The sequence below is a fragment of the Trachurus japonicus genome, chromosome 12 (genome assembly GCF_045865225.1).
Source record: "Trachurus japonicus isolate A0001 chromosome 12, Traja_1.0".
Taxonomy (NCBI): Eukaryota; Metazoa; Chordata; class Actinopteri; order Carangiformes; family Carangidae; genus Trachurus; species Trachurus japonicus.
Window position 1 is genome coordinate 12,818,631 of NC_140918.1, and position 60,948 is coordinate 12,879,578.

General features: G+C 40.9%; 2 protein-coding genes across 3 annotated transcripts; one reads left to right on the forward strand and one right to left on the reverse strand.

Annotated features, from left to right (window-relative positions):
• The first annotated feature begins 43,572 nt into the window (after positions 1-43,572).
• Positions 43,573-48,088, forward strand: klf4 (Kruppel like factor 4). 2 transcript variants are annotated; one of them, XM_085793277.1, is made up of 5 exons: positions 43,573-43,907; positions 44,127-44,238; positions 44,932-45,817; positions 46,427-46,597; positions 46,965-48,088. In XM_085793277.1, the coding sequence occupies exons 1-5, from the start codon at positions 43,903-43,905 to the stop codon at positions 47,138-47,140; spliced, it is 1,350 nt and encodes a 449-aa protein (XP_085649403.1). In that variant the 5' UTR covers positions 43,573-43,902; the 3' UTR covers positions 47,141-48,088. The 2 variants fall into 2 exon arrangements, with proteins under 2 accessions (XP_085649403.1, XP_085649404.1); XM_085793278.1 differs by lacking the exon at positions 43,573-43,907 and having other exon boundaries at positions 44,934-45,817.
• A 2,227-nt stretch (positions 48,089-50,315) lies between these two features.
• Positions 50,316-57,486, reverse strand: rad23b (RAD23 homolog B, nucleotide excision repair protein). Its single transcript, XM_085793279.1, has 10 exons — positions 57,293-57,486; positions 56,205-56,286; positions 53,878-53,957; positions 53,009-53,193; positions 52,854-52,909; positions 51,896-52,023; positions 51,648-51,771; positions 51,417-51,544; positions 50,814-51,017; positions 50,316-50,667 (listed from the first exon to the last, which is right to left on the reverse strand). The coding sequence occupies exons 1-10, from the start codon at positions 57,356-57,358 to the stop codon at positions 50,554-50,556; spliced, it is 1,167 nt and encodes a 388-aa protein (XP_085649405.1). The 5' UTR covers positions 57,359-57,486; the 3' UTR covers positions 50,316-50,553.
• Between the last annotated feature and the right edge of the window lie 3,462 nt (positions 57,487-60,948).

Genomic DNA, 60,948 nt, shown 5'->3' on the forward strand with positions numbered 1-60,948 from the left:
ACTAGCCTATGTATGCCCAACTATGTTTTCATATTTACTGGATTGATGAAAGTCAGTCTTTTCATCCAACTCTCAGTGAGAAAGCAAATGAGTGTATTTCCCAAAAGGCTGAACTGTTCCTCTAATCATCTGGTGTAGTCTGTTCACACACAGTGAATACATGCTAACCATCAGCACTCAGTGTGTTGCCTCTGCTTAAACCTAACCCTAACCTCTTAACCTTACCCCCTAACCCTAAGCATCTCATCAAAACTGTCCGGTATTTAAAATGAAGGAAACAGCAGAAAGCAGCAGCTGAAATATGTGCCAGCGGGAGCCGTGCAAAGGAGCCCTGCACTGAGCAACACAGCAAGTGTGTTTCCAGATTTCAAAGTTAGCCACAATCATTACATTTGATTCCAGAAAAAGATCAAAGAGAGTAGAAGGGAACCCGCACACTGCAGACATCAGGAAAAGCTCCTCACCAGAGGTCTACAAAAATAGATGCTTTTTTACATTCAACCCTGCTTAAAAATCTGTGCACGTTTCCATTGGTGGAGCCTCCACACTGCTCTATATCATATACAGCGAAAGAAGCCAGAGAGCAAGAGACTTTTTCCACTTTTGTTACAAGCAGTAAATGATTAACAAAATTAGAGAATGACTTGTTTTACATGTGTCAGCTGTGGCAACGAGCAGCATCGCCACACTGTCTCTGCACAATAAAACGTAGAGGCAGTAAGTCACTTGACAGAAGCTCTGGTCACAGCCACTGTTACAAACATGGCCTGGATACAACACATATCCAAAGAAGGTAAACAATGTTTTTGTGGCTTGTGCAGCAATTCAAAAGACCATCTGAGAGCGCTTTAATCATCTGCTCTTTGACGTCTAAGATACCATGTGTAGGCCTACTGTGTGTGCACATTGATCCATAATAATTAACCATCTCATCAAAAAATGTCTTTATTTTACTATCTAATTCTGAATAGGCTACTGCTTTTCACTTTGAAGCTCAACTGAGATTTTAAAAGCAAGAGCACTTTATGACCAAGACAAAATCACACTTTGTGGGAAGTCTTTAAAAGAGGCTGTAACATTTTAGTTAAGGAGACAAATTTTGTAAGTTAAACTTTCCACACACAGGTAGAAGGACATGTTACTGCTCTTTGAGGAATATTTGAACACGTTGACCTTATTAGCTTTCTTTCCAAGACTTAGCTCGGCTTTGGCGAGGACATGGAGGCGGCATGTGAGGGTGTATTGTCACTTTTACACCTTGGGTTTTACATCGCTTAAACAAATAAAATACCATGTGTTAACTTGTTTTAGATGTCCTGGTATTTCGATTTTTTAACCTGTTATCAGAAAAAGGCCTACCTATTTTTTTTATGCCAAGCTAACGAGCTGTTAGATTCTATAGCATAGACCGAGTTGCTATTATTCTCTCAAGTCTTGGCAAGAAGGATAAAACATTTCAAATGATTCATGTAAGCTATGCTTCTTAAAAGGTGTGTAAAAAAAACTAAATGGCGTCTTTAAAAATAAATACTGGATACAAATATAGACTCACACATAGGCCTACTGCAAGAATTACTGTTGCAGGTTTCTACCGTGATCCCTACTGGCTCTTCATTATTGTTAGTTCAAATTAACAGCCACTTCAATAACAATAAAGCAACAGTAGGCAGGCTAATGAAACACTGAGCAGTTTCCAGCGTGCAAGCCTGACCCAGACTTCACTCACACCCACCAGCATACTTTCCCCTTACATCAGCAAACAAGAGAACTGCAAAGCTTTTTTATTATTCATAAAACAAGATAATATAAGCTGCCACTGGCACTGCAGACAATATTGTAGAGGCTTTTTTAAACTGTGCATTACGCTCTCATAAAATCCCCGCTTTTTATTCAATACAGCATGTCTAGACTATATTTTTATTATCATTATTGCCAGTAGCTAATTAGGATTTTTATTGTGCAAGTCAATTGGGGTTTTGGTGTGCCTTTGTTTTTCTAAGTTTTTGTCATTCCTTGTGTCTCTGGGGAAATGCCAGTCGACCAGTTAGTCAGCCACCCACTCAGACTTCAAGCTGATGGAGGAACCACAAGGAACCAGGAACCGTCTGCATGTCTCTCCAAGCGTCACTCTGGAACAGAAAAAGAAGAGCTGTGGTGTCAGATACGCTGCGGAAAACCCTGCAGCCTGCAGCCAAAACTGCTTTCCAAGATGTTTACCAGCTGATATGAGATAATGTTTCTATGTATGTATAAAATTGTGGCCTATGTTACCTAAAGTAGTAAATTAGTGGACTGGTTGGAGTCTCCAGTTCACTTGAGCAGTATGTTTTCAGACTGTGGGAGGATTAGCAGGACTCACACTGACTGAACCACCTCCAGCTGCTTTAACAGGTTTTTTTTTTCCTTTTTAAGTTACATTTCTAAACAACTATTGGATGAATTTCCATGTAATTTGTGTTTTGTGCACCAACTGTTCCTTACCTCATGACTAAATACCCAATCAAACCACTGACTTATCTGCTGTTCCATATATAAACCTTCATTAAGTTAAGAAAAAAAAAATCATCTAATTGATCTAATTTAATCTATCCACAGTATGAGGGTTTATTTTAGTCTGATATCTCTTATCGTCTTTGGTACAATTACTCTGCTTAGTCATGCTGACAATTTTCACCCTACAATATATCAGCGTTTCCCTGCATGATTCATTTTTACAGTAAGTCAGTTGTGGATATATTCAAACGTGCTTCTTTTCTTTTTTTTTTACTGTGGCCTGCATGCACTCTCTCCCCTATGAATGATTTGAGCACTTTTTTTTCTTTTTGCTCAAGCAGCAAAGTGCGCAAAATAATTTGATTTAATGTACTTAATGCTATTTAATGCAACCAAGGTTGCTGTTGTTCGCTTAAAGTGTCCTGTGCAGAAATACTTCTTGTAATGTATGAACCATAAATGCAGCATAAAGTAAAACAGAGAGGTCTTTTCTGCTCATCTGCACTAAAATTCAGTACCTACTAATGCATTTCCCACAGAAAAACCTAACATAGCAAAAACTTTGCACTACTCTGCAAAAACACTAATCCAACACTGATACATTTGGGTGGATTTTGTTCCATTATACCTACAAAATTCAATTTTTCTTAAAATGTTTAATGTGATTGAGATAAGAGGGGTAAAGCTTTAGGATGGCTGCCCACACATAAACAAAAGAAAGAGAGGGAAAACTGAAACCAAAAGCAACATATAAGACAGATGTGATGTTGGTGATGCTCCTTACAATAGATGTAGTGGTTGGTGTCAGGTTGCGCTCTTTGCCCCTTCTCTCTCTCTCTCTCTCTCTCTCTGTCTCTGTCTTGCCTTTTACCCGCTCTCTGTTACCCTGGTTACTTTTGCTCCTGGTTCACGTCTCTTCTTTATTTACCCCCTCAGACCTCACATTCACAACGCAATCACCCCTGAGGACGTCGTGTCGGCTCACTCTCCACTCCACAGCTGTCAGTGGTGGCGTGACGTCCAAAAGACAGAGTGAGAAGGAAAGAGAGGGAGGAACCGGCTTGGGGGGGAGGAGAGGACATGGAGGGCAGAGGTGGGGGACAGAGGATAGATGCCTCCTCCTCCTTCCCACCCCCACCCCTTCCCCCTTCACCACCACCACCCATGTGCTTCCTCGAAATTCCCCAGAGAACGACTGTCAGGGTTTCACCTCGGCTGTTTGTGTCTCGATGACGGAGAGGTAAACAACAGGTGTTACATATAGGAGGCCTGGGGGGCATTATCTAAGAAGGGATTAGCTAAAATAGCATACAGTAGATTAGGTGACACAACAAGAAATGTGAAACATTGTGTGCGATGGCTGTAATGCCTAGCCGGCCTTTTGGCAAACGCACACACACGCACACAAACAAACACACACACGCACACCCTTCTTGTGTTCACTTTTATATGTCTTGTCTTGTTTCTTTCTGGAGGTAAAAACCTGGCACGCACTGTTTTGTTTTATTTTGGTCCTGCGTGTGGATGCACAACAGTCCATCAGGGTTGGTTTCCCCTCAGCAGGGCCACAAGGCTGCAGTAAACTCCACATATTGGAGGAGATAATGAAGTTTCTGACTGCTGACTATGTTTTAGTTCTCAACAAGGATTTGGGCAGGAGCTATCTGACCGCTGTATTATTAACTGAGGGTCATGATGTTCTGGATCCAGATCATGCCGCTGAGAGCGTTAAATCAACCTACAGCAAAAATATCTTCAGTTTCATTTCACTCCTCTAACAGGGCTCTGTGGGTTTAACCTCCCATCCAAGTGAATCCAAACTCTGAAATTTGCATCAGACGAGCTTATTTCTGTCTAGAAAGATATAGAGAGGATGACTACGGCTGTATGCTTAATTATTATTCCCAAGCCAGTCAACCACATCTGTTGGTGTGAAGTGGCATTTTCTATGTTCTGTGGTATCACCTTGGGAGAGTAACGATGTTTGAGGACAATTTTTGAATCACAGTGAAATTCTTTATCTTAGATAATGAGACATATTCCTCTTTCAAACACTGGTTGAATTAAAGTTAAAGTTAACTCAAATTAAACTTAAAAATCCCCAACAACCTAGTAATTGTCAATCGTGCTTAAAATGCTTCCACCTTGATTATGTTTGACAGACTGTCATTATATTTTGATTCAAACTTTGCTAAATCCTGATTTGGAGCAGAATAGAAATGAATGGAGTTAAAATACATGACCTCAGGTTTTTCAACAGAGCCCCACCCACTTTAAGCCAGTGACACGAGCACAGACAAAACTAGAACGAATCAATGCCTCCACCAAGGTTAAACAATCCAGCGCGTCTGTCTAGCTCTTATAATAGAGAACTAAAAGGAAAGAGGAAGTAGTCTGAGACGTCAGTGTTGCACCATTCATAGAGTCTACACTTTTATGAATTGCCTCATTGCCGTGTCGCAACTGCTATTGTTATTGTGTCATTTTATTAGCAGGATGTTGAATGAAATACTGACACGAGCATTCCTAAATGCTACTGGTGCACAAGCGCTTTTACTGACAGTAGAAGGGCACTAAAGCGCAGACCTCTGCCAAGGCCAATGTCAAACAACATACACCAGACCTATGAGAAAAAGCTCGGATTGGATCTGACCCCAAAATTTAATAGGTCCACCACAAGTTTGGTGCACATCGGACATGGTTGAAAACTCAACTGTCAACTCTGTGATTGAAATGAAATTCTTCACATATGACTGGGTGCCTTAATAACGCATGTCAAAGCAGTTTATCTATTCTGCCTTGCTTGAACACAGGCCCATGTCACATCATCATGGAAACTGGTAGAACAGGACCACTGCTGAAATCTGTGTGAACCAGTTTACCCTCCAGTTAAAGCAGTTTTAGCAACAACAGAAGAAAAAGGAGGATTGAGACAGAATTAAAGGATTTTTTAGCTTAACAATGCTACATTTTTACCTTAATTAAACAGCTTTGGAGTAATTTTGATGGTTTAATAAATGACATGTAAATTGTTTCAAGGGAGAAGGGAGGATCTCTGCCTTCCACGTACAATAGTGTTTCTTGACTGAAAACCAACCTTGTAAGATCAGAACCTCCGACCACTCTATTGATTTCTCGCCGGCTTTCTTGTACATAAATGCACATGGCCATGAGGAGGGTTAGCAAAACAGTGGAAAAGCCACTAGACTTGCATAGTTCCCCTTTAAATTGATGATTAACACAAGGAAACACGATCAGAACTTGAAAACTGTTTTTGTTGTTTCACTGTAAAAATAGTGTGAGTGCAGACATGGACCTTTAAGGGTAGCCTACTGAACCTCAGCGAATGACACCAATTTTATGGTTTCATGTTGGCGGGCTGGTCTCAGTTTGTCTGGTCCAGTGTGTGTGAATTATGCAAATTTCAGTGTGTGGCTCCACTAAGATGAGAGGTTAACCCCACAGCTCCCTGTTAGTCGGTCATGATAATTGCTAACTTCCTCAAGCGCTTCCACTGGTGGAGTAGTCTTGGAAATTAGCACTGTTTTTCATTTTTGGCTCTTTCTGCTCTGATGCTCTGAAGTCTCACACACTCTCTCTCTCTTTCTCTCTCTCCTTAACACACACACAGGCAAAATCATGCAGCTGCATGCCAAGCAGTAATCTGATGGGCAGAGCTGTACCCATATGGTTTGATTCATATTCTTGCTGTTAGTTGCTGATGTTAAACAGGTGCTGCTTGACCTTCACTCCACTGCTGCTCTGCCCTGCTTCACTCCACCAGATTTCCTCTGTATAAAATCACAGCGTACTATGTCCCTGCTTTTTTTTTTTTTAAGCTGACCCTATGTAATTACAGAGTGGCAAACTTACTTTAAGTGACACACTCACAGCGTTTGAATTTGCCAATATTGTAATCAGTAGCCAATCACTCTTTTGTATAAACCTGGCCTGAATCCATTGACTACAAGACTGACGTTGGTGCCTCCATTTGTTATATTCTGTTGATGAGAACTTCTTTCCACTGTACTAGCTTAGTTTTGTACGTAAGATAGTTAATGTTGATGAAAACCATTGGCTATACCACACTAAGATGGCTTTCTGGGCACAGGCATATCGAGGCGGGTGCCTACTTTGCCTAATGATCCATGGTGTGATGATTGTTTGTCTTGCTCTCTAGGGGAAACGATTGATTGGGCAAATATTTTTACTGGAAACAAATCTGATTAAAATTCAAAGACCAAATATTTCAGACTCATGTGCTCTCTCTAATTTCCCAACTGCTTTTCCTGAGTTATGTTTTTTCGTCATGCGGCACAAATCAGGATGGGGCTTTATCTAACCTATACTGATACGATTCAAAGCGGCACTGCACACAAAAAAAAGCCTCCTCATTTAATTAGTGGGCTTGCGGGAAAGCTGATACCCTCTATTTATTTGGCCAAACATTACAGCTCCGGTTGAGACAGATGAAACACGTTCCTACCATCAGCCGCCGCTTTGGTGATGTTCTTAGAAGTGTTTAATTATGTGAGAAATTTATGCTCTGAGAAAGTGGATCATTCAGATCAAGTTTGCTTCCCAGGCCTGAGTAAACATCCATGTGCATGTGGACCTCCGGTGTTTTCTCCACATGAACACATCAGAAATCAAGTGGGAATAAACTGCAAACATACAGTACTTTTCATAGCAACATTTCCAAATGTTTAAGTCGACAATCAAGGTTTTAAGCTCCTTCCTGTTGATTCAGAGATAGCCCTAACGATCACAACAAACCACTTTGGTGTGTAAAAGCCGTTAATACCACCTCAGGGCCTAAACCAGCTCTAGTTATCTCTCTCTCCTCTGAATGGGGAGATGCACAAAGAGAAGAGGGTAAGTTGGTAACCCAAGCTTTGGGCCTGTGTTGCCAGATAGCGTGCTGACTGTGAGAGGCCTAGATTGCAGCCTGTGTTTCCTGTGGCTCGGAGAAAAGAGTCAATTCTCCTTGGTGGTGTCCGGTGACACTGGATTCACGAGCTGCTCTGGTTACCCCTGTATCCTAGTGGGAGAACGCTGAGGGAGAGGGAAAATAATATATTTCATATATGGTACTGCAATAAATTCTACTTGACAAATATACTGTGAAGATAATGGATGAGTCGTAGCAACCTGCAACAACTTCACCTCTGTTGTGTGTTGCTATGTTGGGTTTTTTGCAAGTGAATAGAAGATAAAATAAGTTCCAACATTTTTGTTATTACTTTTTATGATTCACCTTTGATTTTTTTTTCTTTTTTTGAAGCACTTGGCAACCATCCTGCCAGTCATCCTATATGCTACTTGTCTCAGGAAAAACCAGGATAGGGTGACCAGAGAGGATGTTCTGGGATAAAGTGACACAAAGCAGCAGGTGTGGGAAGAAATGGCTGAAGTCTTTTCTGCCCAAACTCCAGCATTTCCCAAGGTAACCATCAGTAGCTTGGATTTCCAACCGTCTGCCGAACCTTACATGTGCATTGACATTATGTGTGTGTGAGAGAGAGAAGAAAAAAGAAAATGGGTTAAAGGTCACAGAGTATAGGTTGGGGTGAGAACCAAGTCCACAAAACCTTGAACCTTGACCTTAAAGCCTCCAAATATACCCAGGCAGTAGCTATGCTAAGCTGGATTTGGGACACAAGATTTCAACTTGTGTTTCAACTTGTGTTTGAAATCAGGAAAAGATTTTAGAGGTTTGGATAAAGTTTGTTTACAGTTTTTGGGGTGTGGCTACTACGACAACATGAAAAAAGTTGCACGACATTTTCACTTCACAGATTTGAAAATGCTAAAGAAAAAAAAAAAATCCAGTGTGGTGATGTGAGAAATGAATTCACCAGACCTCTGTAGCTAAAAGCTCATCTCAGCTTGATGCTAACATCTTGAGGTAAAAAGAAGCTGAAAATGATAGGAATTAAGCTACAACAAAGGGAGCAGTTAGCTTAAATGTGGCTTAAAGCATTAACACTGGAAACAAAGGGAAACAAATTTACCTGGTTAAGTTCAACTGTAACAAAAATGTGCCAATCAGCACTTACTCCTTCACATTTTGTTTGTTATCTTTAGTTGTAAGGGAGTGTTTCTTGGTTGGGCCAGAGCCACACAAGTCTTTTTGCAAAGTTAAGCTAACCATCTCCTGGCTCTATTTTTGATTAATCCAAATGACCTTAGAGGATCTTCTCTTGGCAAGACAACTTGTAGGGCCTCATTGATTCCAGTTTTTCTTTGAAGAGGAGACAAAAGGAGAAAATTGAGTATTAAGGTTCACTAAATGTGTCTCGTCCTTCACTCTCACAGAGGTATTAAGACAGAAAATAAGCATATGAAGCAGAAAACATAAACATGCAGAGGCCTGTGCAAGTGTAGCCTGACAGTGATTATTTGGCTCATATTTCACTTAATATAGCTCTCTTTACAGTATATTAACAGCTTGTGGTTTTAGGAAACATTCGTTCACAAGGCTTTGAAGGGCAGAAACCTTCTCCTCTCTGATGTGTGTTAAGCTCATCGGTTCAGCTTGTACCCCCTCTGGTCTGTAATTAGTAGAAATCTGGTAGAGTCCTCACTACAAAACACAAGCTCGTTGGTTCGCTGTGAGAGATTTCTACTCATTTCTCACACTGCTAATGAACCATACCTTGTTGTCTGTGCCTAGAGTGGAACATGAAAAGCCTGGAACAGACAGATGACTTGTCATACTCAGGTCTGAACTCAAAACTTAATAATACATAGCAGCCTAATTTTAAGCCCACTTCAATACATGCTCAAGGCGCTCTATAGAAAAAAAGCAAATATGCTTACTCAGTTTCCCTAGATTCCCTCTGAAGTGCTTCTCGGGGTTCGCTGCCAAACGAACAGCATGATTTTGTCATTATTTCTTATCCTTGTTTTCCCCTTTTCCATCCCTCCCCACTTTACGGCACACTGAAACTCTGGTTGCTGTGATATGCTGCTTTGTTTATGTGTCATCTAATCGTGCTTAGGTAAGTGCATCATCACCATGCGTTCAGTGAACCTCGCGGTAAAGCCTTGTACATGTCCCAGAAGGTGCACTGACATCAAAGCAGGGGTTTATATGAGGGTAAAGTACATAGGAAAGAAACTGAGTGAGGCAAACTCATGAGGGACAGAGAGATTTGGAAGTAAAATGTCACAAACATCTGTTACTCGATGATGCAGTTGCATCAGGCTTGCAGCTTAATGTAGCAGGAGCTTTATGGTTTTACGTAACGGACCAAACCCTTCACCTTGAGGCTGTACATGGAGGTCATGTGTAGACATGTTCCACGCAAACCTGAAAAAGAAGTTATCTCTACCAAAGGACACGTGAATCATCAACTATAGGCAACAGACACATGCTCCCTGCACACACTGGTTTCTACGAAGGGAGGAAAGCCCTTTTGTGTGATCTTATTCATATAAAGCATGCCACTATGCATTTACATGCCGAAAACAAGTGTAAGAGCATCACCGCATGGCGAGATGCCCAACTATTCCAGATCCGCAATCCTGCCCCGATGCCAAAAAGAAGACTCCCCGTGCCTTGATCTGGTCTGACTCAGCAGAGAGGGGATGGTGCCCTGCAGATTTAGCCCATGTTTGTGTGAGCGGGGCAGTGCAGACTTGGTGGGAGGGGGGGGTTGGAGATGTAATTTTGTACACAAGAAATGCAAGAGCTGAGCTGTATTTTAGGTAGCTTTAATGATATAGACAAAAAGAAGGGGCGAAAAGGTAGTTAAGAGTAAGAGGTATATAATCAGAGAAAAGCATCGGTTTGATTCTATTGTACAACAGTACTACACAGTAACTTCCTGTCTTCTATATCATTAAAAATTAAAATAGTCTACTTTGCTTTGTTAGGGTAAAGAGAAATATGAAATCTTCCCTCTCAGACCATTTACAGGTAAAAATCTGCATCATATCACATGAATAGTTTCCATGGTTTCACACTTTTGGCAGAGGACAGAGGTTTCTTTTAGAAATATGACAGCATCACCAATTACTGACATTAAGGGAGATGAATTTGATGAAATGCTGGTTAAATATCACATAAATAGCAGCCATTCAAGTTTATATGTCACATAAGAAAAGCCCTTTTTCTCTGACACAAGTGCCGGGACCTCGCTTCACTTCTCCTTCTTCACAGAGGCTGGAATCATTGACACTATCACTGTTTTATGACAATATTTATGGCCCCCGCTGCGACGTACACTACATGTCGTCCGTGTTTTAGGAGCTGAATTTGTTACTGGGCTCGCTTTAAACAGCTGCTCAGCCTCTCATGGGCAACAGGAGGCTGATGCATGTCATGGGATGTTTCAAAGCATTGTTCCGAGATATGAAACTTTATATCAGTCATTTGTGGAAGAGCTCATGGAAAGTGACTGCTCGGGGCGTGTTATTGGGTTCGTCATTGATTTATGGACATATTGAGCACATAAAGCTTCAGTTGCTCACAGAAAACTGGAGTGTCAATCAGTAAATTTGTGTGTTTACAAAGTGAGACACTGTTCAAATCTGAAATGGCCGCGAGATAAATGGCTGAAAATCGCTTTTACAGGCTGTAAGCAGCTGCACAGTCAAAGTCATCATGCCCTAGTCTATAATCAGCCCACTAGAAAAAAGTAATCATCAAGTGTTAATATTTAACACACATCTTTCCATCTTTACACTTGGAAACAAAGCAAATCTATTTTCCTAGAAGCCAAACTATTCCTTTCAGTTCACATTTAGCCAAAAGATTCATTGAAATCATGGAAGCCATTGGTCCACTTACTTAGACTAATCATGGATTAATTTTCCTGACTTACTGCATCACCAAAATCACTCACTTATTTACATCAAAGTGCACTTCATTTTACCCCGTGTCATGCCCTCAAAAATTCCCACAAAGGAATGAGAAAAGTAGTGCCCTCAGCATGCACTTCCTGCTTACAATCCCACAGTGACCATTCATAAGCACCCGAAGTGCTAAAGTATTTAGCATTTATTATACAGGAAGCAATGGTTGAGTGAACAAGGCAGTTATTTTGGACATAGCTAACGCCACATTCATGTCATATCAGAGTAAATGTAATTATATGTTTCTGACTTTTAAATACTTCCAAGTCTGAATTATAACTGGGGAACTCAGATTTTTGTAGAGCGCTGATACATCCAACAAATACTTCTGGATGTCTTACGTGAATAAAAGTCCAATTTTCTTTGTGCTGTAACCAAACCCAAATTGACCTCTCAAATGACCAATACTGCAATCATACAACTGTTTTATCTCTTCATGTGAATGCTCACTTATCATTCATTAGGGACTCTTTCCATCTCTTCATCCATCCCTCATGACAACTTATCTACCATATTCCAACATGCAGAGGGCAGGGAAAGAGCTAAAGCTTTCACCTTCAGGTTGTTTTCAGTCCAGAGCCGCCATGTTGCTCCTTGGGAATGATCATTGTAAAGTGATATCATAATGCATTTTATTTATGCATAAAGCATGTGTGTTATGACCTTTTACTATAGTTTTGCTCAGTGGAAACTCCAACATGTCAGCTTTCATGCAACTTACTGTAGTATAGCAGCTGAACTCATTTTGTAGGGTGTTATGAGGATGACCTTGGGACCTTTAATTTTACACAAATGTTCATAAACACAACATCAGAGGGTTGAAAAAGTGGATTTTTCGGATTACAACATATGAGGGAAATAGTTATTTCAATTATCTGCAAATATTTGTGATGTACTGGAGCTCGGCCACATCCCTAACCTGATTTGTCATTTGGTCGCATAGTTTTTGCTTTATATCATGATGCTTCTCTGTAACATATCCAACCGTCTGAGGTCAGAGCTGTTTGTTAGTCCGCAGAGAAAGCGAAAGAGAGAGAGAGAGAGAGAGAGAGAGAGAGAGAGAGAGAGAGAGAGAGAGAGAGAGAGAGAGAGAGAGAGACTGTGAACAAGAGGACAGAGAGAAGCAGATGCTCCCTCAGGAGGAGGGTTGAGCTGCCCACCTCCTCTGTCCCTCCATTCCCTCCTTTTAATTCTAAGAGCATATGGACACTAAAGAAAGACCACGGGACAGGAGACATGCCGGAGAAGACAAACAGGGAGCGGAGAAAACAGACAGATAGGCAAGAAAATGGCAGAGGCAAAGACAAAAAATATGGAGAAAAAAAGTGGCAATAACAGGGAAAGAGGTGTGAGAGGGCCCGCATGTTTTAAATAAATGTGTTTTTTTCTGAAATTAGAGCTGGAATGAGAGTGAACGATGGAAAATAGCAAGCATAGCATTGAGCACGAGGCAGCAGGCAGCTCGCCTGCTGAGGCAGGGTGCGGTGAGGATATCCTTGACTTAGTTTGCACCCTTTTCTGGCCTGAATCTAATCACTGTCAAACTGTAAAAAGTCTCTGAGGCTTATCAGTTTAATAAAACCATGTGCTTTGATTGGGCCAATTGTACATTTTAGTTTACATGACAGATTTGCTTCACTGAGAGGTTTAGACGGGTAGTTAAGATTTTCTCGAAGAGATGCCTAAATCATTCTACTCTAAATCTAATTTACTGCAAAGAAAATGAAAAATAATAGAGGATGATGAATGCAATGTCTTGTGACATAAAGGAATAGACTGTAGTTCAGATGAATTACACAGACTGATGCTTTCAGTCCACCCAACATGTGTTTGGCTCAGAGGTTTGACAGACTGGAAAACTGGAAATATTTGCTCGCTCGTACTGTATCACCTGAGCCTGTGCACGACATCTCACAAATACAGGAATTTCCTGCAGCAGTAGCTTTCTTGCTGTTTCACTGCATCCTCACGTTTCCATTCCAACGTCCCACCTTGCTTACAAAACAGATGTGTAACTGCAACACCTGCCACAGCTGCAGATGCTCTGCAGAAGTGCTGAGTGGCTCCATAAATTCTCAAGAACAGTAACTGCCTCTGTAGCCACATAAATAAATGAGATATAACATAAGGATATATTGTATGAGATAATGTGTCAATAAGATGGATGTTGCCTTCCGCTAATGATTTAGCCAGTCGCTTCCCACTGTTTCCCATTAGTGCTAAGCTATGCAAACACACCCTGGAGGTATCACTCTGCGGGACCTGCAAGCACGAAACTGTTATTGATATTTTTGACTCTTGACTGATCCGGTGTTTCTCTCAGTCCTAAATATTGCACTGCTATGCTTAATGAAATAACCATGGTCATAATAAAATGGCAGCACAAATGTCAACCACTGTGTTTTGTTTTATGTGAGATCATTCCCCTGGTTTGAGACTACAGTCAGCTGTCCCGTTGGTCACCTCCAGTGTGCTCACCAAACTCTGCAGGAAGTCTGGAGTCATAAAATGCGACTCAAGGTTTGTTTAATTTTTTAGCACAATAATGAATTGGGGTTTTATCACCTGGCAGGGGAATAAAAAGGAAAATTATTTTTTAGCACCAGAGTGTAATGAAAAGCATATAACAGCTTAAAAACATATGTTATTTTTGTTTTCATGTCACCTAGTAAAAACCTGTTGTTTGCTTTTTAATTCACTCAGTCCGTTTCCTCATTTCACTTTCAAGCAGAACGCATTAGTGCACACGCTGGCATTCTCCTTGTGATTTGTTAAAGCAACATAACACATTTTTCTTGTCATCATGTTGTCAGGTTGTGGTGCTTTGTGTCAAATGTGTTGACAGTCCTGAGTGTTAAAAGTGGAAAGAGGCATGACACCACGTGCTGGAAGATTTCACTCAGTGTTCATGTTTGCGTCGTACTGATGGTTCGCTCTCATTTTATTCGGTTATTTTGACAATGTTGTGATCAGGCATTTTAGATCACTTAGTCCCTCAATACTGCTGCATTTGAAAATATATCTGTGCAAATGTGCAAATGTGCAAAGTAAATGTACTCCTTATTCAGAAAAATAGCCTGTGATTAACAGCACATTCAATTATTGTAATTACTGGTGTGTTTTATTGAACTGGTTTAGGTGGTTTTAACTACTTACATTGTTGAGTAGTTTGTTCTGTAATAAAGCATAATATTTACACACACTTAAATGTATATTTGTCCACATTTTAACCCAATTTGTAACCATATCTGTCAAGCAAAATATACAATATTTCACTCTATTTCTCCCTTAAATAAATGTACTCAACATTCCACTTCTGGCTGTGTGCATAAATAGCACAAACCAGGCAGTTTATTTATTCATTTATTTTAATTGTTTGTTTTTTCCAGGCCACAGAATGAGTGTGATTAAGGAAAATAAATGTCCCTCCAGCAGTTTTAAGGCCAACTGAGTGTTGCTAATGTTGTTAGATTTGGCTTCTTAAAGACACCAACGTCAAGGACAAGTCAGAAAACCAAGATCTGAACGATCTGGATTCAATCTTAAAACCTCGTGCTATAAGCGGAGCGGAGCCTACATGAGCACATACAGTAACGTTCTGCAGAAGTTAGAATGCGTTTGATTATGTCAATTAGGAAATTTTGTGTTTCTGCCTCATCTCACTTGTTTGAAGTGAGCTCAGATGGGAAAAGTTGACGCATACTTCTGTGTGCCAATCAGGATCTAGCAATATTTGAATCAAAACGTAATGAGCTGTTTGCTTACATTGCAAGGCCACTGTCAGTCAAATCTGATCTAACCACACCCACACAGTCCTGATGAAGCAGAGTTGTTGGGATGTTTTTGTTTGGGGCGGGTGGTTTAAATAAAACTTTTGACATTTACTTAGTGTTGCATATCACAGACAAATACTGTAAGGAGTGAGTTTGTGTTTCTATAGGTGAAAGGATTTAGTTGACCATTCTCAATCAGGACTGTTAACAGTTGTTCATTACAGCCCAGATGTTGCCTCATGTGGTAATGATGAGCTCATTTCACTGGCCAAACGACAAATCAAGCTCCTTTTCACTTGCAGCAACACAGTATCTCTAGTGATCTCCTCAGGTCAGTGGAAGTATTATTTGTCAGATGAGGCTTTTTAACCTTTGACCTCTGGCGAGAAATATTATAAGAGCAGCATGCATTCATTTCACGAGAGGTATGGCTCCTTGGAGCTGTGTCAAGGTGACGCGCGGAGCCAAGAATGTGCTGATTTCAGATGTGGCAAATGGCAACCATGATGATTGTCAAATCGTTACTGCGATGTTATTGAAACCATGTTTCACTCAGCAGGAGAGAATCCATCCATTTTTGAGAAGACGAGTGAACCACAGCAAAAAAGTAACGGCGAATAATTAGTGGATCTGAGGGCCCATTTAAATGCTTGTGATGAGTCAGATCAACACTTGGAACAGGCGACAGTGGCATGTGATCATACAGTGATTGATTCTTCTGATGATTTGTAGCTCGGTTTCAGCTTTTAATCAGATATTTTGGAAGGAACCATTTTATTTTGCATTGTAAACACTGCGTGCGGGATATGTTGTTTTCTGGAATGCAGTTTCCTGTTGAAACGCTGATGTTGATCAATAAAATTAATACTCATTTTAAGACACCTATAAAATATTGAATGGTGCAGTATATAAACAGAGATGATGCTGGAACACTAAAACAAAAACAACTCTGAACCCAGATGAGACTTTACATTGGCTTACAAGTATATCTCTGCTGTCTGGGGTTTGGTATTTAACCAGGATTAATAGCTGGAGTTTGTCAAATTCCTGTGGTTGAACCCCCTCAGGAAAAAAAATCTTTGTTTGCAAATGCAAATTCATCTGGTGTCATATAACTGGTTTAGATGCAGCGGATTGCTTGGAAATTATTGCATCTTATTAGGAATTAGGAATGTTCCCCTTGAAAGGTAATAAATCATCTTCATAATCTTATTGGACAACTCATTTTATAAAAGTTATAATGAATCTTTGTTATGTCAACATTGTTTCAGGGATTCAGGGGATTCCTCAGGGAACGCTCTGACTGGCCGCCATCAATCTCTCTGTATCGAGGGGGAAAAATTGGAGGTGGTTAGCACATTATATCATTATAGTAATCATAACGTCACTTAGCCAGAGTGTTTGTGTGTAAACTCAGTGATCCCGTAAAAGTGTTTTCAATGGCAATGTTAAACATAATGTGAGATAATGCTGAGTCTGGTGTTTCTCAATCTACAATTCTCTACTAGTATTAATTCTGTTATAATTACTAACTGGCAGTACATCTACTTTGCAAATGGTCAGTGTTATCCAATGTAATCTGAAAATATTGATAACACAAATTACTTTGGATATGACAACTGCCATTGGTTTACATGCATCTGTAGTTGTCAGTGTTTGTGTGTAGTCCAAAGCTTGTTTAGCTGTGGCAGACAAATGAAATGGTTTGATCTCATTACGAGCCTCTCCTATCAGAGTCTGAAAAGTGTGTTTACTTGAGCACAGGGCTGCTTTTCTTCTCCAGTCTGAATCTATCTAATCACCGTCCATTGAATACCATCCTGGTGTTTGTGTTGGTGCTTTCTCAAGATAAATAACAACAAAAGACTGGCTCGGAAAAGTGGAGGTAGCATAAATGCCCTTTAGAGAGGCGTACTGTTATTGTATAGGAGCTATTTGTTTAACTGTCGCCCTATATCATAAATTACAATGGCATTTATTGTGAAGGTAACCACAAGGTCTTGGTATTCTCTATACATCATGCAAACACGCAGTTTTCCCCACTTATACTGGTGTGTTTTTTTAGTTTAGTTTTTTTACTTCTTGAAGCCACATTACTGTAAGTTTAGAAAACAAGCATTTAACCATGTTCAGTGAATGTGTGTGCATTGCTAATTTCTAACATCTTGGTAGTGATTGTGATTCTGGACATACTTGAGTGAATCCTGTAGCAGTGCTAATTATTTTCTGCCCACTCACTGTGAGAAAGAGATTACAGCCATGTAGTCCTCAAGAGTAGCTGCCCAGGTTTTCTTTTAGGTTTAATTAAATGACCAAGAGTCTAAGGTCACAAAAGTGCAAAGTGGAACTTTAAACTAAATGCTGACATCTGCATGCTAATATGCTTGGAATGACATGGCATGTCTTAGCTTAGGCTGCTAGCATGCTAACATTTATGAAATAGAACTGAAAACAGAGCAAAGCTGACTCTCATAAGAATGAAATCACTGCTACAGTATGCTTTATGCATCCTGAGGGCAAAATCAGGATTTCGTGCTAGATGCAAAGTGATATGTTAAATTTCACCCTGGGGGGGATTTGAACCTAATTTCACGACAATCCATCCAAAAGTTGTTACATTTTACTCGAAGCTGTAAGTTTCTACCTCACTGTGGAATTGTAAATGTCATTGTAGAAAATCTCATGGCAAGTGTTTCAGTATGGACCAAAGCAACCAACATTTTCAAGATGCACAATTAAGAGTTAAATGTGTTACTCCAGTTGGTTTGAGGGTAAAGATCAATATGAAAAATATACTATCTGACTTATTATGTTATTTATATTCTAAGCAGTGGCTGTAGTAATAATATGAACATGATCCAACAAAGTGAGAGGAGCATGTCGCTGGAATCCAAGCTGCATGTGGTCGACATAAATCATGTGAAAATCGATTCCCTGCAACAAAAATTATAGCATGAAGGTTAAGAAAAAGGGGTTATGCGCTTGGTTCAGATTATGGTTGGGGTTGAGTAACTTTAGTACTAGTGAGGATAAGATTTTGGTAACGGTTAAATGAGAAACACTGTTTATGTGCTAAAAAACTAAAGCTTCACTCAGTGGAGAAGTCCGTGGTATGAGGTGGGAATTAAACCAGGGTCACTAGGATTTAAGGCCACATCCACCCATCCGCCAACCTAACCACAACACCCCCACTTTCCAACACGTTGGTTCGATGTGAAAACCACCGGCTGTTTCCTTCGCATAATCCTCATGTGGTGGGAAAAATACCTCTGTCGCTTTTCATGAAGACGAGTATATTTGCATTTTTTTTTTTTTGTACTTGACTTCAGCCTTGAGTTGTGAACATTTTAAGGGGAACACTGTTGGGTACGGGTTGTTCGTATGAAGGAATGTGCACAAAGGCGAGTGAAAAGTTCAAATAATGATGAAAAATTTGTCGTAAGACTATCTTTGATTGCACAAATTAAAACCCCCTTCCCCAACTTTTCTCTGTGTCTCTCCGTTCCAAACGGTGCTGACAGAGCTCCTAATTAGAGCCAGATATGAGCTGCCAAATTCTTCTCAATGGTTTACTGAGCGCTGATGTCAGAGATGCAGTGGAGGTGAAAGTTGAAGCCAATGATTCAGTTTGCCTGTTAGAATATGAACAAGTTAATAGGATAATTTGGCTTTAACTCATATTCCCTATTTATTTTTGACAGCCTGCTGTACTTTTGTGTGTGGAGTTTAAAAAGTGGATCTAAATCTACATAGCAGCTCATTCATTTAGATTCATTGTTTTGGCCAAAAACCTAATAAAAATCCAATTAACTTGTAGCCTATCAGTGTTTAAACTCATTGTAAACTCTCTTTGTCCAAGTGGAATTAATCAGCTTCAAACACTAAATTACCCAGTTTACACTGTGGACTCATGCAGATGAAGTGTTTACAATGTGTTCCATCAATTCTATATTTCGCCATTTATCTGCGTTGTTTAATATCTTTATGATGTTTTTCAAATGATATTTCACACATACAAAAGGAAGTTAAAGACATATCTTCAGTTTGAAGCTTCAATGAGCCTGGTGACAGAAACGCTGTGAGGTCATGACAACAAGAAGGACGAGAAAAAAGACCAACAAAGAGCCGTTTTCATGCAACTTTATCTTATTAGCCTTCATACAAATACAGGGTTTTATGAAAGCTCATCAGAGTTTTATTAGTTTTGTCTTTTGGCCACACATGGTTTAGATTCTTGGGGGGTCAGGGGTCATCATACATCTTAATCAGCCAATAATAAGTATCAGCATGAACTCTCACCTCCATCAAGTTTACCCTATTGCTCCAGACGCAGGGACTGAATCTCAAAAGTATTTCTCATTAACTTGTGTTCCACTGAAAGTCTCTTTTCATATTTGCGCCACCATACTTGTGTCTTTACGTGTGTTTTCTTAACTTTATCCCTTGAACTATAATGTTCTTTTCTTGCGTATACGTCAAAGTTTTATTCACAAAGAGAGGAAATACTATGTTGCAGGAAGATAACAAAGCAAGACCAGAAAAAGGAAATATAGGCTCACAGAAAATATATATGAACAGTACCATACACTTGTGGGACTGTAGTCGTATCAGACTGAAAAGGCCTGAGCAAACATGACACCCTCAGGAGAGATAAGTCCTGCAGACCCCCCAGACACATGTGTGTTCAGCAAATGTGATTAGGGGTCAATTAGGGGAGGAACATTTTGACACATGTCTTATATTTGGAGTGAGAAGAATGATATATCAGCGGCGGAGGAAGAAGGAAGGTGGGGATTGTATATTCAATCCAGTCCATACGGTACAGAAGTGCACTTAGCCTCATATATCTCTTGTAAGTGTACTACATTTATAAAGAGCCTGGGCCTGAGTCTTTTCAGGCAGCAACTTCTCACACTCTCATTGTTTTGAGCAAAGTTATTTCAGAGCTATTGTGCCTTTGAAGCACTGCAGGACCGGTCGTCTTTCATTTTTCTTTTCTTTTTTTGGGAACCAGTCCACAGCATAGCACATTCTGGTGAGAAAGAACATTTACAAGAGTGACATGACCTCACAGTTCTACATGCGTACATAAAGTCAGTAATATGCCGAGGTTTCCTACGTCACTGGATCGCTCAGTGAAACCACTAAAGCAGAGCTGGAAGTCTTGTTTTGGTAAACACTCCTCTAGAAACCACCCTGATCAGAATGTGGCTTGGCGTCTCCTGCCAGAATTAATATGTGGTTAATGACATGGTTTGGCAAGCTGCCCTGCGCTATTGATCCACTGTGGATTCTTCCAGTTCACTTTATTACCTTAATATAAAACATTCATCACTGATGATTTCTGCTGTCCAACTCCGCTGAATACTGTACAGTATATGCAGTATTTTCCTTTTGGCAGCCGTGGGATTCTCCACAAGAAACTGCATATTTGAGATCATCAGATTTACATCAGATTTACATACTTTAGTCCTCTACAGTCTTAAGTGGGTTAAAGGCCCTTGGCTAAGGGCCTGGTGGTGAGAGGGCTGCTTCATTAAAACAGATCTGCAACATCTTCACATGTAATATTTTTTTAAAAGATTTTTCATGGGTGAAGTAAGCTTTAAGGATCAGCAAAAACAGTAGAACAACATAAAACATGAAACAGTACAGTAAAAGGCAGTTTATGCTCCACATTATGTGCTTGGCCAAAGAATATTTTTGCTTTAGTGAATGTGAACCTAACATGACAACATCTGGAGGTGATCTATGCAGAATGGCAGCTTGATCTCAGCACTAATTCCTGACAGCCAGCAGGATGGAGAGAGGGTCCCCAAAAGCAGCATGGGCTGCTCTGAATGAAGCAGCTAATTGGTAAAAAAGAATAATAAAAAAAGGGGGGGTTGGTGCTGCACTGAGAGCTGGGAGGCTGTCACAGGCTTTAGGTTTATGGGCTTGTCGATCCATCTCTGTCTTACTGTCTCTCATTCTGTGTGTGTGTGTCTGGGCTGGGCTCCAGGTGTGTTGTAAGACTATGGTTGTTTCCAGGATTAACACTCACTGCACAGGCGCCTCATGATACGTTTTCACGAAGGGTCGGTTTGGGTGAGCCAGAGCCACTTCCAGTGACTCAAACTTACAAAGTAACATGGGCTCGGTTAGTCATGAAGTAACTGCCACACAGACTTGTGTCAAGCTAATCAGTTTGACTATCCAGAAATCTGGAATAAACAGTGAATAAATATGAACTAGTGCTTATTCCAAATTGTGGCTCCAGAAGACCAAAAGAAAAAAAAAAATGTATGAAAAAAAATGAAGATCAGATTTTCTGTCACTTCATCAGGACCAACCTTAAAGTTTATGATGGTATCAAATGGAACACACATGCTTTTCCTTGTAAGTGCATGTGGGAAATGCAGTTCACAGTGGTCCATTTTGGGGTAAAAAAAAAACACTCTACAAATACAGAATCAGAAAGTCTGAGGATGGAAAATCAGGAAATCCAGTCTGCTTAAGAAAATCATTTTTACCTTTAAAAAAAATAAAAATAAAAATGTGCTCTTTAATAATAACTTAGTGACCAGTCGTGTGAATCTGCTGGAGACAATTGGGTTTGGAGTGAAAGGGTGAGGAAGTCCTGGCTTACCCCACCCTGTGCTGCCCCACCTTACTCTACGGTACAATTCCCTGTCCTGTCACAACCCATCCCATCCCATCCCATCCCATATCCCATCCCATCCCATCCCATCCCATCCCATCCTGTCACGCCTCACCATCACGGCCCATCCTGTCCTGTCCAGTCCAATCCATGCCATCCCCTTTTCCTATTGGTCCTCTCATATCTGGCTTTTCTACCTCCCCATCCCCCCATCCCTGCCCCTCTCCCCCCTTACATTCCTCTCCCCCTTTCTCACTTTAATAAGCAAAGTCACTGTAATATTTACCTTGCGGCTGAAATATTGACAAACACGATGTGAATCTGCCCAGAGAGGGCTTTATAAACAGGACAGAGTGGCCAAAGAAAGCCAAGCTCCGTCTGGCTCAGATTGTTTGAATTAGAGCAGTTGCGTCTTTCAGCCTCCCCTCTCCTCCCTCTACACACACACACACACACACACACACACTGACATGTGCAAAGGGTGAAGGAATTGTTACAATCCAGCTGCCTCCCCTCCGAGGCTTGTCCACCACTGCCAAAGGATGATGATGCTGATGATGAAGTTGCACTGGACAGCATGCCAGCATTGGTCCCATGATGACATCACAGGCTGATGTCATGCGGACGGGTGTGGCGATTGGACAGGCAGCTGAGAAGAGTTATGTGTATCTGTAAATGGTGTGTGTATGTGTGTGTGTGAGTGAGTGTGTGTGTGTGCACGCGTGTTTTAGGGCAGGGTGAAAGTATGCAGTGTCCTCTGGGGTTTTCTGCAGTCAGTCAGAGTTTTGGATGGACACTCAATTACGTTTGTACTGGAGGAGGAAAAGATTGAGGAAGAGAAGTAGAGGGGGAAAAGAGTAGGAAAGACGAAAAGCAGGAAGGAAAAGGGTGGAAACCAGTGATGTAGAAATTGTGAAAAAGAATGAGATGTGTTATCAGGAACAAGAGACAGACGTGCCAGCAGCTCTGAGAGGCTGAACTTGGATTAGAGCTAAATGCTAACATCAGCATGCAAACATGTTTTAGTAACAACGCTCACACACTAATGTGTAGCAGGTGTTCAGTTGTTAGCCTGCTAACATGCCATCAATTTTGCAGGTCACTGACCAAAGTATTGCACAAATAAATAAAACCAATGTCATGCACAAGGTGTTGCTGGAGGAAAAATAAAAAAAAAAGATTGGTCATCTGGGAACCATTTATATCTTTCACAAAATTTGCACCAATCCATCCAGTAAATCTTGAGATATTTGACATATTAAGATAAAAACTGTGACCTTTATGGTGGCCCTGGTGGAAAAAAGTTGTTGGGAGTCATCCTCTGAGGGAACGCAGCTTTCTGTACCAAATGTCACAACAAACAGTCCAATAAATAGTGAGATATTTCAGTCTATTTCAAACAGGCAGCTTGGCCAACGTAATATCCCTCAAGTCATGTCAGTATGAATAAAAATTGAAAGAAATGGAGAAGTAAAATAGGACAGGAAACATTACTGAGATCTGGACTCGGATCTGTAGCAATCAGGGAAGTTGAGAGTAATTACTCTTGAAGTCAAGAGTGTGTTTGTCCTGCTGCGAGGTACGGCAGCCACTTGAGACCTTTGACCAAGTTGTAGACATAGACGGTGATCCAGCTCTGAGGACCACATACAGTACCTGTGATAGCATGTTTAATCTAATCTCCCGTAGTGTCTCATTGTGAGCAGCACAGGAATGGGTTTCCCTTAAAGCTTTTCTGTGTTGTTTTTTTCCTCTCGTCATATCACAGAGTTAAAAACCCACTGTCTTGGACTTTGCTTGTAGCAGTAAATCGCACTTCAAACCACCCACGCAGTCGAGCGATAAGAGCATATCAGCTGCCGTAGCTGCTCATAATTTGATGTTGTGACAACAGTGAAACAGACACACAGTTACAGTATATGGGAATGGAGGCACATGAAGTCAAAGATAGCAGTATTGGATGTAGGTTATGTGGAAATAGCGACAGTAGACGAGGTGGGCAAACTTGTTTCCTTAAAATAGGGGAAAGGACAATGAGTCTTTATCGCATTGCAGGTCGATGATGACTCATGTGTGGGTGAAAGTAGGCCAGCTTAAGAATGAGGCACACAGGTATTCATGTGTGGGATGAAGTCTTGGAGTTCAGCCAGATCAAAGACCACAGCCCCTCCTGTAATTTTGTAATTGGCACAATACGCGTAGTAGATGCCAGTGTGTACGTGATCACTCATGTGTGTGGCTCTAACCGGATTTTAGCTTAAAAAAAGTGCAGGTAGTGATACAGGAAGCCTGAAGTTTTGTTTTGATTTTATTTGTTATTTTTTTATTTACCAATGGACTACTGGTGCCTGGTGTGCAGACGAAGTTGACCACCGCAGCTCTGTTTTCACTTACAGAGATGAAACTAGCCACAAATCTAAGACTGAAAAACAGAAGTAAATAGAGCAAAACCTTGTGCACTCATTTACCTCAATTCTGTACTGCCATCTGCCATCCATCTCTGCCATCACAGACAGGGTCTTTCTATTCAGGAAGGCTGAGAGCTGGTGTCAGAGATATGTATTACAAAGCAGTGAGTGAGATTTCTTGAATGGTAAAAGTATGTTTTATGTCTTAATACCTACAGCTGTGCAGCTGAGAGCTCCATGACTGTGTGTTACATAATTTAGGGGTTTGTTTTGCTGCTATGACGCAACTTCAAATATGGCCCCACAAACCCAGGAGGTTACTTTATAGACATGTAATTTACTTTTTATTAGCCCAACTTTAGTAGTTTGAGAGTCAAAGATGAAGAAAGAAAAATAACTCTGCCAATGTTTGCATGGTCCACTTGAGCAACGCTCCACAGCAGAATGATAAAAGATTATACGAGGAAAATCTTGACACAGCTCCTCACTGTGTGTGTCTTTGCAGTGCACTCTGGAAATCAGATCTGCAGCACTGTCTAACTAATATCCTCGGGTAAATATGCAGATTTACTGATACAGTGCAATCTGTAAGTATTTTGACAGTGATACGACTTTCATTGTTTTGGCCCTGCTCCAGCACTTTGGATATGAAATTAAACAATGCTTACGACGAGGTTAAAGTGCTGATATTCAGTGTTAAGGGTATTTGGAGTGCTCACATCCGTAATAGGTGAACACTGCAGGGTTATTTACACACTTTAAACTAGTTATTCTTTCATTTCAAGTCCAAAGTGCTGGAGAACTAAGCATGAATAAAACAGTCCAAATGCAGACAAACTGTGTATTGCGCTGTACAGACTCAACCCAACTGAATAACTATGGGAGATGTTCAACTTGGATTCAAATCAAACAACATGCCTCAATGAATATGGTTAGTACTATACATACGATGGGGAAATATTTGTGTCAGACTAATATTTTGCATCATTTAATTTGGTTGGGAGAAATAGCCCCTGTAGTTTTACTGTAGTCTTTATAAGGGCTAATAACAACCTCAGTCAGCTAAATATATCTACTAAATACAGGTGCTTATTTGTGTTTTCTTAGAGAGCACTATAATCTTCAACCATGCGTGTCTTGCTTAGTCTGTTTTATGTGCTCATGCTTCAAGAAGATGGACTTTTAAGTTTGGTGAGCTATATGCTAACACACCAGCTTAAAGGGATAGTTCACCCTAGAATGATATTTCGCTCATTATCTACTCACCCTCATGTTGACTAAGGGCTGGAAGAAGTTTCAGATTCCTCCGTGGCTTCTCTGAGTTACAGGGGGTCTCGGCATAGCAGTGCATGTCCATATAACGGTTGCAAAGGGACACCGGAGCTCTTCGTAAAAAAACACACACACAAAAAAACATCCAAATACCTCCATGCTGCTCGTATGTAATGTCCGTCTTGTGCTGAAGCCCCAAATTGCGTAATTGTCCCGAAAAAAATTAAATAAGTCTATATTTTAAGCTTGTTTGTAGCGGAAGCTTCTCGAAGCTCCTCTTCCTGGTCCGTCCAAATCTCGCGTGATTTGCGCCGGTGTCAGTATGCGTCAGTGCGGTTACTGCGAATCACGCGAGATTTGGACGGACCAGGAAGAGGAGCTTCGAGAAGCTTCCGCTACAAACAAGCTTAAAATATAGACTTATTTAATTTTTTTCGGGACAATTACGCAATTTGGGGCTTCAGCACAAGACGGACATTACATACGAGCATCATGGAGGTATTTGGATGTTTTTTTTGTGTGTGTTTTTTTACGAAGAGCTCCGGTGTCCCTTTGCAACCGTTATATGGACATGCACTGCTATGCCGAGACCCCCTGTAACTCAGAGAAGCCACGGAGGAATCTGAAACTTCTTCCAGCCCTTAGTCAACATGAGGGTGAGTAGATAATGAGCGAAATATCATTCTAGGGTGAACTATCCCTTTAAGTGGCGTCACAATAAGAAGCAGTCAGGGTAATTTCACAATTTGTATTTTTTGTTTATATGGCACCATTAAATATTCAGTCTGTGATACTTTAAAGAAAATTTCAACATTTTTGCTGTGAAGATTATACCAACCTTCTGCATGTACGACCTGTAACCACAACCAGCAGCCAGTTAGCTTGGTTATGTTACTGTGTAATATGTATATATTTTATGACGTTCAAACAGCTAGAATAGAACGATTAAGTGTTATTTTTACGTTTCTTTTTTTGTGCAGATTAAACAAACAAGATTTATATATGTATTACTGACAGAGCCAGGGTTGGCTGTTTTGTCCTGTTTCCTGACTACAGGCTGTAGCCAGCTCTCATATTTAATGGACGGTCATGAGAGGGATATCAATCCTCTCATCTAACTTGGCAAGAGAGCAAATAAGTCTATTATCCAAATGTTTAACTTAGTCTTTTACATCCTACGCACAAATACACCGCGAGACAGGAGGATATCTGTCACACTGTTACACTGACAGGTGGGCCAGACAGGTCGTGAGGCCCGGTTGATCCCTGGCCAGGAGGGTGTGGGTTCACTTCCTCTGCTAGCGCCGTGTCAAACTTTGGCACAGTGCAACACATCCTCCAAGTGGGTGGAGAGATTCTGTGTCATCTGGTGATGAAGGGCCTCATCGTGGCAGAAGAAAGAGGGAGGGGATAAGACACTTGGAATGGGCATGGATGTTGTTTGAATGGGTGTATGCAGATAGAAAGCTGTCCAGCATGTATGAAGGTGCTTGCCCTTGGATCTGTGTGCACAGACAGGCGCATGGGTGTGTGCGCATTCCTTGATCATGGCTGAGCCTTTCTTGTGTGTATCCCTCCAGCTGACAGGAGCTTCCTGTTGTAGTAATTGTCTTTTTATAGCTATAGACCGAGGCACCTTTTGGCCCACGGCAGACAGACACCAGACGAGCACTTCAAAATCACCTGGACAAGAGGCTCGGTAACTGACAGCTGAGAAAAGTGGAAGAGAAAGGACAAGACTAAGTGCTGCGAGGTGAATGTTAAAAAGTGGATGTTAAAATGTCTGAGGTCCTTGAGGCCAATCAGTAAAACCCTTTAATCAGGCTGAAGTGGAAGCAGCCGCTCAACAGGTTGCATAACTTGTGCTTCGTTTTGTTTCTCTTGAACTACACTTATCTGAATCGAGGCCCCCGTAAAAGGAGCCCGGTATTGTTACTGAACAGAATTGTAACAAGATTAGAACTGGCTCGGCTTTGTGTGTGTAATAACTCCACCTCTGTGGCATTCATAACACACAGGCCTGGGTCACAGTTAAGAGGGGAGAAAGGATAAAATAAAGCAACGGCAGCACTCTTATCCGACGCTCCCCTCCCTTCTCCTTTCCTTCCTCCGAAATCAGATCTGAGCTCTGGCCTGTCTCTCCACCCGGCCTCCCGAGAGAGACGAGGAGGGGGGCGTGGGGGGGGATCTGTCTGTCCACAACGCTTCCTCTCCGGCCTCACCAACACGGGTGGCGCTGGGGCTGTTACGTAAATACAGGTTGAAGGCACGGTGTTATGAGGTCATCGTCCTACTCTGACCGACATTATGCCTGCCTACTCCTGTCCAGCCGGGCTCAAGCTCCAGCCTGTTCCTCCCTTCCTGAGTGCATCCTGTGATGTAGTGAAAGTCAGTCTGAGTCTGAGGTTAAGTCACCGCTCTCGCTGCAATGGAGGCACATACAAAGTACTGGAAATAAAAACACTGAGACTGTTATGTCATAAAAATGTCGTACTATAATGGATCATAATGGATATCATAAAACTGATTTAACACCTGACACCTTCTCACAGAGGAAAACTGTGTCACACAGTTAAAAGTTTACAGAGAAGCTGTTGTATTTGGTTGTACTGGATTCATCACATGTAAATATAGTGTTACAAATATATCAACTTCCCTTTTATTTACTTAATCGGTTACCATAACAACCGAATGTATTAAACAAAGGAACAAATGTTTATTCTGTGAGTGTTTGAGACTGACCCAACGATCTCATGAGCATATTCAGTTCACATACAGATTGTCTAGATATGTGATGTGGCTGCATTTAGACTTATAATTTTGAATATGTATTGATGATGAATCATAACAACCTTGATGATCCCTTGACTATTCCTTTTGGCACATTTTTGTTTTTTCTGAACAATATCTCAGTGGATTTCCATGATATTTGGTACAATCATGTTCCCCTCAGGATAATTTATATTATATACAGTATAACTTTTGGTAACATATTCTTTCCATCTAGTGCCATCAGAATCAGGTCAAAACTTCTTAAGGTCTATTCATCCTGTCTTTTGTTTATAATATAATACATACAGAACTAATGACTTTCCCAAACGCCCCAGCCTTATCTTTGTGTTAGCTGCTACCACAATTACTGTAGCAAGAGAGTGTAAACACTTGATTTAAAACATGGTCAGATGACACCTCGCACGACCTAGTTGAGTGAGACCATACTCAACCCAGCCGTCTCGGACAGAGAGAGCATAAGTCTCTCTTGTGCTATTTTGAATTGCCCTGACTTAAATAGGCCTAGATGAGCAAATATTACATTATGACACCATCCCACAACTGAGCCTTTATCCTGGAACTTTGGATTGGTGCATGTAATCTCTGACGATAGCCTATAAAACTCTGTCTTTGTGCTTATCAATCAAGGGATCAGTGGACTCAAACAGGAAATGTTTTTTTAATGACCACGCTGCCCTTGTACCGTAACGCTGCACAAGCCAATTAGCTGCCAATAATTACATGCTTGTGTGTATTTTAGAAATGGGCCTTGGCTCTGAGCACAGTTATTAGTTTTGTTTAGACACTGCGAAGGACAAAATCACAAAAGGTCCCTTTGAAACACTCCTCAGGTGCATTTTTGTCACTGTGGTCTGCGGTCGTATCTGATTGAACTGTGAGATGAAGCCAGCGTTCTGGGGTCCACTTAACATTTCCTATTGCAAAAATGAACAACATTTTGTGCTGTAGTTGGTCACGACATGGAGTGGAGACCAAGTGGCGCACAGAAGCCGCGATAAACATCAAATTGCTCCTGTCAGCGACAAAAACTGTCTCTGTTTCTCACTTTTTGTGGCTCAGGCCACGGTCTTTAGAGAAAGGCTGCCTTTTGACATGAGGCTGAATAAGATACTTTATGGAGCAGGCAACAGAGAGAAAGCTTTCACAGCATTTAGGTAAGGAATGAGGCAAGCAGTGGTCAAACCATTTAACATGTATCTCTAATTATATATAAACTTAATGCGTGAGAGGAGGGATTTCTTTTAATTATAACTTTTTCTTGGCTCCTTTGCTTTGCCTTATTATATATTGTCATAAAGGACTAAAAGAGAGTTTTCACAGGGATCCTAAAAATGAACTAAAAAAAAAATTAATTCACTAATTTGTGAGCAAACAGCCTGAAATAAAAGAAAATTCCCACAGACTTTCCAGCTCAGTGAGACAGTGTGGGCACAGACTATAACCTGCAACATGAGCCTGAGCTGAAATTTAAACTTCTAAACTAAACCATTTTTTACCCTTTCATCGATTCTTATTATTTTCCATGCTCACTGACGCTGCTCAATCAGCAATTTCTCGTTGCTCTCTGCTGCTATTTTTCTCCCCCCGTCACTATTACTCAGGCTTTGTGTGTCTGTGTGAGTGTGCGTCTGTGTGTGTATAGTTTAAGATAAAAGGCTGCTCCTATCTGTGGGCAGTGGGTGTGTACACCAGATCAGCACGCAAGTGAATATTTACTCTCTGGCCTGGTGCCCTAGCTTCTATCTCATGATGGCATCTGACGTGGTGGCTGTGCTTCCATGTTCACCAAACACATCCTGCCACACTTTGATCCATGCCTACGGTCAAATTCTCACATTCCTGTTGGGTTTTTCTCTATTTCATTATATTGTATATGCTCATATAGACAAGCTGATGCAGTGACAGCTTTAATACTCTGTGATGCCAAGTGTAATAGTATTGCTGGCAGTGTCCACTGTGACATTATAATTTAGGTAACACCCTCATTATGGCTTAATGGGGCTGTAAGAGTGACATAATACTACAGAGACCCTCAACTCAATGGAAAACCCCTTCACAATGATCTTTCTTTGACCCAGAGTTGTGCTACTACGTTCTCAACACCTGCTTCTCACCAGTCTGACGCTTGTTTCTCTCTTTCTCCCCCACTTCCATCGTCCCCTTTTTCCCTCCCTCCCTCCCTCCCTCCCTCCCCCCTCTCCCCTCTCCTCTCTTGAAGTCCTTGTTTTTCTGCTGCTCCCCTCTGTATTAGTTTGTTTTACCATTTCAGCGTCAGGCTCCTTGCTCCATTATGACAGTCATAAAAACAACACTGCACTGTAAGAAAGAGAAAGAAACTCTACACAGCTGAACATTTCCATGGAGATGCATTATCTACATTATGATCTAAGCCTGGCTGCTGCACTGAGTCGTTCGCTGTTTTTGAACACAGCTGTCATTTACACAATCCTGGCACAGAGAGCCAAGAGTGCAACAACAGCAACGACACTGATGAGGAGGAGGATGATGATGATGAAGACAATAATAGTGGTAAGAGTAATGGAATACTACTCTTAGGTCTGAACCGGGTGCTTACGCACATATCAGAGTGAGTCACAGGGAGGGGAGGGCCATCCCTCCCTATGCAACTCTGTGCATGGTGGCGCGGTATTAAAATAGTGAAGAGAAAAAACTGGTTTGACAGACAGTTGCACAATCTGGATTCTTTTGTTGTGGAACGCAGGGAAAGTGGATATGAATGTGTTAATGCGTAGTATGTGTGCACATTACGATAATGGAAAAAATCTTAAAAAAGCAGAAGATTAAGAGAAAGCTGACAGGGAGGAGGAGGGAAAAGGTAAATCAATACGGTATTTGGAAGAGATGATATTTTAATTTGATCCAGCCCTCTGCATTCCTTACATTGGAGAATAATTATGAATAAGGTCTTATTTTCATAGTTTTGACCATAATGAACATTAGTTATTATAACTTTGTATCTGGGGACACCAGCGCAGTGGATTTAAGTGGGACAAGAAACGGTTGATGGTGAGACAAGTTGACAGTTAAGCAAGATTATCCAGTTCCATTTAAATTTTCCATTCCTCTTTTATTCTCTCTTCTAGAGCTTAACCATGCTGGGGGATGGTTAAAACCATTATGCTAAACAACCGTGTTGCTACATCAACAACTCTTTGATGAATTGCCAAGAAATTTCCATTCACTTAAACCTGAATATCAGATATGACAACTTTTTGTCTAGAGAAGGCACAATGCACAAATTTCAGTTTGTTAAGTACTTTGGCTCTTTTGGTATCCTGATGTTAGCATTTAACTCAAAATAGCCAAACAGTGGAAATAAGCTAGGATGAATGTAGACCAACTTCTGAACAAATAACATGGTGAGTAGAATCTGGAATAGAAACATGTCCAAAACCATTTAAATAATAATAAGACCAACAAAAAGTAAGAAAATATGTTTTAATACCCTGTAAATTTAATGCTTTGAATAACCATGAAATATTTCAGGAGATCCTCCAGCTGTAAATAAACTATAAATAAGTTGTTTGTGGGATTATTTTTGTATCATGGCCAGTTATTCAAAATCCTCTGGGACAGCCCTGACACCAGTGGGAAACAGAGGTGAGTTGCTCTAAAAATAGTCCTCCCTCCAGTGTTTCCCAGCTGAAACTGACACAGGAAACCATATCTTCTAATGTATACAATGTACTGTTCCTCCATTCACGTCTCTATTAGGCACGCACAGCTATACATGTGTGTAGAATGAGGAAATGAAGATACTCATAGCTCCTGGGTATGTGTGAGCGCAGACACAGTTTGACTGTTTGGTCCTAACGACACCTACACACCAACACACAGTCACAACACACCGTTGATTGTCCTTCCACCCATGTCATCCTGTGGACTGTGGAGCCAGCTCATGCACTTGTTTGTTCTATGCAGGAAGGAGGCCCTGACTTATTTAACAAGAAAGTACAAACACCAGCTGAATAAGTCCTTTATTGTCAGCGGTGGCTGCGGCTTTAAATAGCAAGATGACTTTTTCTTGCTGTATGTGAATGTGGTGACACTGGTGCCGAAACCTCCAACACAAACAAAAAGTTGTACTTTTCCCCTCAGCATACAGAGTGGAGGTGTGTGAGAGCATGTGTGTGCATATGCTTAAATGGCATTTGCATGGCCGTGTCTTGCTGACTTTTTTTTTGAAGTTCCGTAATATGTCGACATTTCACCACCGCACAGTGTCCCGCATCACATTTTCCCTGTAACAGATGTCGCTAGCTCACGTCTGCCATGTATGTGAGCAGGCATACATACTGTAGGTTGGCATTGTGTGGTAATGGAACAAGTCCACACACACACACCGTCAACAAGCTGGAGAGCATCCACTCTGGCTGTAAGGTCTATAAACCAACGCAGGGCAACGAGGTCACACAGTTAGAAACACAACCGCTGTGTGAGTCACACGGTTCTTTTTTAAAAAAGTCTGGTGGCTTGAGGTATTGTTGGAAAAGCACACAAGATCATCATATTATATTAAAGTCAGAAAAAGTTAGATGTGTTTCAAGATAGTCATCCAAATTACCACATTTGAATCTTCCAGCACATGAAAGCATTCATGAAAGACAATGCCATCTCCTGAGGTTCCAATTTGACGTGTTGACACACGCAGAATGGGAGTTTTGCAGCAAATTATAATTGCAGCTTATGGATGCAATGACTGACAAAAACATGTCAGAAAATTTTTCACCCTCTCATTTACTATATCACCATGAACCCTGACCTGAAATGTATCATATTCTATGGCATGTAATTACCCACCTTTTGACTGACATCTTTCGGCACCGATTCCACAAGTTTTTGCTTTTGTGTACCTTGAGAATGACATGGCTAACAATATCCTCCAATGGCAAATAAACCAGGTGACAGCCAGACCTCGAGTGAGAATACTGTCTCCATAAGCAAACAATTCAATGGAAATGGGAAGTCACAACAACGGGAATTTGTGGTTTTATTAATCTGAGCCCAAGAGTGAACTTGATTGGTGTTGATGCTATTAAAAACTAGTTATTCTAGTAAACGTAAACTGTTATCCCAAAGCTCTAACGCCCTGTTTCTGTGAGTACCGTGTACATATAACAGTGTTGCTGTGCCAGTAGCTGAAACATGAGAAGACTGATGTAACCAGGATCAAGTGCTGATCATATAACATCAGCTCCAGCTTGATTTATGCTTTCTTGTTGCAGTACCTGTATTAAGAATAAAACTCACTTTCTTTCTTGTATACAGGCCATCTTAACATAATTTACAAAGTTTCCCACCAAAGATCAATGAAATCTGTGTGCAACAAGAACTCTATTCAGAGAGCTAAAACAGACTTACATGTTTTTCCACTGATGGCCAAGCTTTAATCATTACCATGCTTTTGTAAGGTTTATTGCCATTTATGTGTAAGGTTTAGCCAAGGAAATCCTAATTTAATTCTGAAGAACTTCTCAGTTTTTTTTTATTATCTTTTTTTTTTTTTTTTAAACTGTAGCCTGTTTGATTGCTGTATAAGCTGCATTATGGATGTCATTTACAGTTGGTTTTACTGCTTTAACGCATGGTGCACTATTGCAGTTGGTATGAAATGAGACAGTCTCTGATGTCTTTTCAAAAATGTCCGCATGAGAGAGTTTTTTGCTGATGTGGCAAATTTCCCATTTTGGTTCTGGAGAAATCCATGTGAACCTACTAATTTAGTTCACTTCTAACAGCCAATTTTCTTTTCAGAGTCATTAAATCCATGTGTCTAATGAACAGCCTGCGTAGTAGTGTTCTCTCACTCTCTGTGACTGTGTGCACATGTGTGTGTCAAGTTGATGTTCAATAGCCTATTTGAACTTCTCTTTGGGCTCAAATCAGTAGTTGGACATTTTGGGGAGCTATTCTTACTTATTTTCTTGGCAAAAGGGGATTGAGACATTTCAAATATCTGCACATTAACCTCAGCAGGTATCTTAAGCATAGCAGACAAGAGCAAGCTAACAGGAGGAAACAGCTAGTGTGGCTCTGTCCAAATGCAACAAAATCCATCTACTGGGCAAGAAAGTCTAACGTGCACAAATTAACACATTATGTCTCATTTGCTTCACTGGCCCTGGCCAAGAAATAGTCTGAATCATAACCCACCATAAAATGGCAAATTGTTATTTTTACACTTCAGTTTTTGTACGGATTACACCAAAAGAGAAATAATGTGTTAATTAGAGGTGCTAGTAGGTAGTTTCTGTACCTTACAGAGCCAGGCTAACTGTTTCCCCCTGTGTCCTGTCTTTTCCAGCCAGTTAGCATCTTAGCTAAGTTAATGACTGCTGGCTCCAGCTACATAGTATGTAGTATCACTCTTTTCATCTCACTCCTGGCAAGAAGGCAAACAAGCGTATTTCCCATTATGTCAAGTTTTTTCCTTCAAGGGGTTTCATTAGTTTATCTCAGCTGTCCCAAAAAGAAAGGTTGATATAAAATCCATCCAATTCAACATGCAAGCATAATACTGTTACCACTTATGTTACCTTGCCAGCTTCAAGTGTCTTTATGATAAATGGCATAGTATCAAATTCTTACAATTGATATAAATTCTACCAAAAAGGGCCATTTAATGACATTTTATTTCATAGTTAAGTATTTCATTGAGCCAAAACAGGTCTGTGAGTGTAAGAGAAGGAGAGAGAGAGCGAGCAGTGAGGGAAACAGACAGGAGAGAGAGAGAGTGGAGGAGGGGGGGTGTTAGTTCATGAGCTGGTGGCCCATCTGGTTTGGGTTACTGAAACCCCCCTCCTCAATTAGACTCAGCATGATGTCAATAAAACGTCAGACTGGAGAAACTATCACTTAAATTGAGCCTGTCAAGTATTGTTCTTTCCTCAGCGTTCCAGCGGGAGAATCAGTCTGAAATGATTTGTAGTTTGATTAAGGTTACCACAACGTGCCATTTCTGATTTGATTTGGGGACTTGCCTCCAAAATGTTGCCATAAAAGTTTTGCTGATTATCGCTGGTGATATATATGTATATGTATATATGCTGAGCACTGAGACATTACAGTAGTGAATTTCAGTGGAAATGTTCTTAAACTTTGGATGGGTAGTTGCAGCCTATATGCATATCAACGTATCTAAATTCTACTGTATATACAGTATAAAGACTTTTGGATCTCAGTGTTTGCTGGAAAATGAAATGCTTGGAAAACAAGCAAGAAACAAGTTTGTTTATGCTTTAAATTTTCATTTAGGGAGGTCTGGAGAACATGGTGACATTTAAGTTTTTCTTCTCATATTGCATATCAAATTGAGTAGGAGTTCCCTGGTTCTAGGGCCAGGAGTTTCCGAACAAGACTGACTCCTCTTTCCTATAAACCATGGATCATCCTGTAGCGCCTACGTGCTGATTTGTAGGATTAATACTGTCACTTCACATCTCTGAGTGGCTGTACCGATGGCAGGCATGTTTTCAGAGAGTCAGTCCAGGGTCTGAAAGACGACGATCCATGGAAAAGGTCACACATTCCCAAATGCTCCCTCTGGGAAAACAGGAGAGTCCACACCTTCTCAGGAACGCAGAGGCCTACTACCCTGAAATCTGACAACAATTACCACATGAATTTCAGCATATTATAATGCCAAACACTTAATCTGCACGCCTCCACTCATTGGTGTTCAGCCAGTCTGGAGATCATCAGTGTCGTTGGCTATTTGGTAGTTTTAACTGAAAAAGCTATCCATTTAAAGTATTTGGGCTTCGGCTAAATCTGTCAGAGAGCTCGAAATACACATTACAGATGCGAAAAATTCCAAGTGCAACGAGACAAGGTTCAAAGCCTTGTAAATCACAAACTCTGGGCTACACGTCGATGTCACCGAACCCCTGAGCCTCTATCACATTGCATCTCAAATTCCAACGTCCATGAACATAAAGATTTCATCAAGTGTTGTGAAAATCTGACAGCCATGGTTAAACAGCCGTGCATCGAAGAGGATAGACGACTTATTAGCTGCCTCTGACTCCATGCCAGAGCGCTCTTGACGGTTTAAAAATCCTGATTGCCATAATTGCTGTGTAGCAGGGGTCGGTTACAGACTCATACAGAGAAATAAAAAACTTTAATGCTCATATACGTTTCTATAGGAACCTCTCTAACACTGTAAAGATGTGGTCTTGGTTACAGCCTGTACACTCGGCTTTTATGGTTATAAGTGTGACTGAAAGGCTTCGTTTTAAATGAGATGGAATATACTTTATACGCCACAGACACAAGGGTGGGCATAATAATGGAAACATATTATGAAAGGTAACTACCTCTGCACGGCTAAATCTGTGGGTCCCATCAAGTTGCTGATTAGCTGAACCGTATGGAACAATGTACTCTAAATGTCCGACAGAGTTGGTCAGCTTCAGCTTGTGAATGTGATTCTTGTTTTTCTTTCACCACATGTTGTCATGATGTCTTTGGAGTTTGTTCCATTTACGTATGATTTTTTTCTATCCTGCACCTGCAGCTCAGGCACAGATGACTTGGCCTCTGTGGATCTCAGTTAATTGTCTCCTATTGCGTCTGAAAACTCCTATCAAAGTGCTGATTGCCAGAATGCCTTTATAGCTGACAGATGCAGCAGACTGGTATTCAACCTTAAATGACCCATTTTTGAAGCAGTGTATGTAAGAAAGATCTGCTGGAATCTAAACTCTTTTCCATGTTTACATTATGCTGTGGAGACCCCGGGGATAAATAGTATACACAGGACCTATTCTGTCAAGGACACTGATTTATTTATGCAGACGGCTCAACCATTTGGACAGTGAACCATGTTTGAATGAAACAATAAGTAGGTATGAAGCATGAAACATTAGTTTGAGGGGTCCAGTAATTGAATGCTCAGCTCAAAATCAACAGTTTCTCAATCTTTGGATTCTTTTTCCTAAACCCAATACACACAACAAAAGCTGGATTTAATTCAAAGTAAGTTTGTTATTATTAGTCAGAGTATTACAAAAGCATTATTTCACATTCAGTGGATTCAGATATGTTTCCCTCAAGAATTGCTTTGATTTGCTTGCTATTTCGTCATGGGGCTCAAAGATCTGAATCATCCCAACATGCAGATCCTTATTCTTTCTGTCAACCGCAGCTCGTTTCATAGCAATGACATGCAAAGTTTTTTTACACATCACACTTGAAGAAAAGACTGAGTCAAAGATCAGCTTGACTGAATAAAGCACCGACACAATAGTGGCTTCACTTTACTCAGCACCCACTAAAACCACTGGGCCACCAAGCAAAGACCAAGACCAATGGGTTGGATCCAGTGTTAGCGACAACAAGTAAAGTTTTACCATCAAACTGTTTCACATTTAAATGTTGTGAAAAACACAATCTGTAACAAACATAAGATAAAACCAAGATCACAACAGTTCACAATCATAGTCTGTCTTATTTTGACCCAGTGACTTTTAGTGCATCTATTAGCCAAGTATTACATTTGAATTAAATCAAGGCTAACACCATGTTAGTCTTCATGCTAATCCACTTAGGTGAAGTTTCCATTGTGGATGTGAAACGATAAAAATCAGTCACAAAATACAGTTTATGACGTGAGGCTGGTACTGATTTTGCTGCTCAGTAAGGTTAGTGCAGATTGAGACATAAGCCAGTCCAAGTTCTCTGTATGTCAACAAGGTGAGCTCATGGGAAGTCCCTGATTCTCCCATGTCAGACAGACAGAGAGACACATTCTCTCCAGCTCTGGCAATCCAGTCCCAGGCCTTTTCTTTTTAGAGGCTTCTAATCCTGGCGGGTCCCTTGCCTGACGTCACAGGGCCCTCCCCCCCACCCTCCTGTCTGCCGATGTGCTGTACCCACACTCTCATTTCCTCCGCAGCTCACGAACACCAATCTCTGCTCCGCTATTTTGGCTTCTGACGTCTGAGTGTTTGATTAAAGCAGACTGCCTCATCTGACGCCTCATCTGGCCAGCTGAGAGGGTTAAATTTTAGTGGAGGGAGTAGCTGAGTGAATATCTGGACTGGTGTGGGTATGAGGCACCCTACCAAGCTCTCTCTCCTCCCTCCAATTCGCTCTTCCCCACTTCCCCTGTTGTATGTCTCTTATTCGGCTGTCTCACTTGCATCATGTGACCAGGAAGTGTGGCTCCCCTCCATTTCCCCTCCTGACAGAAAGGAAATATTGTAACAGAGGGGGCTGGCGCTGGGCGATGTTACGTCACCGGTTAAAAATAACTGGCATATTTAAGGCTGCCGAGGAATCCCAGGGCAGGCAAAGGCTGGACAGCCTGCCGCCCGGCAGGAGCTCTCTCTCCACTCTCAGTCTGTTTCTTGCTTATTTCTTCTTCTTCCCTCTGCTTTCACTTCAAAACCCAATTCCCTTTACATGAGCCCTGCGACATGACCAAGACCACCTTATCCCTCAACCACATTTTCCCTCCCCAGTCGAAACCAACCACCAAATTATACGATGTGATAAAAGCTCAGCGTTGGTTGGTGCGTTGCATCCCAGCCTGGCCTGTCCAGCTATAAAAGCTTGGCTGGGATTGTCCAAACAAACAGCCCCCACTGACTCAGCCCTCATCCATATGCATAACATCACACAACAGAACTGTCAACCAGCCCCATCTGTTAACGTAGATTCCTTATGGAAGACAAATACAGAATAGTTTTATAGCAAAAATGGCTATAACCAAATTGTGTCACTGTGTAACCCTGACTCCTAGAATTTATATGTATAACTTTAGTGCAACAGCAAATTCATTTATCAGGAAATGTAACCGCTGGTTCGATTATTCTATGAGGCATTTTTTTGAATGAATGAATGACGGAATGAGGCACTATAATTATTAATGGCAGCTGATTCACATGCAGGGTGGGCATGGTCCACAACAGAGAACGGGGTTCACACCCAGAGTCCAGTCTGTTATTCAGTTTAAGCGACACGCAATACGAGGTTAGGGAAAGATCATGATTTATTACACCAGACCTGACCTTAACCAAGTGCAGTGGTTTTGGTTGGATTGATTCTTTGAACATTTTACTGATGTATTCACTATCAAAATATATAATATATATATATATATATATATATATATATATATATATATATACTGTATATAAAACACCTACATTACGTTAATAGGAAACGTTCATTATCAATTCATTGTATCAGTCACTTTTCAAACACAAATAACTTCTGAAATTGTTTTTGTTTACATCTATTTTCTGCTATGTGTCAAAGTTAAGTGTTTATTTTTTATATTAAAAAAAACCTTCACACGTTTTCTTGCCCTTTGCTAGACTAACAATTAATTAATAACAAAAGTAATCATTAATTGCAACCTTACAAGTACCTAACGCTTTTTTAAGGTGAATCCCATAAGATTATTTTAAATATCTGACACACAGGCTTGAAGAAACATAAAAACACAATAATAAGGATCCATTTATATTGCACTCCATTGAGGGATTCCAATACCTGATCAGCTGTATGGTATTCATGATTATTGTTTTTCATGAGTATGACATATGGCAATAATGAGACTTTATGATGTGCTTTTTTTGTGCAGTTCCGGAGAAGTCTTCTAATTCATTCCGAGATTCTGGGAATAATGACTCTGAGCTAAAAACATCGCTCTCCTAGCCTTAAACCCTTCAGCGCCAGAGGGAATAATCATTACAGTTAGCCTTACAGTCGGTGCCACGCTGCCTGAGCTCCTCATCGGGTCCTTTGGCTTTGCAGCGGGTGAAAAAGCAGAAAGCTTCTCCATGTATAATTGTATTAGAACTAATGTGAAGTGGAGTGGAGGGGAAGTGCAGCACTGAGAATGAAAGAAAAAAAAAAAACCTCGACTCAACTTTCAAGAATTAAGGAAAGAATGAAAGCTATTTTTTAATTACTGAACAGCATCTGGAAGAGAGCACTGCAAACCTCAATATCTGGAGTTATGATCAGATGGTACTCATATTCACTTGGGTGCTTTCCAGGAGGGGGAACTTGATTGGGGGACACCGGTGGAAACCATGTCAGTCACACACACACACACACACACACACACACACATACATACACACACACACACACACCAGGGGTGGAAATCCAGAGCACTCAAAGAGTTGTGCACCAGTTATTTGGCTATTCACACTCTATTTACATAATATCAATGTTCACAACCGTGTGACTGGATTATCAACTGTGTTTGATCTTTATTTGAATATTAGCATAACCAATGATTATGTCAGCTGTACCATGGCTATTTTGAAAATACCCTATGTCTGATCGGTCGACACGCTCGGCGCAGCCAAGAACAACACCTGAGCTCATCTTTAAAACAGCAACTGTTTTGTAGGTGCTTCTTCGGGGAAGGTGTCACGACATCCGTACTGGCCCTACGCTAATAAGAGCGCAGAAACAACATTATCAGGACACTTGTTGACGTTAATGAGAGGAAAATATTACCCTTCTGAAGTGTCAAGTTAACACTCAACAGTTATACTTGTCGATACAATAACATTACCTCAGTCTCTCCACATCCGAGTCATGGAGTTTTTGTAGATTTTCAAAATCTGGAAGTGCATTTACAGATTAAGTGATTCATCATGGGCAGGGCATTGCAGTTTGCTTGTTCGTATCTCTGGCACTGCATACATTTAATACTAGTGTTGCATTAAAATATTCCATACAAGTGTGTGGTGTGAGTTACTAAATCACCATGACTTCATTGTGTCAGGAAAAGCACACAGTGGTGTCATCTTCTCTTCCTTTATCTCTTTCCTCTTTTCCTCCTTGCTCTGTCATTATGGCAATGCAAAGCACCTCAGTTGTCAAAGTCAAGCCTTTGTTTTCCGGATCATTTTCAAAACCATTATCTCCAGCCATAAAGAATATGGCTATAATGACTATAATGACATAGCTCCCATTGTGTCTCTACCTGCTGAAGGAAGCAGGTCTTCAAGTACAAGGGACGTAGTGCAAACACTGTAGTTTAAAAGCCATCGGACCTCAGCACCCAACTGCAGATCTAAGTTGGCAATATTTATGAGTGTTTGCAGACATATTAAGCGTTTCATGTGGAATAATAAATCATTGGTCAAACAGGATATGTGTTCTCTTCACAAAGTTCACATGCTATTGTAGCTTCTATTTTTTCAACCAGTTTTTGTTTGCCCAAGCAAGAGCACCGCGCATGCAATTGAAAAAGCTTGAATGAAGACACCAACAGACACTTACTGTGTATGTGTCCTGCTGGAGTGACAACGTGTTTGTTGACTTGCCTAACGGACAAGATCCTGATGCAGCAGGATCAGCAGCAAGCGCTTTGTTTGCTCTTGCACTGAACTCTTGAGTCAATGTGTCATTTAGTCAATTATGTTGGATAGAGAGGTTTGTTTTAGCTTGCTAGCTCTGAGCAAACACTGCCTGAACCCAACTCAAACTCGACACTGAACAGGTCTGAGCAATTTAATGTTCCCAGGAAATCTATTTCCCATACAGCATTTTACCAGTAGGCTACAGACTGCTGTATATGGTGTTCGTGGGACTTTAATGGTAGTGGCCACAATTTGGAAAATTGAGATCATTAAGATTAATGATCACTGAGAATTTGTGAATTTACCACAGTATCACTGTATATATAATTCAGACAAATAGGCTACTTGTTCTGAATGCAAAACACACATTTCACTATGACAAATCATTAAAGCAAAAACAACAGAAATTAATTAAAATGAAATATATGTTTCAAGTACATGCATATGTTGTGATTGGCTACTCCTCCCACAATTCATTTTTACAGATGAAAACATGATTTTCCGACACCGTTTGGCTTGTGACTGTTGTTTATAAAAAACAATGTTTTGTTGGGGCCCCCATCGTGTTACAGATGTCTGTGAGTTATTAGCTGTCCAACCACAGAAACAACAAAAAGAGACATTAAACAATTGTTTGAGACCTCATCAGGTGAAACTATCTAATATTTCACAGAAAAGTCCATAATATTAGTACAAATGTGTGTGTCAGAACTTTTTGTTTTATTTTCATAACTGCTCAGATGCTCTTGCGACCCTCAGGTGGAGCCTGAACTCTGGTTGGAAATCACCCAACTATACAGTAATTGTTTATGAAAGTGAACAACTACAACAGTAAAAGGCTGCTTACACATTGATACATCAGTGTTAATACATTAGAGTACATTATTATAATACATTAAAGTGGGTCCTCTCTACCGCATAACATACTTTTATATTAATATTTGGAGCACATTAAACTGATAATACCTTTACTCAAGGTTGGGTTATCAATCTGCAATTGCTCCAGTCTCCAGTCTGACCCTGATATCACTTAGGTCAACGTAATTTGATTAATTGTTAGAAATGTACATCACGGAGGTAGAAAATCAGCTCTGACAGACTTTATCCTCTATCCTGTGGCCTTTTAGTTGGAATTAGTTTATGTTGTGGTCATTTGTTGTGAAATCGTGTTTCATCAAATCAACAATAATTAGGCTATTTTGATGAATAACTGATTTATTGTTTACTTGCAAGTTTGATATATTCAAATCACTTTCATTCTTTAACAGGAATCCAAAAATGTTGAGTTTACTTAAAAAGCCATAGAAAAGTGCCAATTAATGTTGAGAAGCTGGTAAAAGTGAATGCTTAACCTTAAGAATGTCACTCAACTAATCAATGAATCAAATGTGGTTGTTTTTCAAGTGTTTGGGTAAATAATGTAGATTGGGGGTTAAAAGGGGTCCAACAACAAATGACTGCCCCGGGGCAACCCAAGCGGCAGATCCAGTCTTGCCTCATGTAGGTTTTAAAAGTGAGTTTTAAAGGCTAATTGTTTTTTTTTTTTATGCGAGGGTCTAAGGGCAGAGGATGTTGTTATGATGTTATGATGCCATGTAAAGCCCTTTGAGACAAACTGTTTGTAAAAATGGGCTATACAAATATTGCCTTGCCTTCCTGCAGGTGACCCTGCAGACATAATGAAATAAGAGTCACCTGCCTTTCCCACGTCCCTCACCCACATTTCACAGGAGCAGCAGCAGCAGTAAGGATAGGTGCCGTTGCTATGAATACAAACAAACCTCTCTCGCCCTCTCTCTCTCTCTCTCCCTCTCTTTTTTTCTCGCTCTCGCTCTCCCTGTCTTCTTTCCTCTCTCGCTCTCTCTACTCACCCTCCCCCCACGTGATGTTTTCCGCGTTGTTGCCAGGCAACGTCGAGGGTGTGTCCAAGTAATTTAAGGATACCTCTCACGCGGGTTTTTGTTCAGTTTCAGGCTGCTGCCGGTCCCTGCATGGCAACAGGCGCGCGAGGGATTCCCCCCCAGCCCGTCGCCTCTCTGCCATCCCGTTAAAAGCAATATATCCTCGCTTTAGCACTAAAAAGTCAGTCAGTTTGTCAGTCAGTTTGTCAGTCAGTCAGTCAGTCAGTCAGTCTGGCTGCTTCCACCCGGCGCACCCAACATGTCCTGGACGCTGGTATAGCGCAAGACGCGGAGCAGAAACTTTAAACGCGGGGATATTTAACAAGAAGAGAGAGAGAGAAAAAAGACAGTGCAGTGACAGCGACGAGCAGCCGACAACAGGACTCCACATCCCGATTCTCACTGATGAGGTGTGGACCATGACAAACTTTTAATGACAACATCTGTAGCCTACTTGTGGACTTATAACGACGGGGCTGCTGCGCTGCGCTGCGCTGCGCTCTGCTCTGCTCTGCTCTGCTCTCCTCTGCTCTGCTTGGCTTTGCTGCGCTCCGCGGCTCCGGCCGGGATGTGAGTGACTCCACGAGGATTTACGCTTTTTTCTTCTCCTTCTCTGTTTTAATTTCCAGGCAGCCTCCAAATGACGTCGAGATGGCTTTAGGTGGGACTCTTCTGCCATCCATATCCACGTTTGCCAGCGGCCCCACTGTCAAGAGCAAATCCATAGGAAGTGCCAATTTAGTGAGTAGCCCGCGGTCACTTGTTATTGCATGCCAAATAAGCCATGGGCATCAAGCAGGATCTCTGGTGGTGGTGGAGGTGGAGGAGGAGGGAGGTGGGGTTGGTGTGGGGTTTTGATATGTACGTAGCCTGTGTAGTTCATTCACAATGTGAGCTGTTTGCTAGTGTGTTATTATGTGCACAGACGCGGCGTGACACCACGCTGCACTGGGGCGTGAGCATAAGGTTTGCATAGGATTTTTTAAACTCCAGGGGAAAAAAACACACTGATTTCCAATCAGAATAAGTGCTTTGCTGCTCTATAGAGTCCACATGGATTTACTGGAGTGCCACTCTGAGCCTGTTCATTTTCTACATGGCATGTGTTTACTTAACCACTGTCAGCCACTCCTAGTGCTTTCTAGTGCAGTTTCACTATGAATACATGGGAAATCTGTATTCTAGGAAGTGCTCTGTGCCAAGGACACTTGCTACACCAGACATAGCTCTGTAGCTGAGCTGTCACACTCTGCATTGTGCTGTAGATCCAGGTCTGTTTGAAGTATTGAAAAAAAAACAAGCACTATTCTCTAAGTAGGACAAGTGTGATATTTCTTGCCTATACTGTCTGCGCCTCATGAACAATAACATGACACAAAGCAAGCAAGCCTGCTTCTTGTGCTGACATTAATGGCTCTGTAACTTTCCTTTTAGAGATGGAAGGAGGAGTTGTCCCATCTTAAGAGACCCAGTGTGCCAACCGGAAGCAACTGCCCTGACCCAGACCATCCCACTGCCACCAGCACAACAAGCCCCAGCATGTCCAAGAAAGACACAGAGCCAGACCTGGACTTGGACTACGACTTTATTCTGTCCAACTCTATACTTCAACAGCAGCAACAACAACAGCAGCAGCAGCAGCAACAGCAGGAGGAGGCCATGGCGTGCACCTCTGGCCATTCCTTGTCTCCTTCCCCTGGGTCTTTCTCCTCATCCTACCCCCTCCCCTCGCCTCAGGGCACTGCCAGTGAGCTGCTCTACACCATCCCAGATATAAGTGACGTTTCGCCCTCTGGAGGCTTTGTGGCAGAGCTCATGAGACCCGAGTTGGACCCGGCATACCTCCACCCCACCAGCCTCCATGGCAAATTTGTGGTCAAGACAACAATGGACATGGGAGAATACAGCCAAGGCGTTAACGTAAGCAAAGCCTGCGTTAACGCTGTGTCAGACCCGACTCCTTCACGTTCCTCGCCTACCTTTACGTGCCACAGGATAAAGCAGGAGAACCCCGGCAACTGCACCATCTCACAGCCCATAGACTTACACTTGGCTGCGGGGGTGAACTCCCAGGGCCGGGCGAGCCAGCAGCAGCGCCCGGGCCACTTGGATCTACACGGGTTCCCTGGCGGAGGGCGGTCTATGGCGGGCAGCAGGTTATCCTCGTCCTCCTCCCTCTCCCCAGATCATCCACTGAGCCGGGAGCACCAGGTGTTGGGGCATCCCCACTCTCAGATCCCTCTACCTCCCCAGGGATACCACCATAGCTCCCCACAGGGCTACACCTCCTACCCCCAGCCATCCTCCATGCAGTACCAAGGTAAGAGCTCATTTCTTTGATATACTTTATTATTTCTTAATTCTCTCTGACTACTGAATTCAGTTAATGAAATATGTAAAAAAAAAAAAAAAAAAAAACTTTACTATGATTTTGTTAATTCTTCTCCGAGATACTAGACTAACAGTCAACACATTAGACAGCAGGAATGTTAACACCAAACTCCACAAACTGTATTTAAAAACATCTCTCTCTTGTAATTATAACCTATACTATGAAACCGGTGAATCATATGGTTTGAAAGCTACATCCCATGACAAAAATAATCCTCTTTTCATCATGAAGTTCTTTCAACCACACAACATAATAGATGCAAGATTCAGCTGTTTTCATGAGATCAGCGTTGTTTTGGGTCTGCCACTTTGCATAGTAAATAGAAAGTAGTAAATAGAAGTAAATAGAAATACTGGTTGTGTTACAAACTGCATGTATTGTTCAAAGAGAGGGATGAAGTTTTCCAAGGCCGTGTTAAAATTTACAACAGAAAAAACATTTTTTAAATGATAAGGTGTTCAGCGTTTTAAAATATTCTGTATACATGTGGAAGTATGGTGAGGCATAGGGATGTTAATCATGGTTATGGCCCCACAGACCCCCTCATGATCTCCAGTGGTGAGTGCTTGCCTGAGGAACCAAAGCCCAAACGTGGTCGGCGCTCCTGGCCGAGAAAGAGAGTCGCCACACACACGTGCGACTATGTTGGCTGTGGGAAAACCTACACAAAGAGCTCTCATCTCAAAGCCCATCACCGCACGCACACAGGTATGTAACTGTGTGTTAATGTTCTGCCAACTTGTGTTGTTTTTTCATTTCTATTTGTCACATTTTCATGCTGTTTTCATTGTTCGGCGTTAAGATAACAAACAACCACATCTGTTCTACATTGGGTACAAACACAGCTAATTAATGAGCCATGAATGGGGGTGAGGGGAGTTGTTAAACAGGTGCAGTGAAACAGGTTGATACTGATCCCTTTGCCAAATGCAAACTCAGGCCTGATTAGTTTGGCCTTTATACAGTAGCTGCAGGACAGGATGGACCTCTTCTCCTGGAGGTGGGGAAGGTTGGGCCAGTTTAACCTCAGGGCCAGCACTAACTGCTCCATGTGTGTATTGTGTTTCCATCAAAGGGGAGAAGCCTTACCACTGCGACTGGGAGGGCTGCGGTTGGAAGTTTGCACGTTCGGACGAGCTCACACGCCACTACAGGAAACACACCGGCCACCGGCCTTTCCAGTGTCAGAAATGCGACCGGGCCTTCTCAAGGTCAGACCACCTTGCTCTCCATATGAAGAGACACTTATGAGACTTGGTTAGAGGACCAGACTTGGATGGCAATGGATGAAGGCTCCTGAAATAAAACAAGAAATGTTATCACAACCCTGAACAGAAGTTGTGACCTACACTTTTTGAAACCATAATTTGCCTTCAAGCCGTTGTCAAGCAACAAGACAAGCTGTGGTGTTCACGGCAAAAAAGCATTACTCCCTCAAGAGCCCAGAAATTCTCCCAAGACTGAGCCCGTCTTTGCACATTGTGCCGGTGACTTGACGAGACCTCTCTGTCAGGGTTGTAAAACCTTTATGAAAGGGACCAAACTGGAATGTGTCTTATTTAACCGACAAAACTTGGAGGACCAGGTGCCAACAACTTTTAACTGGAAATGTATTTTTTGTCAGGGAAGCCAGGAGCAACAGACAAACATCTCCAGAGGCCTTCTACCAGCAACATGCCATTATAGGCTTCGTTAACAAGTACACACTGTTCAAAATACTGTATTAATAGATACATATATATTTATGTACACCTTTCACCTGCAATGCCATTAATTTCAGGTACAATGTTAATTTATACAGAATGGTGCTCAGTGACTCTGAAGAAGGTTTTTATTTTTAAAGAAAAGGTACCAAAGATTAAGGAAAAGAAACAAATGGGTGAAAACTATGAAAAAAGTGCCATATGGTTGTTTGTGTGTTTCTTGGAAACCTCTTCCACAATCTGACATAAATCAGGTGAACACTTCACTTTTGAAACGGTGATGGCAATCTACAATGCACTGCAGTTGCAAAGTGCAATAATTTATATGAGACATTCATATTTTTGTATGGAATGAGTAACTCTGAACAAAGATGTTTTGTTTATAGCCTAAATATGTAATATAATCTTGAGTTTTGTACATTTGTAAATAAAATTGCTTTGTTATTGTTTTGTATTTTACAGTATAATAAAATAAAATGTATTTGAAATAAGAAAACCATGACAATACTTATTCACTTCAAACAAACAAAAGTGAATGTTACTGGAGCAAAAATGACATTTTCTTGAACATCATTAGTTACAGTAATTGTAGATTTCCCTGGTAGTGTAATGGAGAGGCACATTTAAATGGCAACAATAGCTCAGTCAGCTCTCACACACAGTATCCCCCCCTGATAATTACGGGATTGCCGCAGGCAAACTAACACAATGTTGCTGTTAAAAAAGATTTTCAGAAAATACACACCTACAATGTCCTGTTTCCATGGGGTTCTCTTTCCACCTGTCAGCAGGAAGAATGGGAAGGACAACTGAGTTACTGGCTGACATTCAAGGGTGACACCAAATCTGACTGCCACTATGTGCTGGAGCTCTCAGGTGCACAACATGAATAAAACCCATGAAGATGCTGTAGTCAGATAGTGTCATGATATGTTTCTGCTGTACGATTTATATGATCATACGTCTTTTTTTCTTTTTCTTTTTTTTTTGGGGGGGGGAGCTTTTTTGTGTATGTACAAAAGGTCTAGCAGTACTTTAATAACATACAAGAACTTAATAACTTAACTTCTGTTATGTTCTGATTATCAACTCAACAACTGAAAGATCACTATCAAAGAAAGGCCAAAGCAGTGTTGTTGGTAAAGCACACTCAGTAACATTTGCATACTCTACTGGCCTCAATACAAAAACACACTTTAATATTTGCATATCTTTGAATGTATCTTAAGAGTTACAAACAGTAAACAGCAATGTGGGTCCAAATAACTGCAGTTTGATAAAAAACAAAATGACTACTTTAGCTAAGGTGTTGATAATGTACTAATTTTATATCAAATTCTTACAGTAAGATGTCCCCCCCCCAAAAAAAAAAAGACATGCTATGTATTTGTTTGCATGAATTTCCACCATGCACTATGGTAACATCATAACATAGCAAAACATCACAACTTAAACCAGCAGAAAAAAGTGATTTAGTAAGATTTTGTTCCAATAAGAGCCCATGTTTTAAGTTAAGCCAGTCTGTGTATTCTTCCAAGTCATTATATGAATTCTAACACTTCATTTATTTCAATTATTTTTTACAGGCTGAACTCTTGTACTGGTTGATTTGTTGTTAAATTTTGAGATATTGACCCGTTTTGTGGTTTTCAAGTAAACATGTATTCAGGCAGACAAACAGAGCTCCGTGTTGACGTTTGTAAAATCACGTTATGGTCTCTGTTGCCCCCTACAGGTTAAATCAGTTTCAACCTCACTCATTTACAATTCTAAGTGGAGCAGCTCTGTGGAAAGTAACTGTCCTTCAGGTCCTTGATAAATAATCCAATTTATGAACAACTCTGGGGATAGAACAGAAAAAATTTATATGTGGGTCAGATGACACCAATACGATATGTTACCATCAGAACTAATTGCACTTTACACCTTAATTTACTTCATTTTACATCTTAATTAGACGAGGCCAGTGAGGATATACAGTCAATGCTGTCAAGTTAGAGGGTTGCTGCCTTGGGCAAAACAGCCGGTCGTCACATCACCCCTTAAATACATTATTTCTTTCAGTCACTGAATTGTATTATCAGTCCACCCAGGTCAGTTTTTATGCCCATTACAACAAAAGTTATTTGTTTTGTCCTGTAAACCTCGAGTAAGGGGCACTTAGTACATAATTATGAGAGCAGGATAAACAGACATTTAGAAATCCATTAAGTGCTAGGTTATCCTATTAAGACCAAGTGTTTGCAGGTAAGTGACAGTACCTCAAATATCTGCAGCCACACACACGCCAACACAACAGGACAGGAGCAGCTTTCATTTATCTCGAAAAAACTTTTATTTTTTCTGTAAAAACAACAGTCACATGTATGTCAACTATATACATGTTCAAATGCCTTCATATTATGCATTGTAGTTCAGACTTTGTTACATAGCTCCTGTCAACAGTCCTGTTGATTTACATGCAGATGAGGGATGTTAAATGGGAAAAGAACCAGTGCCATACATGTTGGTTTACAGCTATCATTTTCTAAATTTATATTACTTCTCAATTTAGAAAATAGACCAATAAGAGTGCATGAAAACCTTTCAGATCTACCCTGAATTATCCTCACTTAAAGTATGAAGCATACTGCCATTGAAAACTACAATCATAGAAAAGAAAATCATAGGTTTTAACTTCAGTGTTCAAAAAAAAAAAAAAAAAAAAGATAGCACACAGGTGATTTCTGATGCATTGTTATTGTACTTTAATTGTTCCTCCATTTCAAACTGATCACAAACAACAGCCTGTCCTTGTGATGATAATCCAGTGTTATTAAGAGGTGAACGTGGAAGTGGTGAATAGAACGTTTTGTTTTTGGAAATGTAAAAGGCTTGTTGTACACATATATTCAATATCAGCAATCAAAAAAGTAGAGGAAGATAACAAGAAAAAAAGAAGTGAAAACAGGGATGGCTCCTTTAATCGTCGTCAAAGTTCTGTTGTAAAAGGAAGTTGGCGGCCAAGTTCTCGTTCTTCTCACAAGCAAAGTAGGCTTGTATAACAAGTCCCTCTGGAAAGCCCAAGGCTTTTAGCTGGAATTAGAGAGAGGTGTTGCAAATTAGTGAAACAATACTTTAATATGCAAATGACAGTTTTGTGCTTGTTGTTGTTGGTGGTTCCACCATGTGAAGAATTAAACTTGTTTGTGGGTTAATGGCAGTGTTGTGCTCCTCCTCACCCTCTCTATGGCCTCTTTCTCCTGTGGTGTGACCTGGATGTAGCTCATCTGACTTCCGCCGGGTGTATCACCTCCCATTCCTCCTGCTCCTCCTGCTCCTCCAGCTCCACCTGCTCCCCCTGCTCCTCCGCCACCGACCGGCACAGCGTCTGGATTGGGTTCGTTCAGCATCTGGATGAACTGCTCTTGGTGGTTGCTGATCTCCTACAGCGGTGAATGAACAGTTTAGTTGTAGGAACACAGTTCGGAGACTCACAAGTGACAGATTTTAAAAGAATGCTGAAAATTCTGACTTTCTGAGTTTCTAATAAGGGCCACAGTCCCAAATGCTGTTTCTACAATTCCCACAATGCAACTGAAGTGTGACATTATTTCATCAAATTTTAGACAGCGGCCTCAACAGACACTCAGGACCAATCAAATCGTTCTCAAACACAGTAGTGAATACTCCTTCTGTTATCAGAGTTGTGTCCCTTTAATGACCTGCAACTTTAATGCTTAAACCATGAGTTTATTCAGTCAGGGCTGTGTGAAGCCCTCTTATTTAATTTAATTTTTTATTTTATTTAAAAGAAAACACATCATGCCGTGTCAGTGCTTCACCTGCAGCAGTTCGGGGTTTTCCCTGCCGATCTCCTGCAGCAGCGCCGGGAGGAGGGAGGCGTTCTGCTGGATCAGCTGTCGCATCATGTGAAACTGAGGCTGATTTCTAAGGAAACTCAATGGATTTCCTGAGAATAAAGCGTGAGCACCATGAAGCAATAGAAATCGCAAGAATAGACATTTGTTCACTGGCGCTGATGGAACATGTGGCAATAGTGTGGCACCGTTTACCTCCGGTACTTGCTGAAGAACCAGTGTTGGCGGGGAGGATGAGGCCGCTAGTGGCGGTAGCTGGAGTTCCACTCGCTGGATTCGCCACTGCATCAGGACCTGTACCCTGATTGCCTGGGATACCCTTTTACAACACAACAAGACAAGATTTTATTCTTCATGCAGTCTACTTGTAGAGTCAACACATAGTAAATCACATCGTCTCTCGACCCATTTACTGCGGCCGCAGACGTTCACGGCGTTCATACCGTGAGCAGGAACTCCACAGCTCTGTCTGGGTTGTTGAAGCTCGCCCTCAAAGCCGCTACCACCTGCTCCCTCTCGTAGCCCATGAGCATCATCTCGTTCACCATGGCGTCATATGACGCACCAGTCACTGAAGGAACACACGCACACACCAGCGAGTGCATTAGAGTAGTGGCACCAGAGAGTCTGTTAATTTGTGCTTTCTCAGATATAGCACTGTAATTAGCCACATCTAATTAACCACATCAAAAGCTATTAAAAAAAACCCAACCACTTCCTTATTGTTTAATGAACCAATATAAAATAAGTTCTGTTACATCATTGGACGTAAATGTGCATTGGACACTTGAAGGTGGTCACCATGAAGACATTAATTTAAATTAGTCATCTATAAACATGACACTAAGAATTTAATGAAATTTTTAAAATATCAACACACCATGACGCAGAAAACATGTTTCCCATGTTTTTTTACAGTTACATTACACAAAAACACAACTAAAATGTGAACCTGCGATAGCATATTAAACAAAAACACTGTATCTGTTGAGCACAACTTTAAATGCATCTCAAGGGAAGATGATTTCAGGAGCTAGAATACATAACGATTTATTTCTCTACCGTGCCCCATAAAAATAAACAACCTGTCTCAAATGTTGTGTGAATTCACATCAGTGGCTATATGAGCCATGATAATTAAGACCTAAAGGATTTGCTCTGAGCCAAGCAATATTTGCAAAGTTCAGAGCATGTGGCCACGGGAACTGTGGGATTATGTTTTGGTCTGAGCCGTGGAATCAGACTGCTTATTGATTACGATACATCAAAAACATGCATATGGTTTGTATCAAATAAACAAAACTCCTAACAGATTCGTAATTATATTTCTGTCAGATCAAGCAGCCATTAAAAAAGAAAAACAATCATGTTTATATGTTAGATTTACAAATGCAGCCTTACCTAGATTTGAAACCGCCTCATCAATTAGGCTTGTGTTTGTTGATACCTCAGAGCTTCTGTGAGAGAAAACAGATGTTAGGCCAGCTGTGACCTGTGCGTACCTTTTCACTGATATCAGATCAGCCAGTTGAAGACAGACATCGACCCATCTTTACCTGACAGGGGAGGAAGCAGGAGCAGAAGTTGATGACTGTTTCTCCTCTGGTTTGTCGTCTGTAGACGGACGCTCTGTCGTGCTCTCTGAGCTGGACGATGCGGCGGGAGGTGCTGCAGAAGCTGTAGTTGAGCTGGGAGTCGGGGTGGAAGATGAAGGCTGTGGGGCGGCTGAGGTCGCTTTGGGCTGCAAGACAATTAACAAAAAAAGCGTCACTTTAATTAACGGGTTATATGATTTTAACTCAGCGTTACAGTGTTGATTTGCAGTTGTTCTTTACTTTAGGTTGTCTCTCTGATTAAGGAAGGACCCATCTTGAGGTACTGTATACTAATAAGACAATCACATCTTTAATAATAATATACCTAGTTTGCACTTTGTCCCATATATTCTGATTGGGACATTGCGTTTTCTCCTGAATAGTGTTATCCAAATCACTTTTTTTTTGCCTCATAGCCTTCCTATAATATGCATCTACAGACCCATACTCTCATCCCATTTTCTATTTTCTTCTACCAATGTAATACCACGGCCATAACAAAAATCCTGATGCAATGTAATCATATGACTGCTGAATCTGCATGGACAAAGTTCAACGTGATCACCACTGTCACTACAGTAGCAGCAGTAGGTAATTGTAATATGTTTAACACCAGGGAGAAGGTATAGCTGAGAGATGTGGACAGGACTTTATCAGCCTACAGTATGAGCTAAATACCAACCATTTTAAATCAACAGCCCATCTTTAATTCAACTACACAAAAAAGTAATAATAGTAATCATAGAGATTGAAAACAACAACAAAAACATCTTAAAATATGTCCACAACCATATACTATATGCATAAACAATTGTTTTCCGTTCTCGAACCTTTGTCACCATGACGACCACAAAGTTCTTCTCGTCGATTTTATACTCTTTGAGAGGTGTGTCATCGCTGAGGATTTTTCCTGGAAGAAACAGAAAAATGAGTCACAACAGACATCACCAGCCACCGACTCTGACACAATGTGGGAACAAACAATGGTTTCATACTGTATCGGTGTCTCTCTCTTTCTCCTTTTGTTTTTCTTTCTTCTATATATTTTTGTTATTTATTTGAAATTGTGTAGTACTACTACTAGGGTGGGGTCACTCCATAAGCCCTCTTTGAGTTTCTGACCTCACATTCCCATCTACGCTACATGAACTGTTTACCGTTTTTTTTATGTGCAAAAAAAAGAAAAGAAAAAAAGAGAGAGAGAAGACTGTTGAGCTGTTCAATCATCTGCTTTTGTCACATGCTTTTATTTTGTGTGTTGCAACCATGTGAAGTGAAATCACACAAAACCCAACTGCTCTGCAAAACAATAATATGCTCATACCGTGTATACAATGATTTAAAAGCAATCATTACAGAGATATGACATTCACATACAACACACACAAATCTTAAATACTATCTAGTTTTTCCCCTGGCTCACCAAACTTTATCTGAATGCACCTTTTGAAAGAGAGCTGCTGCAACACAAATGAAGGCAGGCAGGCTGAGAACACAGTGAAACCCTCTAGCACTTCTCTGTATATTGTTAACAATCCTGTTGACCTTCTCTCCGGCACCTCGAATGATGTGAACGAAATTCCTTCATTCAGGCCTTTGAATGGATGAATACAACACATCCGCTGGGTGCATCAGCTATTATACATGTGAATAAAGCTACTTCTTTATAATTACATGTGTTCAATAACAACACACAGGAATTAGACATAACACGACTGTGAGAGGAAAGGAAGGAGTTTGCCAATATCCATCTCAATGAAGGCCATTTAAAGGCTCAGGCTTTAATTCAACTGTAAACCAAAGCATCTCCCCACACTGTGACTCAGAAATGGAGTCAGTCAACAAAATGCACAGCAACTAAATCTAATCAGTACATTTTTCTGATCCCGGACTGTTCAGATCAGTTTTGTTTGTATGGGAAATGTATTCACAACCCCCGTTAGTCTACTACTCAGTGTGTATCAGCTGTCAGGACTAGCACACAGCGCTCCAGTAAAACCATGAAACTGCACAGCACTGTGAGCGGGGGAGCTACAAGAGAAGCACTGATGGAATAAACAGCAGCAAGCAGATTCAGTTAGTGTACGACAAACTGAGCACACAGCAGGTGAACGTCACTTATTCAGTTATTGCAAATCCTGTCTGTTTATTATAGTATGTGTGTATATTATATATATTAGTTTTCAGTCAATTAATTAGAAAAACAAATGTTTGACTAATTAATCTTTAATGAATGAAAGGTCATTATTAAAAACCACCTGCAAAAAAGTAAACGCATCCCTTCTGTGAAATTTCACTCTTTGATTTCTATGTTTTAAGGTGTACTACTCATCCTGGGTGCAGTTTGCCTGGGCTGTAAGAAAATGTCCTCATCAGTCACTGAAAAACAAAACAGTTTCCCGTAGATAATCCTTGTGCCATCCTTGAGCACTTACCTGTCTCTTCCCCAAGGCAACGTTGTGTAAATAGTGAATAATGTGTGGTGTCACTGTTCCGGGGACAGCGTCTGCACCTTCTGTTCTTGGTGGTGTGGTTCCTCCTATATCTACCAACCACTGCTCTGACTGTGTTTCAGCTTATGCTCAATCGCCTGGTATATATCCTCTCCCATCTTTACAAAGTCTCACCATCTGGTTTCTCGCTTGTTCGTGCAGGCACTTACCATGTGGTGCCATGCTGCATTAAACACCATCTTCTAGGCCATAGCTGCGAAAGCTGGGTGCTCTTTTTTTCTGTCCTATGCATGCATATAGCCTATATACTCATATTTTCTGGGGGTTTTCTGTTTTGTTTTTTTAATTGTGAATGAGAGCAAATACCCCACACATCAACTTAAACTAATAAGTATGATGTTAATCCTTTGAATTATTTAACATTTTTAATAATAGAATTATAAAAAGTGTAAAAAAAAATTAAATATATCAGTCCTGATTTCTTTCTCCACGCCTAGCACCACTACCAAATATTTATTTGGTACACAGACTATATATACATTTATTACCTTTGAACTTTCTGAATAGTATCACCAATTAACTGCAAATGGGTTGTAAAAAATTTAATTAAATCTGTTCTGCTAGATTGTATATGTCATGCACTTCTCACAGTAAGCTACGACTGTAAAACCATTTAAAAAGACTATAAACAGAGGGCAACATACCAGCATATATCAGTTTCTGGCCAGCAACTGAGAAATTGTCCTTTCCCTTCTCCTCCTCAATCCGTTCTTTTAATGTCTTCACCTGTAAAAAAAAAAAAAAAAAAAAAAAGAAGAAAAAAAAGAAAAAAGGTCACTTATATTCAATAGGACAGTATTTCCTCCACTATATTATACCATAAAAATAAAAAATGATTCACCTTTCACCTTAATGTCACCATTTTGTACAGCCCTCATTATATAACCAGTTAAAAAATAAAGTGCAAAGTGTGCAGTGCAGTGCAGTGCAGTGCATCACAATCACATCATAAAACTGAAGCTGAATAGACATGACACTTCCGGCTCTGACGTCTAAAAACGTATTAAAGAAAAAAAAACAAAAAACTATGCTGAATATATAATAAAGGGTTACCTCAGCACAAGTGGATATGATGACATGCTAATGTATCACGTAGCTATGCAGCCTCATCGAAAGCAAAAGTTAAGGACAAGCTGCCTTTCGCAGTACAAAAAGTCACAATGTGGAGTTTTATACATAGATATCGATGGTGAAACTTTTAATTTTAATTATGATCAGACACGTAACGTTAATGCTTGTTTACGCTATCTTGAATCCAAACTGACGTCATTTTATTCAAAGATAATAGCTAACTACATTAGATGTTAATTAACTGCTACTTATGTGTTAGTTTGACTTATTTACCACAAATTAAACAGTGGACATTTATCATGACTTGCTGTTTCATTAACATTGAAAGCGACAGTTATATCTGTATGACTTGACATATTTTTCCCTCCCATCTGAAACCTGAAGTGGGCTACGGCTAAAAGCTGGCGATACAAACTACTTTCATGGTCAGTGATTAATAAATGACGCCGATCTGTCTCAAGTTCCGCGTCACATCAGAGTCATAATAACTCGAACACCTGAAATAAAACCTTAAAATGTCTCTGTCGTTTTACACGGACAAATATATCGATCGCCTCGTTTCTAAATACTCAAAAAAAACTGCAGTACTCGGTTCCAGGACATATCCCACTCCCACTCCACCCCCTTCTTCACACAGATGCATGGTTTCCCACTCTCTTACCGTCTCCTCTTCGTCGATGTCGACTTTGAACGTCTGCTGCTGTAAGGTTTTCAAAGTTATCAGCATCTTGTCGACTTAGTTTTAATCCCCGCGCCTGGTTTGAACGTTGTAAATCCAACTTGCAAGAGTGTTTGCTGTTTTTGTTGGCTCATTACAAACTGTCAGCCGCCATGACTTTTCGCTTCTCTTCTTCTTCTGTCTGAGTCATCCGGGCTACAGCGCCCCCGCTGGTCAACCTTGACATCACAGTCACATCTCGCTGACAGTGTTTTCAATGGCATTATTATGAGATATTCACTGGTGTAGCCTACTTTTTGAAATGCCCATGGCCCATTGTCCATTTTACTGTAAAAAATAAAATGAATGGTCTTCCTCTTGGGGGCCAGGTGCCTCTCAGACTTACATCCACAACATTTTAGCCTGGCTAAAATGTTGTGAATGTAAGTCTAATGTAAGTCTAAGCCATAAATGGGATCAATACCGCAGCCACCCAATCAACGCCATTACCCATTGACGTATCCAGCCTGATGTGTTGAGCCCTCCACCACTGTCTCCCTCACAGATTGGACCTGGCCATGGCAGGCAGCTCCCCATCAACCAGCTTGGTCACTGAGACAGCAGCCAGTCCCAATAATAAACTCCCCTCTCTCTGTTGACCCATGCAACATATTTGCCCTGAGTGGGATTGGTATCCCAATTTCCTACTCTACAGTCAATGGCATTACCCACTGAGCTATAAAGCAATCCAGCTGCATTCGTTGAGCCCTCGTGTCCATCATACAGTACTGCACTGTTTCCCATAAATATGGAATAATTTTGTTTTCAGCAGGGGTGAAAGTAGTTTTAAATTCTTGCCGGTACTATTACCAAAAGTTATTTTTCCCGGCATTATTATTATTATTATTATTATTATTATTATTACTGATTTTAATTGGGACATTTTGCAACAAACGTTAAACGTGGTACACGTTTCGAAGGCTGGGTCAGGGGTAGACAATAAAGGAAATTTTGAAGATCGCTGGCCCCACCATTCTAACCACTGGCCCAGGACAATGTCAGGTAGCCTATTGATCCCCAAAATAAATAAAAAAGAACATATCCTAGCTGCAAACAGCCTGCGGTCTCGCCATTGAGGCTGGAGCTTTCTTATATATCGATATCAATACTAGTAAATTTCCACGATTCTCGATACTTATACAATACCACGATTTAATTAGAAGAAAAAAACATGTGCTTCTAAATTGGCTACTTTATTTAATAAATAAATAAATAAATAACTGTTTCTCATCAAACTTGTATTTAAGCTCTAGCCTACTGTGGTTTAACAATGAAGTAAAAACAGAGTTACAATGGTAAATATGCCCCAACACAAACGGAAAGTCATGTAGTCATTACTTTTATCTGCTGTAGTTCAATGATACAACTGTTGCTGTCATTCATTCACTTTAGGCTGTTTCCACAGACTGGTGCAAAACGGACTTATTGTTTCATTTTTCAGCTCCGCTTTGTTTTGACACAGGTTTGTTTTTTCTCTGCTTCAAACCCCATAATGTAGCCTACTATGGTCTAAACGCACACCACCGCTGTGGCGCACACCGAGCAGCTGGAGCCGCGTTCACATAAACAGACCGCGAGCTCGACTGTAGCCGCACCGAGACCCAGCACGTGCTCTGGCCCGCGTGTAACGTCCGCATCGGTCCCGACAGGACTCGCCACGACGCGCTGAGGGCAAAGTTTCACGGTACCGGAAAAAAAGGTTCAGTCTTCAGCAGCAGCAGTGAGCGAGCGAGCGGCGCGCGTTCCGCGGTGCACAGCTGCACACTGCAGGTGCTTGCAGGTGGTGCTGACGTCCCAGGGCACAGCGCTGCTGCGCACAGAAAGTAGATCATGTCTCTGTCTTTGATCGGGTTGGGAATGGGATCTCGTAACACTATGTGTTATAATAACCTAGACAATTTCACAGAAATCATTTCAAACCACAGGGAATTCATGTGAAATTAGATTTATAATTTTTTTTTTACTTTTTATTTTATTTTATTTTTTTAATCTCTCTCTTGATCTTCCTGGTACTGCGTACCGCCTCTGAATCTTTTAGTGGTACGCAGTACCGGACCGTACCGGCTTACTTTCACCCCTGGTTTTCAGACACATTCCTCCTTTTATCCCTCTTATAAAGCTTGTGGTTTAATTTATTTTTCACAGTGATCAATTTGGAAGAGATTGATTGATTTGAAAAGATTTACACACTTTATCTGAACAACAAATCATTTCATTAGAAGAGGTATACATATATATTTCATTCCAACTTTTATGGGCAACCATGTAATAACTTACAGTACACATACTTATAATGGGGGGAAAAAGCAGAATATGTTGTGATCAGGCCCCTGTAGGCTACTGAATGGCCAGTCTTTTCATCTTGTTTTCCGTTTGTTGGCCTAAGAGGTTGCCAGGCTGACACACAGGTGTTTAAAATCAGATTATTCAAAATATCTGGGATGTTTGCGGTATCACTTTCTTTACTGTTGAAGTCCAACACATACACACACACAAATACACCAGTGTTGAGACAGAGACAGTCATGTGTGTGTCTTTAGCTGTGATAGGGTCGAGATTGATTACTATTGACACTCAAAATATCGTATCTTCTTGTCAGAAATTGTCATGACCTATAGGCTGACAGAGATCCATATTTTAAAATGCCTCCAGTTTTCACATACATTCACACAAACACACGCGCTGCTGATTTTGGAATGGGACAGTGAACAAGGATGTTCATGTACTCTCTGTGAGATGAAGGTACAACCATTTCCTGATGCATACTCTGTTAACTAATCCTCCCAGGAACACATACTACTCAAGCAGACACCAATTCAGCTGAAGACATTATGAACAGCAGACAGAGTAACAACTCAACCATGCAAGCTTGGGCACTGCAGTGCTTTTATAATGTTTGTGTTAGGAATTCTTCTGGCAAATCAAACATCTTGATGCTGCTGCTTCTGCCGTGTGTGTGGACTTTTGGATCCTTAAAAGTCGAGTGTTTGCGCTGTTGTCCCATTGTGTTCCTCTCAAGACTGTTTGTGTTGTGCATTGCCTCACACAGAGCACCGTTTGTTGTGCTCTGGCACACATGGATGGCACCATTTATATGTAGTGCACTAGTGAATGTTATTGGCTATCAAAAATTAGTAAAGATATTAACGTCAAAATATTATTAAATCCACCTCGGGATCAAATGGCTGAATCAATGATGGCCTGTCAGGAGATCTGTTCCTTTGTGAGGAGTGAAAAGCGTGCACTTCTCCTTTTATATGATCTAGTGAAATCAAAGGTCCTGAGAAATGCAGTGACCAATATATTGGATATAAAATTGCAGATTGGTGAAGGATGATGGGAGACTGACTTCAGTGACTTTCCTTTGTCTCTGGGTCAAAAGAAGTCGTGTGGTCTTGTCCTCCATTTTGAACACCTGGCGCAACAGGTGGAATAAATATGCTGCCTTCACTGAGCTCGAGATAGCGTTAAATATGCTGTTATCACAAGTTTCAACAACCCTAGGTCCCTCAAGCAAGGAATTACATCTATGTCTATGACTGCATGCACAAGTCTCTCCCACTCATCTTAAGTGTCCCTCCCCGTCCTCCTGCTACTCT

Coding starts and splice junctions, on each gene's coding strand:
- rad23b (XM_085793279.1), bottom strand. CDS start 57,358: ATGCTGATAACTTTGAAAACCTTACAGCAGCAGACGTTCAAAGTCGAC. Junction 53,958..56,204: donor CCAGAAACTGATATATGCTG/GTATGTTGCCCT, acceptor TGTTTCTTCCAG/GAAAAATCCTCAGCGATGAC. Junction 53,194..53,877: donor TGGTCGTCATGGTGACAAAG/GTTCGAGAACGG, acceptor ATTGTCTTGCAG/CCCAAAGCGACCTCAGCCGC.
- klf4 (XM_085793277.1), top strand. Junction 44,239..44,931: donor CCATAGGAAGTGCCAATTTA/GTGAGTAGCCCG, acceptor CTTTCCTTTTAG/AGATGGAAGGAGGAGTTGTC. Junction 45,818..46,426: donor ATCCTCCATGCAGTACCAAG/GTAAGAGCTCAT, acceptor ATGGCCCCACAG/ACCCCCTCATGATCTCCAGT.